Below are 72089 nucleotides of genomic sequence, written 5' to 3' on the forward strand. Positions count from 1 at the left end.
GCCACCCAGGCGCCCCTAAAAATGCTTACTTTTAAAAACTATGCTTTAGGGGCGTCTGGGTGGCTCAGTCGGTTGAGCGTCCAACTTTGGCTCAGGTCATGATCTCACAGCTCGTGAGTTCAAGCCCCGCGTTGGGCTCTGTGCTGACAGCTCGGAGCCTAGAGCCTGCTTGGGATTCTGTGTCTCCCTCTCTCTGCCCCTCCCCCGCTTGTGCTATCTCTGTTTCTCAAAAATGAATAAATGTAAAAAAAAAAAATTAAACACTATGCTTTAATTAATAAAATTATTAAGCTCTTATTCATGAGAAACATAAATAAGCTTAAATTGTGAAGTGTGAGAATATATGCCTAAAATGGTTACTAAACTCTGTCAATGCCTGCTATACTAATACTACATCACACACACACACACACACACACAATTCTGTAAGTATGTGGAATGAAAAAAAAATCATAGCACCTAACATTTATTAAATGCTTACGTGCCAAGCACTGTGTTAAGTCTTTTAGATATTCTTAGTTGAACTTCACATTTGCCCTAGGAGGTCGTGGAAATAGTCTATTAAAAAAAAAGAGAGAGAGAGAGAAAGAAAGAGAAGGTAGGGGGGGATCTTAGAGGTAAAATAACTTGCCCAAGATCAGTAACTAAGTGGCAAAATCAGGACTCAAACACAGCACTGCCTGACCAGAAATCTTTTAAACATTCTACCTACTCAAATTGAGAATCCACTAGAAGGTATAAGCTTCACTGATGTCAGACCAGTAGTATTAGCTGTGTACCTATCTACTATTGTATCCTGTATTATTATACAAGTAGTAGGTACTTAAAAATAGCTAACAGATAATAGCATGTCCTAATGCACAATAGCTTCAAAAAGAAATGTTATTTAGCCAAAGGAAAACAGAGGATATCTTCTGATGAATGACAGGTATAACATCAGAGAAAACTCTAAAAAGAGCTATTATATATAGTCTTACTTTAAAATAATAGTATGAACCATGAATTAACACCCACCCAAAAGTTATCAGTGATTCATAGCAAAAAATTCAATACTTTACCCCTTAACTAAATGTTTAATCAAATAAGAACACTGAAGGTGCATGTAACTTTTTTATTGAGGCACAACAAGGCATTATAACTTGCCTGAACTTGAGGCAGTCAGTTTAGTAAGCTGAACGTTAATACAGTTAAGGATTAAGTGCAAACAATATACATTCACAGCTTGACTAGCGAGGCTACATCACAATTTATAAAGTGCCAGATTAGTGCTAATTGTCATTCAGCTTGAAATTTTTCACCTTGGGGAGGAAAACAAAAAAAGTAAGGACCTCCACCTTCCTCTAGGAAAGAAAACATTTTCCTAAACCAGTCACAAGGGCAAAGACTACTTCTCCTTTAACCCTACTAATTAGAACACCATTCTTTTACTGTCAATTCTGTACTGACTTTCAATCTTGATAAAGAAGATAGCCTGAAAATGTAGAATATTTCCAACTACTTCCATAAATTGCTCCCCTGTGCAAACGTAACCATATCTGGTCTCCCTGGAAGAGCTGAAGAATTGCATGATTGCTAGCAGTTTCATGGTCTGGAGCACCATCATTGGCATAGGCAGATACCAAGACCTCTTCATTCTTCATGAGGTTGACATATAGTGGCACATTCACTGCCAGCTTTAGCATGTGAAAAATGAAAACATAAGTGCCATTCACCGGGCAATTAAATCTACCAAGCTGAAGATCAAAAGTTTCTCCCAAGTTGTTTAGAAGAAGATCAAACACGATAGGTTGGTCTAAAGTTCCAGGGGCGAGATTAGAGGTTCTGGCTGCTGAGAAGGCAACGCGCATCTGCTGAGGCAGGGGATAGACGTGTACTGGCAGTATGGTGGCTGCTGGATTTGTCACGGGCACATCCACAGGGGTCATGCTACGGGAGTCTCCTTGTCCAGAGTCACCACTGTTAAACGTTTCGTTGTCTCTTTCTGGGCTGCTCACCTGAGAAGAATCACTCCACCCTGCTGTTTTATTAGCAACAGTGAGTTTCTCATAATGAAGCAGTTAGCTTTGAACACAATATTTAACATTAGTCGGCTACTGAAATACAGATAAAAATACATTTTATAGTAAATTCTAAAACAAAAACAACAAAGTATAGCTACAGTATACTTTTCTAAAGTTTTCTAGCAATAGGCTTTCATATTACTATTAAGCCAAAAAGGACCTAGATGATCTTGTCTAGTGGGCCTCATTGTTTTTTTAAGATTTTTTTTTTTTTTAAGAAAATAAGCCTCCAGGAAATGCTAAGTTACTAGTTAAAGATTAGCAAAGTCTGAAACCCAGGTTTGAACACTCTTTTTATTTCTTTTATCTTTCTTCTGTAATTCTCACTCAGTTCTTCATTCCTCAGTGATAAATCTACTCAAACTATCTAATGTTCAAGGACTCAAGAAAACTGAGATTACATAAAAGAACCAACTTTTAGAACTACTCGCCACTCAAAGATACTCTGTTATGATACTAAGCCCCATGATGAATGCCTGTTCTTCATTTCCAAGTTAATGTGATATCATGAAATCTTAATGTTTTAAGTACTACACAAAAACATAGCTCAGATAGAAGGCCAAGGCAGTGTGAATACTGATTGCTTTCTTAAAAGGAAAAGATTGTTTTTCTGTGATAAAGTTAGTTAATCTTCAGTAATTCTTGATTTTCTCAGTTACACTGAATCTTTTCTACTAAAGGTCCTATTAAACCTTCACATTTTAAAAAGTATTATAATATCTTCTGAAATTTCAAGTCATGGTGTCTTAATTGCTGCTTTTTCCTATCTTTCAATGTAGTGACACTAGAGTATCTAGAAATGCCCATTATTACAAGAAACATCATCCTGAATCATCACATGAAACTATTTGAAGTATGCAAGATGAATACATATCAAAGGCTGAATTATGCTGTGGTGTCAATCAAACTGAAAAAGCACACACATACACTTTTAATCTAAATGGACAACTGGTTTCCACAGCCATTCCAGTAGTCTAGTATTTCCCTCAGGTCTTCAGTACTACATTTATGCAAAATGAAAACTTTAAAAGCTAAATGGTGAAAACAATGTACTCTGGGGAGAACTTCACAGAAGACAAAGAAAGATCTAGAGGTATGTTCTGTGTAACCCAGTTAATCATCCTTACCTCTTGAATTTGTCCGAGGACCACCAGATGTCCCTCCTCGCTTGTAACACTGCTGGAAATTATCCTGAAATGAACATGTAATATTTAACCTTGGCACCAAAAATGCAAGATGATAGTCCTTTCCCAGTGTTATTGGCTAGTAAATTTGTAAGATTAAAGTCCTCTTAGCCTTTTCTCTACCCTTCCCCAGCAGCCACAGAGGCTCAGATGTTTCCAAACACCAAGAAAGGCAAAAAGGGCAACAATAGCAATACTTGCTTCATCTGTGAATTAACCTGACCAAGTAGGTATGCTAATAATTGCAAAAACAAGAAGGCATCCAGGAAACACTATGTAAAAGATACAATGTGAGGTAATGAGGGAAATTCAGAAATATGGCCTGGTCCTCTATCCCTTATCGCAAGATAAAGGGAAATAATAAGGCAAGAACACAGACTATTTCAATCTTGCTCTATTTATAGATCAAACTGTGAAGATAATTATGAACTACGTCAGGATTTTGTTTTGTTTTGACAGAGAGGTTGGTAAGAATTATACCATATGAATGTACTATTGCCTGAAAACATAATTTAATATCCTCAAGAAAAAAAATGTTCACGAGGCAGCATTTCAAACAGACTCCCAGGTATGTTGAAAGTCAGCCTCCAGACAACGCATGAAAAGAATGATCAGTGGCATGATTAAATTAGCACATACAATAAAAATAAACACATGCAATAAAAAATTTAAACAGGACAAGAAGGCACACAATAATTAAGTCTCCTACCCCAAACTCCTAATCCTTTTCCCAATAGCAACAACTATCTCATGCTTTCTCAGCAAGAAATTGACTTTCTTTTTTTTTTTTTTTTAATGTAACCTCTATGCCTAATGTGGGGCTTGACCTCATGACCCTGAGGATCAAGTCACATGCTATACTGACTGAGCCAGCCAGGCACCCCAGCAAGACATTTAAAGCAGCACAAAAAATTCCAGAATATGGTGTTAAGAACAGCTCCATTACAGGCACCTGGGTGGCTCAGTCAGTTGAGCGTCCAACTTCAGTTCACGTTATGATCTCACGATTCCTGAGTTCAAGCCCCACAGCAGACTGGCTGCTGTCAGCCTGTCAGTGCAGAGCCTGCTTCAGATCCTGTCTCTCTCTTTGCCTCTCCCTCCTTACACTCAAAAAATAAATATTTTAAAAAAAAAATTTTTTTTTTAAAGGAGCTGTTCATTACTGTCTGACATTACCGTGCTAAGCCTTCATGTATGTTAATTCACTTAATCCTCAGGATATCTCAGAAAGTAATCCTCACAACACTTCAGAGTAAGATGAGTCTTCATCCAACAGATGAGGAACCACAGATCAGAAAGTTTACTCAACATACCCAAGGTCACACAACAAAGGAAGTGATGAAATCAGGAATCAAACCCAAGTCATTTAAGTGATTTGGTGTGTTCTTCGAGGTGTGTTCTTAACCCCCTTTTCAATACTGTCTCTGTATAGACATCTACCTTACCTCATTTAACTAACTGTAAGCTCCTCAAAAACAGGTACTTTATATCACAACAGAAGTCAGTGGGAAACCACATACTTAAAAACTTGTAAAACTTCAAAACTGAAAATTCTGACGTATTCAGTCATATCCATAAATGATCAATGACAAAGAGGTCCCACGGTTTGTTAAAGTAGAATGTCTAACCTCTTACCAGTCTTTTATCATATGTAGTAAAGAAAATCTGAGCTATTCAAATAAAAATAAACAAAAAAAGTAAATTTTTGAAAAATACTTTTGCTACACCAGGTACCTAGAAAAACTGAAAGCAACATAATGAAGTTGGGGCGCCTAGGTGGCTCAGTCGGCTAAGCACCCAAATCTTGATTTCAGTTCAGGTCATGATCCCAGAATCGTGGGATCAAGCCCCATGTCGGGCTCCACATGGAGCATGGGGACTGTGTGAGATTCTCTCTCTCCCCTTCAAAAAAAAAAGGAAAAGAAAATAATAAAGTTAAGCTCATAGGGTCTAGAGTTAGGAAACATGCAGTCTCATGTTAATTCTACCATTCATTTGCTGAGTGACCTCAGATAAGTAATTTGTTTCTGAACCCCAGTTTCTCTCAAAAGGTGGAGGAGTGAATGAGTTAATGCAAACAACATGATAAATAAAGTTCTTAAGACCTTCTAAGTTCTGTGTAACAGACAATTGTCATTTATCTTCTGTGGGTTACTTGAAAAGCTTCCAACTCAACTCTCCACAGTACTGACAAGTAGTTCTAAAACAAAGAGTGCCTTGGGGTGTCTGGGTGGCTCAGTCAGTTAAGTGTTGGACTCCAGCTCAGGTCATGATCTCACGGTTTGTGGGTTGAAGCCCCGTGTCAGACTCTGTGCTGACAGCTAAGAGTCTGAAGCCTGCTTTGGATTCTGTCTGTCTCTGCCCCTCCCCTGCTCACATTCTGTCTATCTCTCTCTCAAAAATAAACATTTCAAAAATTTAAAAAAAACAAAGAGTGCCTTATACCAAATACACTGTGACTCGGCTATAGTTTAATCACAGCTTAACATCAACAACTGTATGATATTATTCAACTATGACAACTATTCTTACCCTTTGGGAATAAGGTGTTCCAGGATACTCTCTAGCTTGGAACTGTAGCTGGCTATAATTTCCATTGGTAATGGAAGGTGGTCCTCTATAAGTATCAAAACCTAATAAACAAACAACTTAAATAAAATTATGGGCAAAATTATACTAAACTTTTAAATAGTCTAATTCTATACCACTTTAAAAGTTAAACTGATCCTATAATACCATCATTAGATTTATGCCTTCTTTAAGCAAACTCTACTAATATTGCTTCCACAGGAAAACACGTATTTATAAAATACCGCTAACTTCAAATAAGCCAAGGGCAGAGATTTACTACTGCTGCAATGCAGGTGGGGTTCAAAAAGGTGCATGGTTAAGGCCTGTCTAGCGCAATTCTGCTAATACCAAGAGAATAACATGTGGAACCATATCTAAGACTTAAGAAAATATCACTATTATAGTCTCAAAATTTATATTTTTATGTATAGTATCCTCTCATAGAAAAATAACTAGAAAATGGGCACTGATTATGACACATTTTGAGACATATTTTTATTTGACATAGTTTGACTTGGGGCAGTCAAGTCAATTAAAAAAAAGCAAGTATTCAAATATGAAAACCCAAATTCATCCCCGGAAAAGAAAGATGCTCAACCTTTCACTGCAGCAAGTCACAGGATCAATCTGCTTTTCATACAAAAAGTTCCTCTGTTATATAGGCAACAGGTATATTAGAAAAGCTATATTTTACAGAAATAGGGAATTTTCTACCACAATATGGAGGGCAACTAAAAAAGGAACAAGGTAAAGTAAAAATAGTTTGAGTTAAGTAAATATATAAACAAAATAATTCAGTATAATTAAATTTTGTTCAGAGCATACCTTTATAACCACCAGGGGACCGATACGAATTGGTTAGTAATCTCCCACCACGAGTACATCCTCTAACAGATCCCCGGCTATTGACAAATGGTTGAGAGGGTCTGGGAAATACATTCGTCTGTGCTGGGTAAAAGGCAAGGCTACCATTGCTTACTTGAATAGTTCCATCAGGATAACTTGCTGCTTAAGGAAACAGTTTTAAGTCCAAGAGTTAAATGGTAACAAAGATTTAATATTCTTTATACTTAAAAGTCACTGTATATCAAAACCTTTAATATAATTTTCTCCCTTTGAAAAAAAAACAACAACAGGTGCTATATATACATATACGTATATATAGAGATCCTGGTATCTATACATATATTTAGGTAATAGAATATTATTCAGCCTTAAAAAGGTAAGAAATTCTGACACATGCTACAATATGGATGAAATCTTGAAGACATTATGCTGAACGAAAATAGGCCAGTCACAAAAGGACAAATACTGTCTGTTTCCACTTACTCTAGGTAAGTACCTAGAGTAGTCAAATTCATAGAGTAGAATGGTAGTTGCCAGGGGGCAGTAGGAAGAGGGGGAATGGAGAGTTAGTGTTAAATGGGTACAGAGTTCATTTGGGAAAGATGAAAAAGTCCTTAGAGATGAATGGTGGTGATGGCTACACAACCATCTGGCCATACACTGAAAAATGGTTAAAATGGTAAATTTTATGTTATGTATATTTGGCCACAATTAAAGGAAAAAAGGCTGAACACCCCAGATCAAGGAGTAAAAGACAATGAATTTTAATTAATACTATACCTAAGAAGGCACAGGACAAATATCCCTTATGTAAATCATCTACACTATGTTTTCACTCAGTACAAGTGAGAACAGAATGAGGTCTTTGATGGCTAGGTCCAAGGGTTTACATTTAGTATCTCTTGTGAGTAACCAAATACCTCTAATGTTCAACTCATTTACTCAGGCTTAAGTTTTAGAAAACTCAATGGGGATCTGAAACACCAACACTAAAAATCTACAGGTGTTTATCAAATTAGGAAATAACTACAAAGTTGCCTATTCTTTCATGTATTTGGATAGCATAAAAGAGCAAAACAGTTTTTCATCTCTAAGCAAACAATGGAAAAGCATACTAAATTATATCTTTGCATTAATCAATGCTTTATTGTAAGAGGGAAAAAGAGAGAAAAGACCAGATAGCTATCTGTGCTAAAAGATTTAACGGAGTGATTTCAAAACTCTTCTAGTAGAAGAAGGGCACTTCTATAGTAGAAGGGCACTATATATATATATATATATATATATATATATATATATATATATATCGATATCAATATATATATATATATATATCTCAATATATATATAGTGCCCTATCTACTTCTATTACTGTCCATGGTAATCAAAGCAATCAGATTTAAAAATATGAACCTACTTCAAGGTTTAATCAACCATCTAGGTTCTACCTCTACAAAAGTTAAAATTAATTGGCGAACTTAATTAATAGAAGAAAGGCATTTAAGTGTTTCTCAACACTTGAACATGCGAAGAAATAATGCTTACTAGTCAAGAAAGAACCCTTAAAGTATCACTACTGAATTGCTTTCCATTCTACTAGCTGTCATCTAAGTCTTCAAAATATCATATGCAAAGATCTTACCAGTCTCTTGAGAAAGGACAGTTTGTTCTACATGTATAGCTGGCAGTTGGCACTGGGGTGGTGTTTGTGTACTTGCTGTAGTAAAACTTTGATTGTAGCCAGGTGAATAAGGGGATTCTTTTACTTCTTGTTCTTTCCGTGGAGGCAGAGGTGCATTAACATTAAACACCTTAAGAGACAAAGGGTACACTAAGTCCTTTGTAATGTTTCATAGAAAAGGATTAAGGATGACATCCAACAAAGTTCTCCAACATTCAAAAACTTCTATTTGACAGGCAAAGGACTTGAATGGACATTTCTCCAAAGAAGAGAAATGGCCAATAAGCACATGAAAAGATGCTCAGCATCACAGTCATTAGGGAAATACAAATCAAAACCACAATAATATACCACTTCATACTCATTAGGATGGCTGTTACCAAAAGGAAAAAAAAAAAAAGAGAAAATCTAAGTGTTGGCAACGATGTGGTGTAATTTGAGCCTTGTGCATTACTGGTAGGAATGTAAAATGATGCAACCAACTGTAGAAAACAGTGTGGTTGTTCCTCAAAAAGTTAAACATGCAATTACCATATGATCCAGGAAATCCACTTCTAAAATATAACCAAAAGTACTGAAAGCAGAGGCTCACATTTTGTACATCAATGTTCATAGCAGCATTATTCACAATAGGCAAAAGGGGGGCGCCTGGGTGGCTCAGTCGGTTAAGCGTCCGACTTCAGCTCAGGTCACGATCTCACGGACCGTGAGTTCGAGCCCCGCGTCGGGCTCTGTGCTGACAGCTCAGAGTCTGGAGCCTGCTTCCGGTTCTGTGTCTCCCTCTCTCTCTGCCCCTCCCCCATTCATGCTCTGTCTCTGTCTCAAAAATAAACGTTAAAAAAAAAAAATTAAAAAAAAAAAACCAATAGGCAAAATGTGGAAACAATCCAAATGTCCAACAGCTGAATGGATAAACAAAATGTGGTATAGACATACAATAGAATATTATTTAGCTATAAAAAAATGAAATTCTGATCCATAATACAACATGAATAAACCTTGAAAATATTTTGCTAAATGAAATAAGTCATATACAAAAGGGCAAATAATGTGATTCCCCTTATCTGAGTACTTAGAACAGGTAATGAGGCAAAAAGAAGATAGGTTACTAGAAGCTGGAGAGAGGGAGGAATAAAAAGCTATTATTTAATGAGTATAGTTTAATGGTTTGGATGATGAAAATGTTTTGGAAACAGTGGAAATGGTTGTACAACACTGTAGATGTACTAAACATCACTGAATTATACACTTAAAAATGGTTAAAATGGTAAATTTTATGTCATACGTATTTTACTATGGCAAAAAAAAACCTATTTGGTTTCTAGTAGATCTAAACTCAAATACAAAAATTAATCTTCCTGCTATTATAATAATGCTTACTGAGCATGAAAGCTACACAGGCCAAGAGAGTACTTTTTCAAAAATTAAAGATGAAAAAAATGTGCCACCTACCAAATTTCTACCACATGGCAGGCAAATGACCTGTCCAGACTCTGGCCATTGTCTATAAAATAGCACTTCCATTACTCTCCAGCTCCCTTACCCTGCTCCATTTTTCCCCATGACACAGGTGACATTTCCCCACATGCATATACATATATATATATATATATATGTATACGTATACACATATATATGTGTGTGTGTATATTTTTCTCTCTAGCCCTCTCACCTCCATTATCAAATGTAAGCTTCTTGAGCACAAAGACTTGTCTCTTTTTCACTGCCAATACCCAACCCCAGTGATTAAGAACAGTATCTGATTTCATTAACGAGAAAAAGTTAATAAAACCAATGTGGCAATACTGTGCAGGAGGGACTGACAGGGTAAGAGGGAAAACAAAGAAACTAATCAGTTCTAAGAGGCCAAGCATGAAGTGATAAAACTAGTGAATTTAGGTGCCTGAATTCAAAAGCTTATCTCCCTGCATTGTATCTGCTTTCCATTGCCACTCCACTGGCCCCACCCTACCACCATCACTGAAAAGTATCCAGAGTGGGGCATTAAGCATCATCAGATACTTACTGGCTAAGACTTTTTTTCTAAAGAACTGTTCTATACTATTCTGTTTTAGAGAGTAAACATATAAACCTAGTTATATTACCTTGAAAAATGTTTTAAGCTTAAACAATTTGCAGAGGAATGTGTAATTCAGAATACCACACAAATTGGAACAATTATCCAAAATCAGCATAAGATCAAAATAAAATCAAATGAAAGTTTCCAGAATGACAGAACACCCAAGTATGTGCCCTATATTTCAGGCTATTGATGCTATGGAGCATCACTAGTGTGGTATTAGTGATGGTTAGTATTATTAAGCTGTTCACAGAAAATTATGTTTCTCACCCACACATTTTTTTTTAATTAATATGAACCCTCAGCTTTGCCTGCTACTAATTTTCTGAGTGGGGAAAATGTTCTGATAAAATATCCATTCAAAATTCTCAAGGCTTTGGATTTAATACTCTTTCACCACAAACAATATTTGCATTGGACAAAGCAAGGATCAACCCAAATAAGAGCAATACAAAAGGCAAAGTTTTTCACAAAGTAAGTACCCAATAATGGACGTAAGAGAAACAATGGCTTTTTAACAGAAACAATGAACTGTAATCACCATTCACGTTTCATACTCACTGTCTGCATGGCTTGAAAGGGCGCTGTGTTAATCGTTACTGAACTACTACTTGCTGGAGGTGACTGGAAGCCCTGTTCAGAGCCCTTTGACATGGGAGGATTTGAAGAAGCTAGTGAAGATGGTTGCTTGCTTGGGGGAACTGCTGCCTGGGAAGGAGAAATGCAGCATCAGCCAATCACCTGCCATATAACAAGCAGTTAACTTACACTAAACCCCAGACTGGCCTAAGTCAGCAAGTTCTATAGGATGACATTCGGACACAGGAATGCAAAAGAATAGCTTCTGCTTACAATTTCAAATCACAACTGCTGAGGATGCACACTAGCATTTGCTGTGCACAGCTTGCTGACTAAGTGAAAGAGTCTTACTATTAATCAGTCTAACAGATGAGGTACTGAACTTTTTATGAGTACCTAGTCAAACCCTGAAACGGTAGTTTCCAACTAAGAATCTAATATTATTCCAAATCTATACAGAAGAATTACGAAAAATCTTGGGTTAGTTGCTTAGTCAATGTTAATTTTTCTTGATTTTAAAGTCTTATTCCTGGATTTCTAAGTCAGCTGCCTTTAAAAAAGAAAATCAAACCTGATCTAATTTAAATAATACTTATCTATGGTAATAAGCAAATCCTTGATGTAACAGATTACAAATCCAAAGGCTTAAAAAGATACCAAAAAACCAGTCCTAATCAGATTATGAAACAGAGCTGTGACTCACTTGGTCACACCTTCCTCTTCTTAAAATGAGGAACCAAGTAATTTTAATTTAGACCAAGTCTACACCATAAAAATTAATGTGTATCTATATATTCTTATATTCTGTAATGAATACATTATCTTGTATAATAGCGAACCAAAAATAGTAAAATCTAAGAGCTGCTAAATTAATCTAAAAAAATCATGCTATCTTGCTATACCTATTTCAAGGATTTGCTCAAACTTAGCAAAAACTATCATTTTAGAATTGAAAGCACAAACATAATATAGTTGACCCTTGAAAAACACACAGGTTAGGAGTGCTGAACCCCAGAGTCAAAAATCCACATATAACTCGACTCCCCAAAAACTTAACTACTAATAGCTTATAGAGATGGAAAGGAAGCCTTACCAATTCTATAAACAGTCGATTAACACATATTTTGTAAGGTATATGTATTATATATTGTATTCTTACAACAAAGTAACCTAGAGAAAAGACAATGTTAAGAAAAGCGTAAGGCCCAGTGTCTATCAGTAGATGAATGGATAAAGATGTGGTGTGTGCGTGCGTGTGTGTAATGAAATATTATTCAGCCATAAAAAAGAATGAAATCTTGCCATTTGCAACAACAGGGATAAGCTAGAGAGGATAATGCTAAGCAAAAGAAGTCAGCCAGAGAAAGATAAATACTGTAAGATTTTACTCATATATGGAATTTAAGAAACAAAACAAATGAGCAAAGCGGGGGGGGGGGGGGGGAAGGAGAGGAAAAAAAAGAGAGAGAGACAAACCAAGAAACAAGACTCTTAACTACGCAGAACCAACTGATGGTTACCAGAGGGGAAATGGGTTAAATACATGATGGGGATTTAAGGAGTATTTATTGTGAGGAACACAGGGTGATTTAAGGAAGTGTTGAGTCACAATATCGTACACCTGAAACTAATATTGCACTGCATGTTAACTAAATGGAATTAAAATTAAAACCTAATTTTAAAAAAAAGAAAATCATAAGAACATACATATTTACAGTATTGTAGTTATCAAAAAACTAAAACGTATAAGTAGACCTTCACAGTTCAAGACCATATTGTTCAAGGGTCAACTGTGCTATCAAAATGCTTTTGACAAAATTAGCCAAAAGAAAATGTAATTCATTCCTATGGAGGTAGTGCTAATATTAACACTATAAATTTATTGAGTCTCAGTTATATAAGTAGATTTTTCTGCTAAGGATTCCATCAATATAATATATATAGTGAGAAACTTGACTTACTCCTACCTAGAACTTTTCATCTTTTTTGACAACAGCAATTTAGATATATTTATTGTATGTGATAAGGCATTACACTACTAAGTTTACTTATATGGCAAAGTCACAGCAAAGTTACCTGTAATTCCAGGACAATATCTACAGAAAGCAATACATTAGTCAAGTATAAATGTTAAATAATTCAACTGATCATGCCTGTAATGCATAAGGTAAGCTGGTTCTGCTATTATTTTAGACAGAAAAGAAATTAACACAATTGGCCTCTTATTACCTCAGGAGTCTCTGAGGTCATAAACTCTGTTTCAGATCCCGAAGAAGCCTGATCAGTAGTAACCAAGCAAGCATTTGAGCTACAAGTAACTGAAGAAGAAGCAGCCTAGACACAGGAAGATATAAAACATGATAAAAGGCACATTTTGTTCACTTTATATTTCTTGAGTCCTGAGCTTCATAACATGTAACTCTTACAAGCACTCACTAGTGCCAAATACTATGCTAAACACTTTATACATATTCACGTGTTTAGTCCTAACAATAACCCTGTGAGGTAGATACAACCATCCCCATTTTATAGACAATAAGGCATAGGCAAAGATAAGTTAAGTAATGGATCCAATATCACACAAAAATTAAGTTAGTGGTGAGAGTCAAACCCAAGCAGTCAGCTAAATTGCCTTTCCAGGTCTGGTCACCAAAGCTACACATCTAATCCCATCCTCATTTATCAAGATTCTTGGCCCTAGAAACCTGGGCCTCAACAGCAGATGGAACATCTGGCCCTCAACAGCAGTTCAATGGAAGCAGCTCAGGGCACATTCAACACTGTGGGCACAGCTCTGCCAGGGATCACAGTAACTGTGGTTTGGCTCTCTGTGCTCCCACTGTCTTAAAGAGGTAGGCAGAAGTACAAATAGAAATGATAAGCTTAGGGCGCCTGGGTGGCTTAGTCGGTTAAGCATCCAACTTCGGCTCAGGTCATGATCTCATGGCTTGTGAGTTCAAGCCCCACATCGGGCTCTGTGCTGACAGCTCAGAGCCTGGAGCCTGTTTCAGATTCTGTGTCTCCCTCTCTCTCTGCTCCTCCCCCATTCACACTCTGTCTCTCTCTCCCTCAAGAATAAACAGAAAGAAAGAAAGAAAGAAAGAAAGAAAGAAAGAAAGAAAGAAAGAAAGAAAGAGAGAGAGAGAGAAAGGAAAGGAAATGATAAGCTCTACATAAATTACAGAGGCACCAAAATTCTAACAAAATGTTAAAGCTAATAACATAAAAAAAAAACTGGAAGAAAGCAAGCACAGGAAAAACTAAGGCTGTGACAACTGTAACCAATAAAAGACTAAGAAAGTGGCTACAAAAGAATTCTACGGCACAAAGATATTAGAACATAACAGGGAGAGATCTATAAAAATCCAGCAATCACAAGGTCTGAAGTGTCCATGACATGAATCTACTCCTTTTATCTCAATCTCAGAAGCCCAAGTAATAAAATGGGTTAATTGGAAACTAATTAATGGCAACCAAATATCCAGAGCAGTTACATTTCAGTGACCTTCTAGAGAGGGTCATCATAATAGGCCACTTCTTGGGAAGGAGATGGGGACCAAGTTTTAAAAGAGATCTTAAGAAAAAAAAATTTTAAATCCTTTTGAAATTTTATATACCTAAATAAATAGGTATAATTTAGATCCGACTAAAATATTAGAACTATTATGATACTGTAGTGTTTCTAAAACTAGGTCTTTCTTCTGGTCCTCTTTTTAAAATAACAAGACAACTGCCCAAAATAATTGGAACTGGGTATTGTGGGGACAGAAGTTTCCTGCTGCGGAAAGATTTACAAATGTTAAGCTAAGACATTGATACCTGAGCTTTTGAATTTAAAAGGTTCACTTAACAACAACAACAAAAAATAAAGATAAATTCTTCACATTAGTATTTCTTTAGAAGTTATGGCAATTCTTGCTTCCAAATTACTGCTCTTTAAGCAGACCAGCTGAAAGCAGTTTTAGATATTGGTGAGTAAACATGATGCTGGGGACCTATGATTCCCAAACAATGCAGGTGCAGATTCACCCAGGAAGCTTATTACAAATATAAATGTCTAGATAACGCCCCTGGAAATTCTGATCCATTAGGTCTAAGGTGATATCTAGATATACATATCTTTAGGGGCACCTGGGTGGTTCAGTCAGTTAAGCCTCTGACTTCGGCTCACGTCATGATCTCGTGGTTCATGAGTTAAAGCCCTGCATCAGGCTCTGTGCTGATGGCTTGGAGCCTGGAGCCTGCTTCTGTGTCTCCCTCTCTCTGCCCCTCCCCCACTTCTGCTGTCTCTCTCAAAAAAAAAAAAAAAAAAAAATTAAAAAAACCTTACAGATAGATATATAGATATATATACAGAGATATATATAGATACCTTTATTAAAGTGATCAAGTGCTTCTGATGCAGCCATCCACAGACCTGCCCCTGAGAACTACTGAACTAGACCAACAGCTTTTTGAAAACCTTTAACTTGTCCATTGAAAGCCTCATGTAGAACCCTAACAGCTAGAACAGGTAACATGGAACCCTTAAACCAGTGAGTAGGGTGAGGGACTCAGCTCAATAAATACATTTTGAAAACTGAGCCATACCTTATCAAACTAAATATAAACCATTGTAAACAAATGGTATTTACTCAGAAGTTTTTGGACAGGAAGGCAACAACTGTTGAGCCATCTGGTCAAAATACTTAACCTATCAGGGATGCTACTGTTAAGAAAATTGCCATAAAGTTTTCAGAGGGATCCTGATAATTTTTTTTAAAGGTAATGACCAGAAAACTATCAAACCTTGTACTTTTTTTTTTCTTGAACTTACTATTGATAGAAGTGCAATGTGGCATCAGAGATCTCAATGATCTGGTTCCTTTGTAAATCTAAGGTGTTCTGTGAAAATCAGTTCCTCAGAATGTCAACTCTTATGTGTGAAGGGAGGCAGGAGATTAGCTAACCATGTGCTAAACAAAATTAGTATCTTTCTTTAGACTCTTGACTATGCTGCTCTACCAAAGTGACTTAAGTAGACAATGGCAGAGTAAGATTCCCAGACAAGGTATCTCTGAATTCTTCAGGCTTGCTCTTTCCTTATTAAAGTCTGCCAGCCTTCTCTATTTTAACAGATGTCTTCCCCATGATCATTAGGTAACCTTTGGAGGGCCAGTTGTACTTAATCTAAAAAACTAGATATCCTTAGAACATTTTCAATAATTTAGTTAGGTATATTAGAATCAGCAAGTCTGATCTATCTTACCAAAGCAAGAGTTTCTTCCCTGAATAACAAAGAAATTAAAAATAGCAAAGAAAGATTACTTTGGAGAAGTTACCTGTAATGGCTCTTGAAGAAAATCACTTTGACTGGAAAGATTTTGTTCTGTAGATGCTGCAGAGAGTGAAATCAACAGTAAACTATTGAGGGAGGAGAAAAGTTTATGCATATCAACTGGGTGGAAACTAAAAGTTTATACTTTACAAAATAAGCCATAGCTAGAAAAACTAGGTCTCAAAGCCATCATGAATTTTCTGTGAGAGCTCTAAAGAGTCAGAGAGGATTTGGGAGACACTAGTCCCATCTGTGACACTAATGATGTTTTAAGGTTAAAAGGGCAAAAGCAGCATTTCAAAGCTCCAAAAATCTATTACTTTAAAAAATGACTAGTAATAGTAAACTGGAAGATAAAATCTAAGCTATCATGAATAGTAATCAAGTGATACACTCAAATTCCAAGTTTCAAAATAACTCTTAGCTGGGTCATATGTCTTTTCAGGTTTTTTTCCCCCCTTTGGTCATGTATATTAATATGCTTTTCAATTATATAGTTTCGGTTTGGTTTTTTCTTGTTAATGTCTATCACTTTTGTTAATTACTCTTTATTCTCCTTACTTCATCCAGGAATTACTACACCCATCTTCTAGTTGGTGTCTGCTCACTACAACTGGACTGTGGCTTCAAATACCTCATTCCTCCCCTGAAATAAATGAGTGTAGAGCAAAAAGCCTAACGTCAGGCCAGATTCAATTCTAGGTTCCGTCATTAGGTACTGTGTTAATCGATGTACTTAAATATCACTGATGTAATTTCACTCATAATTGGGATCAAAAAGTTTCAATACTAGATTTATAGAGTCAAAAGGACCCCAATCACTTCAAAATTTGCAAAACCAGCTTGTGTTTCTCCATTTAACCATCCGGAGACCTTCTATAAAAGGCAAACAGGTCAGGTGAGCACACTAATGTCTTAATGGTAATTTACCCATATATAACTGATGACACATAGATACATTTAGAATTAACACAGAGACACAATTTAACCCTTAAGATATCTAGAGTAAAATTATTTGTAAGAGGTAACAAATGTTAGACCTATGCATGTTTACTCTCAGTTATGATTACATACCTACTGGGCTACCTGGAGTAGTTGAAGGCGGCTGTGACGATGGAATTGCACTTGAAGGTTTGTCAAAATCCAGAATAGATTCCTAAAGACAAGATTTTTTAAATCATGACTAGAAACAATTATTCATTTAAAAGCTATTACCATTGGGGCACCTGACTGTGGCTCAGTCAGTTGGGTGTCTGACTCTTGATATTGGTTCGGGTCATGATCTCACAGTTGATGACATCAAGCCCCATGTTGGGCTCTGTGCTGATGGTGTGGAGCTTGCTTGGATTTCTCTCTCTCTGCCCTTCCTGTGCTCTCTCTCAAAAATAAACTTAAAAAAAAAATAAACTGTTTAAAAGCTATTACCATTGCATTATTCACAACACTGTCCATAGCTATTAGCTATAAGAATCTAGCTAATAACTATCTCAAAATGTTGATAACTTACTATTTAAAAAAAAAAAGTGTTTATTATGAGAGAGAGCACTCATGAGCAGGGCAGAGGCAGAGAGAGAGGAATAGAGAGAGAATCCCAAGCAGGCTCCATGCTATCAGCGGAGCCTGATGCAGGGCTCAATCCCATAAACTGTGAGACCATGACCTAAGCCAAAATAGAGAATTGGACACTTAACCAACTGAGCCACCCAGATACTCCAACAACTTAGTCTTCATAAGAGAAAGAGTTAAGAGTTAAAATCTAAAGTAACTGTCAAACCTTAAAATTATGTCAAGTAATTCCAAGGCTTAACTATGAAAAAAAAAAAACCTCCTGACTTAAGCTCTTAAACACAAGCATTAATTCTGTAACCTTGCCTTTATTATGTCCAACAACTGAGGGTTTAACAGTCTCATCTCAACCACTAATCTAGCTCATTCATGCTCTCTGATCTTTCATAATGAGTAACGATTCTCTCCCCCATCTGCCTATCTTAGTTTTCAAATGTTTCCAACATTTTGAATAATTAAGCTACCCTTGTAGTAATCACTTTTCATCTTCAAATAACCTAAATGGGTAAGGAATTCCCTCATTTTATAAGTAGAGAATTACAGGCTAAATAACTTGCCATGGATTTTATAGCCAGTAAATAGCAGAACCGGGATTTAAACACAAGTCTAATTCCAAAGCTCAAGATCTTTTTACTACACAAAAAGATCTTATTTGTCTACTTCCTCCTTCAATAATATTGTACTATTCTGAAATTCTGTAAGACTCTGTATGACACAATTTAGCACTTAACTATTGCCACAAGTTAAAGTCTTATACAACTGGAATATAAACTCCTTGAAGGCAATAAATGTCTTATGATTTTCTACACACAATAGCACCTACCAGAATGCCAAGCACAGAGTAGGTTCTCACAGTCTGAGTGGAAACTACCAATGATCTACAGCAGAAAATATATTTGAACACTTATACTTTTTACATGTTTAATTCATTTCATTACTCACAACAAACTTAGGAATAAGAATTATTACCCTCATTTTTCAAAAAAAGAACCAAGGCAAAGAGTAAAGTAACTTGCCTGAACTGTGAGACCTAGGAAGTGGCCAGAATTCCCATGCATTCTGAACACCAGAACCTAACCTCTTAGCAACTTCATTACAGGAGCGCCTGGGTGGCTTAGTCAGTTAAGCGTCTGACTTTGGTTCGGGTCAGATCTCACGGTTTGTGCATCAGGCTTTGTGCTGACAGCTCAGAGCCTGGAGCCTGCTTCAGATTCTATGTCTCCCACTCTCTCTGCCCTTCCTCTGCTCACACCCTGTGTCTCTGCCTCTCTCTCTCTAAAAATAAATAAACATTAAAAAAAAAAACAAAAAACACTTCACTGTAATACTTCTGATTAGAAGCGAGTAGCCCCAGGAATATCATTTAAGATTCATTTAAGAATGGCTCATACTTGCATAAAGTTACAAGTTCCTTGAATCTGGGTCATCAGATCCTGCAGTTTTTCTTTCCTCAATACTGGATCCTTTGGAAGGGTCGAGGAAGAACCTACAGGCTGATGCATAGGCTTAGGCACCTACAAAATAAACCCACAATGTATAAGAGCGAAATTCACATTCAACAGCCTAATTCAGGAAACTCACCTTATCACTACATCTTAATGAAAGCAGAACACATAGCAAAGCCCATTTATCAGATTTATGTCAGGTAAAGAATTTCCACAACAATACATTTTCTAAATAATTTAAGCAAACTTTATAAACACTTTTTCCCTTTCACAATACCTCTAATGGATATCTTTCTAAAACAACCTCTTTTCAAAGGGAAGACCCAGAGTAACAAAACTTCCTTGACAGAAAGTTTTTTCATTATGGACAATCAGCTGATGATATTCTTTATAAGATACCACTAACTGTAAGACACGCAAATGATTTTTTTCCCCAGAGAAAAAGTTACTATCACCACATTCCACTTTTAAATGTCTGCTTTCAGAAACATTAAGAAGTAAATATGTATACAAACACATCCAAGGTTGAAGAAATACACTACTATATTTTGTTATCAGGTTAAGTACTTCAGGGGACTAATGATGTTTATAAAGTGGTTAGTCCTCACGCTAAGTTGCTTATGAAAGCTGCATACCCTGAATTAGACCTAATGCTGATATGGTTAACATCTTACAGCTGCCAGTATCTGTCTCCACCAGCTCCTCTTCTCCACCTTCTAATTCACTGGGAAGTCACACAGCTAAGCTTGTCAAAAGTGCCATACAAAATAAGAGTTAATAAATCCTAAGTAAATATACGAAAGACTCTTCTAGGAGAAAAGTATGAGCTTTAGTGATTAATTTCACGTTATCTAGTCTTTTAGCTTTGAACTCTATTTTGTCCTTGACTGTACTTAGTCATGTTCTAGAAAGCTGAAACTGCAAGACAGACAGTGTACTATATAGAGAAGTGTCCTCTCAGTCACTGAAAGGCCCTGCAAATTCAATATAATGCAGTCTGTACCATAAAGACAAATTAAATGAGTTTCGGCCTTTCCAACTAATTCTACATACTATCCAACATATAGTATAATATTCTGGTAAGGTAAAGGCTCAGTACTACTATACTTAATGGAATTTTAAATTGGGTTTCTTAAAACAGCTTTACTGAAATATTAAATTGGGTTTTTTAAGTAAGTTTCTCAAAATAGTTGTCATATTACAATTACTGTTGTGTGATACCTGGTTAATGAAATAAGGCTATCAATCTTCTATAGGGTCAGGAAGAAGCTAAAATTGATATTAGCACTTGAAGAAAAGAGGAAAAAAGGCGAGCAAAGGGAGACAAGGAACTCTGAAGTTCTCTTCCCGTAAGGCAAAACTGAAACAGTGACAGGTTTTTTTTATTTTTTTTAATGTTTATTTATTATTGAGAGACAGAGAGAGACAGCACATGAGCATGAGAGGGGCCGAGAGACGGGGAGACACAGAATCTGAAGCAGGCTCCAGGCTCTGAGCTGTCAGCACAGAGCCCGATGCAGGGCTCGAACTCACAAACCGTGAGATCATGACCTGAACCGAAGTCGGATGCTTAACCGACTGAGCAACCCAGGCGCCCCTTTGGCAGTTTATTTATAAAAAGCAATGCTTTGATTTCTCCAAGCAAAAGTTTTTCACACTGTTAGGGGACCAAAGATTTATCAGAGAGCCTCTGGCTAAAATGGCATGAAGTGCAGGGAACACTACTAGACATAGATGGAAAACACTGGGAAGATAAGTTCACATTTCTTAGCAAACAAGGTAGTAACAAGTTCATATTTAAATAGAAGTAAATAACTTGTAATTTAATAACCTTAATAGCAGTGTATCCAAGGCTTATTCATTATAAGCCTTCTTATCTTCCTGAAATAGGTTATCATTAACAGAATGAGGTCTTCTATTTGAACTAAATCTCATATTCCAAACTTAGTTACAGAATATTTAAAGCCTATAGTTTCCACTTCCAGAAAAATTCTCATTTTGAAACAGAAATGGAGAACTAATTCAGATCCTACCCGACCTACTGGAATATCTGCAACCACCATGTACCTTCTTCAAAGAGTGCAGGCTAACCTGAGTGATTACAAAGAGTGAAAGAAACTCAAGAGAATACAGAAAAATGGAACTTCTGTCAGAAAAGGTCATCCATGTGCCAGGCGGAAGATGATGAATGAAACACAGTAAAACAAGCCCCTCGTCTTGTGACATGCATTTACATTTCTCATGTGTTCACACTAAGGTCTTGTCTGAGCTATTCACTATTTTCATATCATATCATGTCATTAAAATTTTGGCATTCAAACAATAGTTTCTAACTGTGGAAATTTCACCTCAGCTTAGGCTTAAAACACAGACTAGGTCTACTTCCAGTTTCAAGGGGAAAACCAATTACGTATTAAGGAGTTAAGTGAAATACTTTATACATGAATTTAACACAGATTTCGGAGATTCTTTTTAAAGAGGACTAAAAAGTTATGACTACCACCAGTCCTTATTTATGCCTACATTGACCAGAGCAGACTGATAAAAACAAACTCACATCTTTGGGTTCAGTATTAAACTTCCTGGGCAGGAGCTGGTCATTTGGTATGAGGCTTGCTGGAGCTACCCCCCAGGACTTTGGAGAAATCTGTGATTGTGGTGTTAAAGGGCGTTTTTGACTCTCAACATTATTTTCCCAGGATTTTGGAGTCTCTGGCTGTCTTGAATCCTGGTCTTCACACATGGGAGTGGTCCATGACTTGGTGATGTCCTGTTCATTCTGCACAGAAGGTGTCCAAGACTTTGGAGATTGCTTCTTTGGATCCTGTTCTTTCTGCAGCTGAACTGGCCAAGGTTTTGGTGTCTCCTGCTTCTTCTGTTCTTCTTGAGTATATCCTGTTTTGGATTTAGGAGTTTCTTGCTTCCACTGGCTAGGAGCTGGCTTAGGTTTAGAGACATCCTGCTTCTTCTGCTCTTCCTGCAGAGTAGACCTGAGTTTTGGATCTTGTTTCCTCTGTTCTAAGGAAACTGCAGGCTTTGATACCTCCTGGTGCTTAACAGAAGGCTCCCAAGACTTGAAGGATTCCTGTTTCTTCTCCTGACCATCGGGTTCAGTAAGCATATCCCAACATTTGGGGAGATTTGGTTTTCTAGCATAATCTGCTTCCCAAGATTGCTCTTCATCTTGTTTGCTTGAATAATCTACTTCTGTCATGTAACGTCTGTTAAGAAACTAGACCAGAGGAAAATACGTGCTTGAGTCACAAGATTTATAAAAGACCTTGAGAGACCTTGAGGGGAACACTGACCTCTATTAGTATTCCTATGTCCATTGGTCTGAGTCACTATACTAAACTAACAGGAAATTTCTGTCCTTATCCTACTTGAAAAGACCATCCTATGTTTTTGTCCATTCCTTTTCCCTCAGTTAACAGAAATACAACCTTTGATACTTCAACAGTAGCAATGTATACTTGACCTACCTAAGAACTGCACATCACCGTGCCACGTTTGCTTGATTCAGGCTCTTTGACCAAGGTTATTCTGCCTCTGCCAACCTTAGACCACTCTACTACCCAACTCCCTAAAATGTTAAGGCAGAGGATATAGTTCAACTACACACATTTACACTATTTAACCTTAAGCCTTATGTTTCCTGAATTAGCAGCCTTTTCTTTATTTCTCTATCAGTCATACTGTGACTTTGACTCTTTGGTTTTTTTCAGCTTCCATGAATTTCAATGTCACTTCAAAAAGAGAACAAATACTTTATTACCAACGTGAGTAAATTCTAACGAGAGCAAAATCCTACCCATCTTTAAAGGGCCAAGAACAATAGCTAACGCTTGAGCAGTTTACTGTGCACCAGGTCAAATTCAAATTCTAAGTAATTTAGAATTTGACTCCTTTCATCCTCACAAGATGCCTCATAAGGCAGGCATTACTATTATCCCTATTCTATATACATGAGGAGAGCAGACACAGCTGGGCTAGACATCTTAGCCAAAGTCACTAAGCTCATAAGCTACAAAACTAGGATTCAAGTTTAAGAAACCTAGTTCCAGAGCCTCAGGTCCTAAATGCAACACAATACAAAAGTCCCAAAAACCAAAATCAGCAAATTACCTTTCAGAAACTTACCTCTTGTGGTTGTATCTCTGGCTGTGCAAGTTCCATAAGAGACTCTGAAAAGATAAAAGGAGTATTAAGCAAATACTAAACTACATTTTTAGACTTATTACAACTGTAATTCATTCTAGTAACATTTTTTAAAAAAAGGGACAGTACAATGAAATATATTAATGGCAGGAGTAATTCTCACTATTGCTTGTTGGTCAAAAGCATGTGGTCTGAGACTAGCTAAAGCTAGTAGTTCTCCTTATATAACACTTTTCTAAAGTCAAGTTGCAGTTAAAAACTGACTGAAAATAAGACTATCTCCTCTTACACACAAATACAGCTTCTTTCAAGTTGAAATTATACCTCTAGTCCCATGGGGTAAAAATTAGTCATTGAAACAGGCCTTAAAGGTCTCCTATGAGCCAGTTTAAGGTTGGAAGGTAGTAAGGGAATGGAAACCCTAAAGCATTAGATGAAATGTTAAGAACTAATAGAAAGTAGACATAAGAAATGACTTGAATCATGCTAGTAGTGGCCACTGGAACTCTGCCTTCTCTACCCCCATAGAAATGACTTTTTTTTTTTAATAAATTGAGCTTCAACAGACAGGAGCAAAACTGCCATTCACTCAAAATATTTCTTCCCTTAAGAAAGGTGGAATTCTGAAAAGTACATTTACTGATTTTGGCAAACATTTTCCAAATATGTTAACCTTAGATTATTTATATTCTCATTCTACTACCATATTGGATTCTACTATAAACATTTTAAGTGACAATTTTAAATGGAATTATCCTACTAACAATTTAACAAAGAGGTTCAAATTCCATAAGGGCCTCATTTGAGCAGGGTATTCTCTTGTAACAAAGGATAACCTATGTTTCTGTTAGCATTCATTCTGTAAATCACAGTAATAAAACCTAGAGACCTATTCTAAACCTAAGTTTATCCTGCAGCAAGTAAAGATTTCAATGAGTGTAGAAATTAACAAATTAAAATAAGGCAATCCTTTTACAATGATTTCACTCATTCTGTGTAAATATTAAAAATGCAACTACTATAAAGAATTTCCGAGATCACAACAAACCTGACTCTTTGACAGATTCAGTTTTCAATAATTGTTTTTTCTTCTCTGATTTTATTAGCATTTCTTCCTCCAATGATACTTCTTTCTCCTTAGCATTTTTTGGGACTGGGATACTTTCAAAATAGCCTGAGTTCAGCAATTTAGACAGCAGATCTTTCATGTGTTTGTCTAAGAAAGAGTGATTAAGACTTAGTTATCACATAACCTAATAGTTCATGGAAAATTATTTGGAATAGAAATCCTAGTATAATTTTATCCTAGTTACAGTATGTCAACACCCCACATTGGGGGGATTCAAAGAACTGGTCAGTATCATAAACAGCAATGTGCAAGCCATATTTCTGTCATGCTGAATCAATATAAATTTTAAAGATCAGAATCCCAAAGTTTAGCAAGTCACTTAAGTTTCTCTGGGCCTCCATTTCCACCATTTGAAAAATGGCTAAAATCAGAGACCCTAATCAAAGGCTATGTTACAAAAGCACACATCTGTTCCCTGAACTGAGAGAAAAGCCATTTTTCCTATCTGTCCCAAAGACATCACAACCAGCAATTATTCTACCTTCCAAGTAATTAAGGCTTTATAGAATTAAAAGTTCCTCAAACATAACCATTAGAAAACCCTATCTTGGACGATCTCTAAAGGATTTTTAAACTCCAAAATCCCATGATAAAGATTTTACTCTTGAATTATGCTGTGACTCTTAGCATATCACCATTTGATGAACAAGAAAAATCTTAAAATGATGTTAAAGTAGCTGCACCATAAACAGATCTAAAGTCTATTTCACTTTTAATATCCCCTAAAAACATAATTCCCAAATTACGTTTGCGTGCCCATACTTGATTTGGGTCTATTATTCCTTTCATAGGAGTACTATGACAGGTTTTTAATATATTTTTTTTAATATTCACTTATTTTTGATAGAGAGACAGAGCACGAGCAGGGCAGGGGCAGAGAGAGGGAGACACAGAAATCGAAGCGGGCTCCACTTACAAACCATGAGATCATGATGCAAGCTGAAGTCAGATGCTTAACCAATTGAGCCACCCAGCCACCCTGTTTATTATTTTTTTAATAAACTTTGAGGTATAATTTTAGTTCATTCATTTTAGTTCAGTCATTTTAAGTGTACAGTTTTAGCAGGTACATAGTCATGTTACTTCCACCAGAACCATGATATAAAACATTTTCATCAAAAGTTCCCTCGTGTCCCTTTTATATCAATCCCCTCCTCCCACTCCCTGGCAACAACTGACCTGCTATCATTCTAGTTATGTCTTTTCTAAAATTCCATATAAATGGGATCCATTTATCCATATAAATAAGTATCCATTTTTTGGTCTGGCTTCTTTCACTCAGCATAATTATTTTGAGATTCATCCATGTTGTTGCATGTATCAACAGTTTATCCTTTCTTTATTCCTGAGTAGATTCTATTGTATGAACATACCATATTTTGTGTATCAATTATCAGTTGATGTACGTCTAAGTTGTGTTCAGTTTGGGGCTATCATGAATGAAGCTGGTATGAACATTCATGTCAAGTACTTACGTGAACATGTGTTTATAATTCTCTTGGGTACTGGCAGTATAATTGCTTGGTCATTTGGTAAGCGTACACTTGTAAGAAACTGTCAAACTATGTCCCAAAGTTATTTGTATCATTTCGCATTCTAACCAAGAAAAAAATTTCTATAATTTAAACTTGAAAGGACATAGAAATTTTGAAAGCATTATATACTACAAATATATTTCCAAAAAAGGAAGCATTCACTACTAACAAAAATGTTTACCAGCTTGTAGTGTTCTCATTATCCTAAGCCAGTACACAAAACTATGTACTTAATGTTCATTTGTACTTGGTCATTTGGCTGAAGTCTATTTAGGAAGCCAAAAGCCTCTTTCTCTCCAGATCATTACCAGATTGACAGACAACAATGCTTCAATAGACTATGTAGCCAAGCCATCCCCATTTTCTTAGGCAGGTCCGATACATAACAATGTATGTATTTAAGATTCTTAAATAGAACTAGTACGGTACTGCTATGCAGAGAACTGAACCCCAAAATGGTCAAGCTGGTGTTGAAGCCAGCACTAGTCTTTAGCTCTTATTCTCAAATCATAGTGACTTGCCACTTAAAAACTCTCCCTAGGTTCCATTCAGTGAGTATGATTATACAGTAGTTGCTTTTAACCAAACTAAACAGAGATCTTTTTCCCTATGAATATAGCATTGTCAGACATGTAAGTTCTAATGAACTGACACAGTTTCAGCCCTCAATATCATACTAAACTTCTAAACATAAAGTCTAGTATTTACTGCATAAGTCCAGAGTAGAGAAAACTCACAGGTCGTTCCTACCACTGCTTTTTCACTACCTTCCAAAAGGTCCCAAAAGTACAAGGATGACTGCTCCATCTGGTCTTCAACACTGACAAGGAAAAGCAGAGCAGAACGAAGTAGCTTTAGAGGTACACACATATACACGTGGAGCAGTACAACTTATACGGTAGAACTCGTCAACAATCAGGACATTCAAGGTTAATTTTGTCTTTTTACTCTCTCAAAAAGTTAAAATTTTGTAAAAGATGACTAAATGCCTATTTATGGATATCAAACGTAAGCATTTTCTCTTAAAAACAACTAAAATACTGTACCAAATAGACCCACTAAGGAACAGACCAAAAAGAGTTTGAGGCTGTCAATGCAGTGTCATTAATTATCAAGTGTATGTCCTGGAAGGAAGAACCGTGGAATGGCAATATTAAGAGCTGCATTTGACTTTAAAGAGAGCAGCTTATTTTTCAAATTATGTTTCACTTACACATATTAAAGTAAGCTACACTCCCTAAATTCATCAAAGTGAAGAGAAGGAAACAACCACATAGGTGATGACGATGGGCTACACTATCAGAATGTGAATTTAAAAAAAATACATATGACTATAGAGATAATTGAGAGTTTTATTAGATTTTTTTCCTGATATAGGGCTGATTTCCAGTAATGGTTGAAATCTGACCCTGCTTTAGCATGGCCAAAGACACAACATTGGAAGGACCCATATCTAACAAAGCAGAAGCACAGAGATCTGCTCATTAGATGATTTCCCCCATCAAAGCAAAAACAGCAAACGGTTAACTGGGAAAAACTAGGTAGCCTCAAGTTGCTGGGTTTGTATTTGAAATTATCAGATTTGCTTCTCAGTATTTATTCACAGTATAAGAAGACCACCAAATAATTCTCACTTTGAAAGTTTTTTGTTTTTTTTTTTAACGTTTATTTATTTTTGGGACAGAGAGAGACAGAGCATGAACGGGGGAGGGGCAGAGAGAGAGAGGGAGACACAGAATCGGAAGCAGGCTCCAGGCTCTGAGCCATCAGCCCAGAGCCTGACACGGGGCTCGAACTCACGGACCGCGAGATCGTGACCCTAGCTGAAGTCGGATGCTTAACCGACTGAGCCACCCAGGCGCCCCTATCTCACTTTGAAAGTTTAATGATACTGGCCAAGTTAAATTTTATTAACCTCCACTGAAGTACAGCAGTAGTAAGAAGACAAAGACTCTCAGGTAATACAATAGCCTGAGACAATTACAAAAAAAACCTTTAAGCATATACATAATTAATACTTGTATAGGGGCAAAACTTGATGAGACATCATTTTTAAAATCAATGTTACAATAAAAAAAGCACATTAATGACATCATTCAAATTGACTTTCCTTCTAGACAGCCTATCAACCCTATCACAGTCTGGTCTGGCCAACGTTTCCCATTGTGAATCACAATAATGTTTTCTTAATTATTATATACGTATATATGTATATGTACATGTGTGTGTATGTATAAATACTATAAAATATATAAAACTAAAAAACTAGGCTAAAATGTTATGTGTTCTCTTTTAGGAAAATATTTTCTTCGGCTTACCTCAGACTTTCATTTCTTTCAGGGCAGGTCAGTTTTGAAAATTTAATGAGGTAGTCAAGTTCTTTTAAAGGCAAATACACTGCACCATTCAAGCCCCCTTTGAAATCCTTCTGTACGTGTTCCTGTGTCAAGTTCTGTAATACATACTGAACTTGAAGTATAGTACGAAGCTTTTTCTTCTCAGCCTCGAGCTTTAGCATGTGTTCCCTTCTCTGGGCCTTCTTCTGCGCTTTAAGTAGCTGTTAAAAAAAAAATTCTAATTAAAATTGGCAACTTTCTACCATCTCATATTAGCAATTCATAGTGCACAAAAATCTAATGCCAAAGAGCTGAGATTAGATGATGAATCTTATTTTATATATATATATGTATGTATGTGTGTATATATATATATATGCACACATATATACACATATATAACACTGACTGTGAAATTGACAGGTTCATTTATCCTCTTTTCTTTTTCAGTTGAGGAAGGGACTGAGTAATAAACTAGTATGTCTCAGGTAACCAAAGCTAAGAAAGTCAAAATATCTGACTCCCAACTCTAGGCTATATCTAGTACCTCTGATATCACTATGATAAGAAATAAGTACCTATCACTGATGCACATATTAATCCCCAAATTTAACTTTTCCATATTTATGTATATAAGCCTTTTTAAGCCGAAGATTTTAAGAAAATGCTCCAGTTTAGTTTTGAAGTTTTTGTTTTTGCTTTTTAAATTCTTGTTCCAGGGGAAGAGTATTTAAACTAAAAAGGTCATGGGGCGCCTGGGTGGCTCAGTCGGTTAAGCGTCCGACTTCAGCTAGGGTCACACAATCTCGCAGTCCGTGAATTCGAGCCCCGCGTCAGGCTCTGGGCTGATGGCTCAGAGCCTGGAGCCTGCTTCTGATTCTGTGTCTCCCTCTCTCTCTGCCCCTCCCCCATTCATGCTCTGTCTCTCTCTGTCCCCAAAATAAATAAACATTAAAAAAAAAAAATTTTAACTAAAAAGGTCAATTTTCAACCAAAGAATACTGGCTAAAGCATAAGGAATTGAAAACCAAACAGAAATAAAATAAAATGTCTTACCAATGTAATGCTAAAATACATACACAGCAAATAGTTTTGTTTTTGTTTTTGTTTTTTTAAGTAAAACTAAGATATTTTCACAATAGTTTGTCAGTCTGGATGGAGTTTTATTTTTCAATATTTAGCTGACAAAACATATAGTTAGCAAAACATAAATTTCGCCTCAAATAAATGTGTATGTAGATTGAGCAGACTGAATCTACTCTAAAGCTCAGAACTATAATACCTTAAAGTCTGACATAACACATGGGTCCCAGAAGTGGCTTCCCATTTATAAAATACCAATTAATAAAAAGTACCATCTATTTCCAGTAAGAAATCTAAAAGGTCTTTTCTCCCCATAGTTGCTTTTCTGATTGTAATGTTTCCATCATACTGGACATTTTCCAAGTATGAAGATTAAGAGAATAAAACAAAAATCTAAAAGAGTCTTCCTATATGCAAGTTAAAGTACTTTGATACACCATCATATTTAGGACTCTACAAAAGACATGTTCATAAATCCTAACAGATTAAGAAGGGGGGAGTCTCTGGAAAAGATTCATTATGGCATTATTAATTCCTTTCTAGGAGGTATGAAGATCACTTAATAAATTTAACTTGTGCTACTATCAGGGACAAGAGATCATAGGTGAAGGTAAAATTTCAAGAATGAGAAATGGACTGGCTGGAGCTTACAAGGGCAAGGATACTTTCAGGACAGCAAAGGCTCAGAAAAGCTTTTACCAAGATCTCAATATGGACTTACACCAATAACATTTACCAAAACTACATTATCCTCAGTTTCTGTTTGAGGACGATGGAGAATAGAGGTGGCAATTCTAGCTCTCCAAGACAGTGGGATTCTCTTGGACGGTTTCATGATGGTACAGAGAAAGGCAACTGACAAACTTATATCCCAGGATTAACGCAGATCTGTCTTTAGCCATTCCCAAGGCTGGATTAAGTGTTCTTATGGGCTTAAGACACCCTGAACTCCCCCTATCAAAGTACCTATTACATTAAAAGGCTATCTTTTTATTTACCTGCATCCCCATAGGTTTCAGCTTTGTGATGACTAGATCTCTGTTGTTTACCAATATATCACTAATGCCCAAAATAAAGCCTGACAGACGACTATCACATATCAAGTAAGAAAGTACACTGTCTCCTAGATCATAATCAGAAAACTACTGACAACACCCTATTTCTCCTTATTTATATAGAAACTAAGAAGTCAGGTTACATTTTCCTCTCTTCTACCAGTTGAGGACTGGTTTGTAAAGAAGCAGAAGATACAGGCACCTGGGTGGCTCTGTCAGTTAAGCTTCTGACTTCACCTCAGGTCATAATCTCACAGTTCATGTTGGGTGAGCTCCAGGCCCACTTCTCTCTCTCTCCTTCTCTCTCTGCACATCGCTCACTTGCACCCACTTTCTCTCTCTCTCAAAAAAAAAAAAAAAAAGCGGGGGTGGCAGAAGATATGAAATCAACCACTATCAACAAATCACACTGAATAATAAAATTTATTTTCTGATCCCTGTCTTAGAATGATAAATCCCCACCAAGGGAAAGAGCTTATGTCATGAAGACAAAGAGAGATGTAATTGAGATGAACAGAAAGGCTTCCAACTTTAGTTTGTAAGTAAAGAAAATGTTACACCCCATAAAACTGACTCTCATTAAAAGAGGTTTGACTAAAGAAAGGCTTTAATAAAAGGAAACTCAAAAAATTACTAGGCTGGAAGGTATTTGGCAAGCACCTTTGGGGTCTTTATTCATTAAGGCATGTTACAAAGTACCTTAATATCTCACCTAAAGTGAAAGTAAATCCACAGTACAAATTAGAAAAAATAACCTCATGGATAGCAACAAAATTTGGTGAATTGGTAACTACCTCTAGACAACAGCAGTGGAAAAGCATGTAAATAGATACTATATACTTGTATAAAGAACACAGTTTTTAGAGATAAAGAGTAGTTAGGGTCCTACCCTCACTCTACCACTTACTGGCTATATGATTTTGAAGAAGTTCCTTTTGTTCTGAGCATTGGATTCCTTATCTGTAAAATGGGGCTATATACATCTATTTCCTGGATTGCTGTAAAAATCAAGTTGACTTACAGAAGTACCTGGCACTTGGAAGGTGTTTAAAAAAAGATTTAAATATAAAAAGAAGGATAAAAGAAACAAAACATACTTTGAAAAAATAAACACCTGAATAAAAAACTAAAATTATCAAATAATTTTGAGTAAAAAAAGTTAATAGAAAATTTTAAGTATTATAGAAGTATACTTCCAAACATCCAACCAGAAAGAAGATATGAAATATCTTTTTATAAATTTAACAAATGGGGGAGTGATTAATCATAAGGAAAAAAATCAATTTAAAAGTATCTAAAATAGCCTAGAAATATTTAACAACTGTGAAATTCACAGAAAGCACTAAAATTAAGTGATAAATGAGTAAACAGGAGTTAAAATATACTATGGTTGACAAAAAGAGCTCATGTCATCTTAGAGTTGCATTAACAGAATTTTCTAGAAAACAGAAGATAATGGCTCTATACTAGGCTATTTCAGATTTACACACTACCTTTTAAGAGTTAAGTAAGTCAAACATCCAGAGAAAGCAATGATATTATAAAAAGATGATAGATGTCCTCAGCCTAGAAATGATGTGTTGGGTTTGTTTGTTTTTGGAGGTTTTTTGATGCCAGAGGAATGGAGAAGAGAATTTTAGTTCACTATACAAGAAAATACCCAAAAAGTGAAAGAGACTATTTTATGAAGCATGCTCCCCATCCCAGAAATGAATTTACAAAAATATTTCTTAATTGTTAAAAGATGATCTTTAAAGGGCCTTCTAATACAATTCTAAAACAGGGAAGAATACTTCATTAGTGAATGTTTAAGGCTTCATATTAATTACTGACTAAATCTGTCAGAGACAGAAGTTTGGACTGCCAACATAGAGACCCTAACAAGCTGTGAAACCAGACTTAACTCTATTTACCATGAATCACAAATCTTCCTGGTAATAACTGCCATGGTCTCAAGAAAAAGAGTCTACCAATTCTGTTTCTTTATACGTTAAATAATGCTAAACTTACAAGCCTGTGTTATACAAATTTACAAGCCTATATTCTAAAAAATCTTTTGTAAACTGCGTCCATCAAAATAGTTTTTATTCCCCTTCTCAATGATTTCTAAAACTCCACAGCGAATACACATTGGACAACTAACACTTTATTCACAGTGTCTCATATTCGGACACCATTTGTGCTCTCTTGAGACTCCAGAAATCTGAAAACACTAGTTCCTCAATAGCTATTGTCAACCCCCTCACCCCCAATAAAATATCGGCAGGAATGAGATGGATGGTAATAACTGAACACCATTAATGAATGCTAATATTTTCTTCCAGATCCGTGGCTAAAGTGGTTTCAGGAATAGCAAAGAAAACGTACTCACATCTTGGCTCAGTCCAGAAAAGGTTTTCTGAAGTTCCTTGGCAAATTCTAAGTTATGTAATACTTCTTCATATTTCTCCACCGCTTCCTACCAAATAGGATAAGAAAACATCAATTCTGTTAACTTCTAAATATAAATATGTCAAAATAAGTGTTCCTATAAAAAGAGTAGAAAAGACTTAAGACTTTATGGACTAGCCATACTCAAAAAACGTAGGAAGAGAGAGCATTTAATAGAAATTATATAAATTTTAAGATTCAATTTTTATGCTAGAAATCTGAGCCATAACAACAGACTTGAGTTCCTAACTATGAAGTGCACAGTATAAGATCAGAGAGACCTGTGTTTTTTTCTTTTTTTAATGTTTATTTGTGAGAGACAGAGGGAGAGAGAGCATGAGCAGGGAAGGGTCAGAGAGAGAGAGAGAGAGAAACAGAATCAGAAGCAGGCTCCAGGCTCTGAGCTGTCAGCACAGAGCCCGACGTGGGGCTTGAACACATGAACCATGAGATCATGACCTGAGCCAAAGTTGGACACTTAACAGACTAAGCCACCCAGGCGCCCCAGACTTGTGGTTTTTAAAAATTTTTTTTAATGTTTTATTTTACTTTTGAAAGAGAGAGACACACACACAGAACATGAGGGGGGAGAGGCAGACACAGAATCCGAAGCAGGCTCCAGACTCTGAGCTGTCAGCACAGAGCCCCAATGTAGGGCTCGAACTCACAGACTGCAAGATCATGACCAAAAGTCGGATGTTTTACCGACTGAGCCACCCAGGCACCCCTAGAGCCTGTGGTTTTCAAGAGCAATGAGCCAATAGTATTCCTCTGTCAATATTCATTCACTACTCAAATATAGTACACAAGTAGCAGAATGAGGATCACAAATAAGCAACTTCAAGAAATTTATACTATGGTAGAAAAGACTTGTAAACAATTACCTATAACAGACAAAATTAAGTATTATAACAAAAATATTGTAAAATGTTTAATGTTTATTTATTTTTGAGAGAGAGAGAAAGAGCGAGCATGAGTGGAGAAGGAGCAGAGAGGGAGACACAGAATCTGAAGCAGGCTCCAGGCTCTGAGCTGGCAGCACAGAGCCCGATGTGGGTCTGAAACCCATGAGCAGCAAGATCATGACCTGAGCCAAAGTCAGACACTAAACAGACTGAGCCACCCAGGAGCCCCCATATTGCAAATTTTTTTAAGTAGGCTCCACGCCGGGCATGGAACCCAACACAGGGCTTGAACCCATGACCCTGAGATTAAGACCTGAACTGACTGAGCCACCCAGACACCCCCAAAATATTGTTAATTCAAGGGGCATTTTTTTTTTAAGATTTCACAGATTAACAAAGTTGGTAATTAGGAAAGGCATAGATTTTTTTTTAATGGGACTTTAATCTGTTTGGAAAAACAAAGGGCTAATATGAAACAGACCAAGGTGGGAAACTTGTCTAACCACATAAAGATATACAGTATTTTAAAGTCTCCATATTTAAAGTAATATAGTATCCCACTTCTAGGTAGCTACCCAAAAGAAATGAAAACATATATCCACATAAAGACTTACATGCAAATTTGTATGGCAGCATATTCATTATGGCCCCAAATAAAAACAATCCAAATATCCAGCAATTGGTAAATAAACAAAATGTGGTATAATCATTCAAAGGAACACTCATCAGCAATAAAAAGGAATGAATTAATGATACATACTACACCAAGGATGAACCTCAAAAACATAATCATAACTCGAAGAAGCCATATGGGAAAGACTATCTTATGTGACATATCCAGAAAAGACAAACTTATAGAGATAGAAAGCAAATAAGGAGACAAAAAGGAATTTGGAAGGGTTACAGAAATGTTTGAAAACTAGATTGTCATGGAAGCTGCATAACTCTACAAATTGACTATAAATCATTGTCTTATACACTTAAAATGGGTTAATTTTATGATCTATATATGATACTTCAAAAAAGCTGTTTTAAAAACAATCTGATAACATAAGCTTTTACAAAAGTATAGAGTCTACCTATATACTGCTATATAACTACGTACTACCAGCATTAGCATAAATTAGTATAATAATTTTGGAAAAGTTTGGCATTTTTACCTATGAAGTTAACTATGGGCATACCGTACAGCCCATGATAGGTAATTTTTCAGGTGCACCCTGAAAAATTTCACACTTCTGTCTCAATAACACATATAAGATTGCTCTAAGTAGGACATTATCTACTCACAAACTACTACCAGAGAAAAACAAATAAAATATAACTACTTTCCTTAATATAAAATTCCTAAACATAATGAGTGAAAGACAAACTGCAGAACACAGTATGGTAACATTTATTATAAGGTATGAAAAAGCAACTCTAACAGATTCAAGGGCAACAAACAAGTGCTATTAAAATAAAGCAAGGAAATGGCAGTGGGCAGCTCAGAGTCAGGTTACAGTAAAGAGAAAGAACTGTGAAGGAGCTTTGGTGGTGTTGGTAATGTACTACTGGAGTTGAATGGTGGATTCTGATGCTTGCTTTATTATGCAGTATAACCTAGAAGCGACACTTAGTTGCAGCTGTATTATTTCATAATAAAAAAGACAAAGAGGTTTTCCAACTATAGAACCTTGCACAGATAATATAATCATAGTATACAGCCCTCAGAGGTATATAAAACCAGAAGGGAATACTCCCTCATATTCACTCCCAAATGGTATTAACTTTAATTCAAGAAAAGCAGCATCAAATGGGAACTACCTTAACTTCCCATCATCCAATGTGAATACATCCTTTCTTCCTCCCTTTTTTTGCTTACTGGAGGAAATATCCTTCTACCTTCTATCCTTTTCAATTACGTCTTCATAAAAAATCTTACTCTATGACTCCCTTTTAAAAATCTTGAATTTCTCACTCTGTTGATGCTTAAACTAGTACTTAACAAGTTCAAGTCTTGGGAGCCTGGGTGGCTCAGTTGTTAAGGATCAGGTCATGATCTCACAGTTTGTGAGTTTGAGTCCCACATCAGGTGAGCTCAATCTCTGCTTCAGGTGAACACAAGCCCCGCTTCTAGTAAAACACGAGCCCCAGGTGAGCCCCACTTCTCTCTGGATATCTCTCTGTCCCTTGTGGGATTCTCTCTCTGTCCCTCGCTCACTTGTGCCCTCTCTCTCAAAAACATAAATATAAATAAATATAATATATAAATAAATACAAGTTCAAGTCTCCCCCAATCTAAATAAGAAAAATAAAAAGCGCCTTTCTGGCAACCCCCTCCTTTCCATCTCAAAGTTTCAAAAATGGCTACACAGTCTCCATTTCCTCTTCAGACCTTATCAACCTGGATTCTGTTTCCATCATTCCACCAGAACTATCCTGGCTAAAGTAAGCATGTCAATACCACCTTTTAAATCCATAGATCTTTTATAACTCTCATTCTGGTTTCTCAGACTTCCACACAAAGGCAACTTCTGGCTCTACAAACATCTCTTTGTTTTTAGTAACACTAAACTTCCATTTTTCTCCCATTTCTCCAGCTTTTTACTTACCAGTAATTTTTCCATAAACTTCTCTCACCCCAGTTTTTAGCATTTACAAAATAAACAGGACCAACATCACAGAGATGTTGCCCAATTCAAATCACTCAAAATGACACCTGACCCTAAAGTTGGCTATAAATATTTTTAGCCTTTATTATCCAAACATTAAATGTCAAAGTTCCTCTGTCCTAGGCTTTTCTCCTTTCTATATTCTCATCCAACATAGTCTCATCTTTTCTTATGGTTTCAATTAGCAACCACACAGATGAGCTTAACTGTAGACTAAACTTCTTTGTGCTCCAGACCTGTAACTCAAACACTTATTCGATATTACCCACCCCTTAATGTTTCACAGCCACATTAAAAAATCAGTGGTCCTGGGGCACCTGGGTAGCTCAGTGGGTTAAGCATCTGACCTTGGCTCAGGTTATGATCTCATGGCCCATGAATTTGAGCCCCGCGTCAGGCTGTGTGCTGACAGCTCAGAGCCTGGAGCCCACTTCGAATTCTGTGTCTCCCTCTCTATCTGCCCCTGCCCCGTTCATGCTCTCACATGCACTATCTGTCTCTCTCAAAAATAAGCAAACATTAAAAAAAATTTTTTTTTGATCAGTGGTCCAAAATTGAGCTTTTTATCCTCTCCTCCCAAAACCATCTTCTCCTCTAGGGTTTCCAGGCCCAATAAATGGTTCTGCGACCCATCCAAGTGTTCAAGCCAGAAACCTGGAACCCATTCTTGGCTCTTCCTTCTACTAGATCCTATCACCAAGCTATGCTAATTCTATCTCTTGAATCTACTTTACCCAAACTCCTTTGCTGCTACTTTGGTACCAGCAAGATATCTATAACCTCTGACCAAGACTACAGCCAACCATTATCTAGTCTTCTTACATCCACACTTACCACCTCCAAACCATCACTCACCCTTAAAAGTGATTTTATTACAAATCTAGTTATTTTCTGCTTAAAACTTATCTGTATCATTTATGATGACCTTAAGAAAAAACACAGTCTTTAAATGGGAAATAAGGATGTACATGTAGCTTTCCCATTCCAACTACATCACTCCATCGATACTGGCTTTCTTTCCAGTCTCCTCTTTGTAAAAACATTCTTTCCCTACTCAGGACTTTTATACATGCTAGCATCTGCCTAGCCTGCTCTTCTTCCTCCTTCCCCATTTTAACTTGCTAAGTCCTTCTCATTTTTTAGGTCTGAACTGAAGCACTTCTTTCTCAAGGAAGCTGTCCTCAATTCTCCAAACTAGGTTAAATTCCTCATTACAATCCATTATCACTCTGTACCTCACCCTAACACCATCACATTTTTATTTACTTATTTCCTACCTCTTTCTCATCACACTGTATCTTTGAGGGCAAGGATCACATTTGTCCCTTACATCATAACCCTAGCATTTAAGCCCAGAATCCCCCAGTGTAAGTACTTAATATATTATGGTTGAATTAATAAAACACAGTTCAGAACATGATTTTAGGCTCAAATATGCTAAAGATTCTTGGGGCACCTAGGAGGCTTAGTCAGTTAAGTGTCCGACTCTTGATTTCAGCTCAGGTCATGATCTCACAGTTTGTGAGATCAAGCCCCAAGTCAGGCTCTATGCTGACAGCACAGAGCCTGCTTGGGATTCTCTCTCTCCCGCTGTCTGCACCTCCCCTACTGGCATGCACATGCACATGCTCTTTCTCTCTCAAAATAAATATGCTTTTAAAAAAAAGTTTTAAGAAAACATGTTAAAATTCTCAATAGAATTTTTAAACTTTTGATTAGAATCCTATACTGAGATTTCGGTTTCAAAAAAAGAACACTAGAGGGAGTAGGGCTGATGAACTGAAAAGGAAGGTCTCAAAACAAGGATATTAATTAGGAAGCCCATGTAACATTTGAGTGGTTTGCCTTGACAAGGCCAACTGCTATGGGACTACAAAGCAGAAAAGATTTCATATTATTTAATAAAAGAGTTTTGTATTATGCATTAAATATAACATAGGGTCAGAGTTTAGCAACTAGAGATGGCTGCCAAATCTTAATTTTTTAAAACTAAAAGTTTCACTGAAGCTGAAAGTACCCATTTGCCTTTTGCTCAAGCACTCACTTGAATCTCAGTTCTCTACTTCAAATCCAGATCTGAACCAAAATAAATATTAAAATTATAAATGGGACTCTAAAAAACTTCATTAAACAATCTTACTATTTCAAAGGAAAAAAATCTAGATTTATATTAGAAATCTCAATGAAATCTTATTAGTCTTTAGCTTAGTCTTGACAGGTTACTTAAGAGTTACCATTAAAAGGATTACAATAGCCATGCAGATCATAGAAAGTTTTATTTACAATATTAAGAATATCTGTTGGGTTAAAGAAGATTTACAAACTGAAATTACAAAATTTTTAGCCAACAATATTGAAAGTACAGTATCAAATGTATAGCTAAAGCAGTACTTGAAGGAAAATTCACAGCCTTAAATGCAAACCAATGGGGGGGAGAAAAGAAAAATGAATTAAACACTTAATTCAAAGTTAGAAAGTGAAGCAAATAAAACAAAGGACAGCAGAAAAAGAGAAAAACTAAAACAAACCCAAAAGCTAAAAAAAATTAAAAAAAAAAAAAAAAGAAGCACTAGCTAACTTAATTAAAAGTAAACTGGGAAAATACAACCACACAAAATTAGAAATAAACAGAAAGTGGGGCATCCAGGTGGCTCAGTCATTTGAGCATCCAACTCTTGATTTCAGCTCAGATCATAATCCCAGGGCCTTACTTTGTAAGATAAGAACCGAACAGAGGAAGGACAAGGTGAAAGAAAAACTGTCTTTTAAACTATTGCCTAATTTCTGAACTATGTGAATTATTACCAGCTTTAAAAACTAAACTTAGATTTTTCTAATTAAATACTACACTACTAATGACAGTTCTGAGGGATCAGATTACAGATTTTTTTTCTTCCAATTTATCTGCATTTTCTGAATTTCCACCTTAAATATATATTGCTTATATGAAGAGATGTTCATTCCCATAAGAACCACAAACTAAGGGTGCCTGGGTGGCTCAGTCAGGTAAGCATCCAACTCTTGATTTTGGCTGTCATGATCTCACATTCATGAGACAGAGCCCCATGTCAGGCTTTGTGCTGACAGTGCAGAGCCTGTTTGGGATTCTCTCTCTCACACTCTTCCACCGCCCCTACCCTGCCTGCACGCTCTATCTCTAAATAAATAAACTTAAAAAAAAAAAATTAGGGGCACCTCGGTGGCTCAGTCAGTTAAGCGTCCAACTTCAGCTCAGGTCATGATCTTGCAGTCCATGAGTTCAAACCCAGCGTCGGGCTCTGTGCTGACAGCTCAGAGCCTGGAGCCTGCTTCAGATTCTGTCTTCCTCTCTCTTTACCCCTCCCCCACTCACACTTTGTCTCTCAAAGATGAATGTTAAAAAAAAAAAAAAAATTTTTTTAAAGTACCACAAACTATATGCTTAATTTTATCTAAAAACATAACATTCATTTTATATTTAGTAAATCCTTTTGTAATAAATATTTTACATGTCTGCTATATTCTCTAAACTATTCTAAGTACTAGGAAAACAGCAATGAACAGAGTCTCTACTTTAATGAAACATACATTTTAAGAGAAAGACAAACAAAGTAAACTTTATAGTTTGTCAGAAAAGCACTACTAGTTAAAAAATTAAAGCAAGGCAAAGAGCTAAGGAGTGTGAATGGAGGAATGGAGGTATAGCGTTGTCAGGACAAGCCTCACTGAGATGACCTTCAAATAAAAAGCTGAAGGAAGTTGGAAATTGAGCCATTTAGACACCTGGGGAAAAAGCATCCCAGGCAGTAGGAAAAGCACACAGTGCAAAAAGCCCTGAAGCAAAAGCGTGCCTGGGATGTTTGAGGAACAGCAAGAAGGCCAATGTAGCCGGAATGAAGCTAGGAAGGGACAGAAGTACAGGACATGAAATAAAGATGTGAAAGGAAGTAGCAAGCATATTTTGTAGGACTTTGTAGGCCACAGTAAGGACATTCTGCCATGATGGGAACCAATGGAGAGTTGAACAGAGGAATGACCAACTGACTTGCATCCCAACAGGATGACTGAGGCTACCATGTTGAGAACAAGCTTGGAGATACAGCAGAAATAGAAAAACCTGTGAGGAAGCTATTACAGTAATGTAGATGAAAGATGATGTGGCCTGGACCAGGATGGCAGAAGCGGAATTTGAGAAATGGCCAGTTTCCGGATTTACTTTGAAGGTAGAACTGACCTTGCTAATGGGCTAGATGTGTGGTATCAGGAAATAGATGAGAAATTCTCCAAGGATTTTGGCAACTCCATCCTTTTAGTTCCCCAAGCCATTAACTGACATCATTAAGATTAGAGGAGGAACAGGTTTTGGGGGTCGGGAGATGCCAAATAAGCAACTGAACACAGGAATCTCGAGTTCCAAGGGCTTATCTATTGGCAACATAAATTTGGCAGTTGTCAGCATTTAACTCAAGAAATAAAAGTTAATGCTACAGAAGCAACATGTAGTTATAAAGACAGTAATGAAATACTGAGACTACAGTTTACCTGGCCAGAGCTCTGAAATACAGCATGTCCTTGACCTTTGCTAGAGAGCTTCCATGAGAACCACCAACCTCCCTCTCCCTAACCCCCATATTTCCCCAAAATCAAGAATACTACCATATCAGAACACTTCCTTCAAGGATATTTACACAAAGAAAAATATTATCACTTCAAAAGTTATTGAGCATACCATGACTACTTTGAGAACAAAGCTATGTTGAAATGCTGGATGCCCAGCTAAGTCCTCTCACCGACTATGTGAGCACATCATTCTCAGAGCTCACACAATTCAAATCTGTGCCTCAGCAAAATTATAATTTACTACATCACAAAAATTCTAGGTCAGTGAAGAGGAGTCAATAAGGGAAAAGATCTCGAATGCCAGTATCTGTGATACACAACCAAAAATCTTAGTTGAAAAAGATGAAGATGATAGGTCTACAGACTAGATCAAATAACTTTTAATTCTGTCCCTTCTTAGCCAAGAGATATCAGACAAACATCAATTAAGCATTTTTATTTCCATATTGCAGAAACTTTCACCACATTAAACTTGCAGATACCAGGTATACCACAGACAAGTTAAACAATATTTTTAAAAGTTGCAAATACTCTTTCATACTAAAGTTAAAAAAAAAAAAGGCCAGGTATCAAGTAAACATGCCTCCTGAGAGGTGACATAGCAATCTAAGATAGAAAAGTAAGGAGAAAATACAAAAGGATTAAGAAGCAAAAGGAGAAAACCTAGGCAAGCTAGAATAAATACTCTTTTACATTTTAGAGCAGAAAGATGTCAGGTTTATATATACCAGTGAACAGTGGAAAGCTAGTCGTCCCTCCACCTCTTTAGTTCAGCCTAACAAAAGTTTAACTTAAATCCGTATGTTTAGCAATAGTCTATATTTTCACTCTTATTTAGCAACCCATACCTCCATCCATACCATCTGCTAGTGCAAAAGAAGTCTGTAAGATCTCATAAGTGAAGAAAAAAAAAGTCTTCTGAAAAATCCAGTGGATTCTCGCTCTTCTTTATTGGCCTTATCAAATCTTTGCTCTCACCAATCCCCTCTAGAGTTTTATTAAGAAAAAAAAAGAAAAAAAGAAAAAAGCCAACAAGTGTGACCCAAGGATTATACACTACTTACCAACTGATCTGGATTAAGTTGCTCTCCATTTTTCAGGCGATCCTTGTAGTCCTCCAGTTTGAGCTACAAAAGAGAAACTTGTATCTACTGTAGTCTCATACAAAATTCTGAAAAAAATAAACTAAATACCAGACTGTTTCTTATGAAAACAAAGTTCTTGAAGTATGCTATCAATCTGTAAGAATACTGGTTTACTACAAGGCAGGCAGCAACTGTAGATAAGATCCAGCCAGGGAAAAAATATTACAATCAACATTAGTGTGGAATTAGAAAAGTTAAGCAGTAATAAAACTCTTCTCTTCATGGCCTCTACTTACAATCAGACTACTTAACACACAGACACTTAACTAGTCAATCATATGCCCCTACCCCAGTGGTGCTCAATCAGAGATAATTTTGACCCCCAGGGATCTATGGCAGTGTCTGGAGATGTTCTTGGTTGTCACTACTTGAAGGATGAGAGGGAGGTGGAGAATGCTACAGGCATCGTGTGACTAGAACCCAAGGATGCTGCGAATCATCCTACATTCCACAGGATAGGCCCCCCCGCCCCCCCCACACACACACCCTGTCTGCAACAAAAGAATTATCTGGCACAAAAACGTCAATAGTGTTGAGGCAGAGAAATCCTGTTCTAACCTCATGCTTAAACTATTAGTTACCTGTTGAATTACGTGGCATTTGTCGAATAGCAAACTTCTTCATGGAAGTGTAGAAATGTAGAAGATATTTTCTCTAGCATTATAATAGACTTAACGCAAAGCTTTTTTTCTATTGAGTTTCATATTTCAGTGAATACATGACAAATTGCATTTATTGTCCCCAGAATAATGACATGACCCACTACAGTATTCTAAAAGCAATGTTTAGGCTTCTCCCATATTGGCTTTATAGTTTTAAATTGCTTTTCCAGAAGCTTGAAACAAAAGCATTGTTACTGACCAGGTAAGTATTCAAACTTAAGGAGGTACTATAGTTACACTAGAGCATGTAAGTATATACATATATGTAGTTCCTCCACCTGGGAAAAAGACATTAATGAGTCTCCATCAACAGATCCTGCTTTGAATAGATCGTGCTTTGACTAGTTTCCCATAGTGGCAGGGAATTTGTGCTGACCCAGGCACACTCACCTTATCACACTTGTGATCAACTGCATGCATTCAAAAGACAACTGATGAGAGCTAGGGTTACAGAGAAGCTACTAGTAACTGGTCTTTCTTCCCTACCTTGGCATGGGGGGTGGGGGCTGGGGGGAGACAGAGTCAACCAGACTCTTAAAAATCTCTTCATACTCCTCCATTAAAAGCAACTTTCCTATGGTTGAACTAGATCCTGGAATAAAAATATGTAAGTGTTCCCAGGTCCAGATAGTCAATCACTCACCTTACTATCACGAGCAAAAAAGAATCATGACACAACAAAGCAACGTGCAGCACTGTTTCACAGGCTACATGACTCAGGAAATAAGGAATGATTTGGATCTTTACATCAGCATTTACTGTAACATTGGGTTGATTATAATTTGAGTCTCTTTATAAGGCTTTCTACAATGTTAACCTACCAATCTTAAACGATCACCTAGCAACACAAAAATTAGTGCTAAAACCTTTTCTGGCTCTCCCATCGCTGAAGCTTCCAATGACTGCAGCAGCTTTACTGCAATATCAACTGCTGCAGAAAGTCACAAGGAAAACAAGCTAAAAAAAAAAAATCAGGCTATTACTCATCTATGAAAAGAAACATTAATACTACACTCAAAGAATTAATCTGACTTAAAGTTGCTGGCTCTTCAAGTATTTCAACAGCAGCATGCATAGTAATTTTACTATGAGGAATATTTTTATTTAGTTATGCTGAGAAATCAAATAAAATGCTTAATATACCCAATATTTAACCTACTTGTATGTTTTTGGCCAGCTAAATCCCAAGGTTAGGTAAATCTTTTAGGAAAGAGTACCTCTGAGCCCTGACAGAAAGCAAAAATGCCAGTTCCCTAACCCTTATTAAAGATGGTACATATACAGGGATGGGAGGGAAAAAAGTTACCTTCTTTTTCTCGATGTTTCTAATTTTGTGTTTAAGGCATATGAGTCCATTATCGATATATGTCTCATATGCTTGGGAAGGAGAGGCAGCAGAACTGAGAGCAGACTGCAAAGGGCTCATGGCCCGCTGGCTTTCCCCATGCTGACTGTGGTTCACTTGGGGCTTGGCTGACTTCATATTCCCCTCTCTTCCCTCCTCTGAATGGCCTGAAGGTGACTGGTAACCAAAAGGAGATGAAGAGAGTTGCACCATTGAAACAGATGAAGCTGAAGGAAGGAAGGGAAAAAAAAAGTTAAAAGTAAATTAAGACTAGAGGAGGCCATGCAGATTCGAACTTCCCTGAAAAATCTAGACCCACTCCCTCAAAATTCTTTTGCACAGAAGTGAGCTCAAAACCCAGCGATGCTAGGTACTGTGTTTCCATCTTACTACTTTCAAGGAGATTAGTGCCAAGTGCTAGCGCCTTTACGGGGCAAAATCTACAATACGGGGGATGTTTCCAGAAAGTCAACTTTCCACATAGGGAGAAGAACTGCTAATCAAGCAATGGCTTCAGAGCTCCTCTCTTCTCGTAAGGGCAATCCACATTCTGAATAATTTGTTTGGTCGAATGATGACACACAAAAAAGCTCTCCCCATTAGGACCTTAAGGCAGCCTTTGTAACCTCTTTACGTTACCCTCACCACTAGCCCCAAACGCAATCATAAAAACAAGCCCATTTAAAAGAAAAATTCCCAACACACAATTCTTTTAGAGCCTCATTCACTAACTGAGGAGTAGCTTCTTGAACAAGACCCCTAACTTCCCTTTGATTGCTCTGGGGCCTACAAGGCAAGTCCGTCACTGCTGCACATTTGTAGCGAGGTGCTTTCGAGCGCCCCGAGTTGGTTTTCTGTTCTGTTTAGACTAACCCATAACCACTCACACCACACGGGTTTAAAGGCTCATCCTCCCGAGCCTCACACCGCTCTGGTCAGCGGTCCTCGCAACCTTCACCCCCGCGCATCCCCTTACGGAGCACCCCAAAGCAAGGGCATAACAGGCCCCATGCACGCCAGCACTGATCCTCAGTCCCCGCAGCGCCCCGCGCGAGAGTCGCCTCTTTTGGGTGGTCACTTAAGTGCCCCGAGGGCACCGACCCCCGCCCTTCCCACAGCCTCCGGACGCCCCGGCACCAGGCTGGGGCCCCGTGTGCAGGTGCCTCTGGGGAGGCCGACCCGGAGAAAAGCGCACGGGCCACCTGCCCTCGACGGCCCCGCCCCGGGGATGCCGAGCTGCCCTTCCAGCTCACCGCGGCAGCGGCCGCCCAGCCCTGCCCTGCCCTCCCTACGCCGCGTCGACCCACAGGCCGCCGCAGCTCGGCTTCACCTCCGCTGGCCGCCGAGGCCGCTGCCGCTGCCGCAGCCCGGGCCCGCCTTCGAAAGCCGGCGGGAGCCAGGAGAGCTGCGGAGGTGGACCGGCGCCACCCCGCACTTGCGTCTCCTCCTCCCGCCTCCTCCCTCTCCCCTCCCTGTCCTCGCTGGCGGCGTCTGCGGCGCCGGGCGCTCCGCCGACTCAGCCGCTCTCGCCCAGGCCCGCCCTTTCCGCCGCACGGAGTTTATATAGGCGCGCCCCGCCCCCATCCTCCCGCACGCGCAGCCTCGGGCCGCCCCGGCACCGCCTCCTTCCGGGGCCCCTGCCCCGCCGCCGCGGGTCGCGGGCCCCGGAGGGCGTTTGTTCCAGGCCGGGCTGCGGCGGGAAGTCGGTCGCGAGAGGGCGCGTTCTCCCCGCGATTGCGCAGATTGCAGGGTACCAGGTGGGCCCGGTGTGTCGCCGAGAGCCAACCGGCGGTAGACCCAGCAGCCCTGCCTAACCTTGCTGATTGCAAGCGGTAGCTAGAGGATGTGCGACCTTGAACAGGTGATTTCGATCGTCCGAAAAGGGCGGCGCGCCCTTTGTGGAATTGCCAGTGAAAGGAGCTTGAGCTTCCCTGGTGGTTTAGGTGGGCACTCTTGAAGTGCTGGCGTGCCTTTGCCCTGTCAGATTCCATCCTTCCTGGTCGGGTAGGGAAAAATCACTGTTTCTCCCGAAAGGACTCAGCCTTTGACAGCAGAATGCCCCGAATCAGCATGGCCATAAAAATGGAGTGAGTGACTCCGCAACCTTCAGTGTAAGATTGTTTATTTAGGCTGTGTCATTTGTTGCTTTGAAGCAGGTGGATTTGTTGGCACTCAGAGAAAAGGCTGATAAAAATTTTGGTAAGGTTGCATAAAATCAAGAAAAAAGGCTGGAAACACATCAGTGTTTCTGAAGGAAGGCATAGTGTTTAATGAATAAGGGGGGGGAGGGGAAGGGGGGAAACATTCAGCAACATCTGGGCCTCAACATGTGTCCAGCTATTACACCACATAGAATTGATTTAGCTCCTGTCCCTGAGGCTCTGATGAGATTTATTTAGACTGGCAAGAAAAGAATAGAGAAAAATCAGAAGTATAATAAAGGAAACAAAGGTCCAGTTTAAAAAGTGTTAGCCAAGCCCACACCAAAATTATCATGATTTTTAACATTTCTTGATACAGTATTTTGCCACTTATTATCTGTGTTCTTTTAGGTCCCTCCTGAAGTAATGTACCTTAATGTTGCATCTTAACTTTGAAACTCTGAATCCCACATGTGACCTTGAGGGTCAGACAAATATTAGATTGTCCATTTGTTTCATTGTTTATAACTAGAGAGAACAGAAGCTGTTGAGCATGAAGGGAAACAAAAAACTGGACACAGTTTTTTGTTGAAAAAGTGAAGGACACACTTTTGGATCAATGAGAAGGCACAAAGTTACACCAGAGATTATGACTGTTGTAGCGACTGTTGTAGTCTACACTAATTAATACCTAAGAATGTTATTTCAGCCATATTAATCATGAAATATTTGCCTTCTAATTGATGAGGAGAAAATAATCTCCTGGGTCAGATAGATCGGGCCATAGGTCCTAAATGTCCCATTAGTGGAATAATTTTGAATAAACCTGTATGGATTTATTTCCCAAAATGGAGTCAAAAAGTGAACTGAGAAAGAATACAAAAACAAAAATAATTAAACGTCAAGTCCAGTAAGGTACAGTCTGTATAAGCATAACATAACATTTGTAGGAGATTGTATCTCAGTAGATAAGGTTGCAATAATGTCTTCTGACACAATTTAAAAAGTGATTGAGGAAAAAGCTTTCCTGCTAGAGAAGATCTTTTAAGGCAGTAAATCTGGCTTATTTTAGAAGGACATGCCCAGGGGCACTTGGGTGGCTCAGTCAGTTGAAGCGTCCGACTCTTCATTTCAGCTCAGGTCATTATTTCGCGCTTTGTGAGTTCGAGCCCCATATCAGGTTCTGTGCACTGATTGCAGAGCCTGCTTGAGATTCTCTCTCTGCGCTTCCCCTACTTGCTCTCTCTCTCTCAAAAAATAAATAAACTGATAAATTTCAAAAAAAAGGACATGCTCAAAGCACAAATTTATTATCTATTTTCCTCTCCCCACTCCCTGTTTTCTACTGCACCTTGATTTGTCTCACCAACTATGAGGCAGTATTTGTGGAAAGTCACCTCCAAGCTTAGCAAAGAAATGCTGTATTTAAATTGTGAGTTTAAAAGAAGTGTTTCAGGGGCACCTGGATGGCTCAGTCAGTTAAGCATCCGGCTTCAGCTCAGGTCATGATCTCACAGTTCATGGGTTCCAGCTCCACATCAGTCTCTGTGCTGAAGGCTCAGAGCCTGGAGCCTGCTTCAGATTCTGTATCTCCCTCTCTCTCTGCCCCTCCCCTGCTTGTGCTTAGTCTCTCTCTCTCTCTCTCTCTCTCTCTCTCTCTCTCTCTCTCTCAAAAATGAATAAACATTAAAAAAATCTTTTTCATAAAAAAAGTATTTCAAATCAATAGGGGAAGAATATATAGATTCATCCATTCAACAAATATTTATCATTATGTCAGTTACATCTCAACTGAGGGGGGTGGGCAGAGGACAAATAATTATTGGGTATCTGCTATGTGTTGGGTGATAGAGATACAATGGTGAGCAAGACAAATATAGCCTGTGCTCTCCTGGAACTAAGCAGGAATTCAGTAAACACTACAGGAATAACTAGCAAAAACAACTATGTCAATAAAAAAGAAAAACAAAAATACTAAAGACTTATGATGGATGGTTTGTTTGATTTCTGTAAAAACAGCCAAACTTTACAACCCTTGAAAATGTGAAGATTTTAAATATGCATTTTCTGGCAAATGTATGTTTCATCCAGGGATGGTTATGCTGTAGTCACTTAAAGTTAATGTAGCTTCATGTTGTTGAAACTGGAAAGATTAATTCACCAAAGGATGCTGAAGTTGGTAGCATGTGAGTGGAGATACGAGAAATGATCTTAGGTATTTTGTTATAGGTGATAGAAATCTGCTTCTTAGTGGCTCTACAGAGCTTTGTAAAGTATTAACGTGGGGGGGAAAAAGGACCAAGAAAAATAACAAGAGGGCTGAGAAAGACAGAGATTCTCAAGGAACAGTTAACACAGTAAAATTGTTTAAAATGTTGCACGTTTGGGGCACCTGGGTGGCTCAGTCGGTTGAGTGACTCATGATCTCAGCTTACAGTCGTGAGCAAAAGCCCTTCGTTGGGCTCCGCGCTGGGCATGAAGCCTACTTTAAAAAAATAAAATTAGGGGCGCCTGGGGGGCTCAGTCGGTTAAGTGTCCAACTTCAGCTCAGGTCACGATCTTGCGATCCCTGAGTTCGAGCCCCGCGTCGGGCTCTGTGCTGACAGCTCAGAGCCTGGAGGCTGCTTCCGATTCTGTGTCTCCCTCTCTCTCTGCCCCTCCCCCGTTCATGCTCTGTCTCTGTCTCAAAAATAAATAAACGTTAAAAATAAATAAATAAATAAAATAAAACAAAACATAAAAATTCTACATTCACATGCTTGCAGATTCATAAGGTGTCTTTTCAAGTATTTGAGGAGAGAAACTTATAAAGGACTAGCCAATATAGACTTCAGGTAGGAAAAAAAGTTACCATAATAGTTTGAGGCATTTTTTGAAAGAATTCCTGCACCTTCTAAGGTTAATATTCTTGTGGGTTTATTTTTTCATAAAATTATAGTACCACATTCCCAGTGGTTTTGTTTATACTGTTCTTCTGGTATTGGAATTAATGCATCAATAGTGCTTCACCATTAAGTCCCTTTGAAATAAAAATTACCAGGGCACCTGGCTGGCTCAGTCAGAGGAACATGCAACAACATGAAGCTACATTAACTTTAAGTGACTACAGCATAACCAGCCCTAGAGGAACCATGAGTTGGAGCCCCATGCTGGGTGGGCTCACTAAAAAAAAAAAAAAAAATTAAAAATTCTTAGGAAAGAAATGATTAATGTAGAACTTATGAATGTGTATGTGGTCAATAAAATCAAGCCCATACATCTACAATTTCTGTCCAACTTCCAGATATTGTAAAGTGGTAACAACAAAGACTGTGAAGCCACACAACATTGGATCTCATTCTAACTTCTGCCAGGGGTGATCTACCTGAATGATCTTGGGCAAGTTACCCAAATTCCCTGGGCCTCAGATCCTTGAGCTTTAAGACAGAGAGAATACTACCTGCTTAACGGTGTTTTTAAGGACTTTATTTAATTTATGAAAAAGCATATCTTGGGGTGCCTGGCTGGCTCAGTCAGTGGAGGATGCAACTCTTGATCTTGGGGTTGTGGGTTTGAGCCCCACGCTGGGTATAGGGATTGCTTGAAAATAAAATCTTTAAAAAAAAGAAAAAGAAAAAAGAAAGAAAAAGCGTATCTCTTGGAAGGGACCATGAAAACATATCGTCCACTGAGATATCTTCATTTGCAGCTTTTCTGACAGTGCAGAGCCCAGCATTTCTCCTGGTAGCCTGAGGAGACCTAGAGAATTTTAGGGCTGTGAAACCCCTCCCTTATCTTAAAGATAAGGTAAGTAGAGCTTCTGGGCATTTGGGAGTTTTCTGAGGACCTAAAGAATCTAGGTCTCCTGCCTACTAGAGCAACGGTCATTCCAAGTTTTTCACCTCTTTTCCTTGCTACTTCCATAGAAAATACAGAAATTTTAGGCAATTACACTGGCAGAATTGAAACTAAAAAGAATAAACAATTCAGTATTACTGTATCTTCAAAGGAATTCAGTCCTTTGAATAAGATATCTTAAAACAGTCATGTCTTTTGACCCAATAGTCCTTATTTTAGGAACTTCACCCATGGAAATAATCAGGGATATGGACAAAAATTTATTTATAAAAATGCTAATTACAGCATTTTATTTTAAGTTTATTCATTTATTTTGTGAGAGAGAGAGAGAGAGAGAGAGCAGGGGAGCGGCAGAGAGAAGAGAGAGAATCCCAAGTAGGCTCCAACCTGTCAGCACAGGGCCTGCCATGGGGCTCAATCTTAGAAATCGTGGGATGAGATCATGACCTGAGCTGAAATCAAGAGTCAGACACTCAACTAGCTGAGCCACCCAGGCACCCCATAAGTGGTGAAAAATTGTTAATGGCAACCTAGGCATTCAGTGATAGAATAATAGCTAAACAAGTTGACTCTGATCCATGAATTATAATTCAGGCAGTAATCTTTTTTTTTTTTTTTTTTTTTGAAAGCAAGAACTGAAGCAGAGGAGAGGCAGAGAGAGAGGGAGACGGAGAATTTGAAGCCAGCTCTGCCAACAGCAGAGTCGAATGCGGGGCTCAAACCCATGAACCATGAGATTATGACCTGAGCTGAAGTCAGATGTTTAACCAACTGAGCCACCCAGGTACCCTCAAATAATCTTTTTTAAAGAATATTCAAATAACATGATATTATGTGAAGTTTTAAAAAAGGCAGAATAATAACATGATATAAAACATTATTTAGTACAATAGTGATTTTGTAAAATGTTTAATTTTAAATATGCATAGAAAAAGCTAGAAGGTATTTTCCTCTATTGTTTATAGCATATATTTATTCTATATAGCTAGCAAGATAGAAAATTTCACCCAGCAATGAAAACTACTCTTTCTAAAGATAACCACTATTAATATTTTTGCTTACCTTCCAGGCTTATTTACAAGCAAATACCTATATAGTTGTTTGTTTATTTTTTATAAAAATGGGAATATACTAAAATTTTATGGTAATTCTATCTTCGCTCAAAATATAGAAAGTATTTTTCTACTAAAACAAATTGAAGGGCACTTTGGTGGCTCAGTCAGTTGAGTGTCTGACTCTTGATTCAGTTCAGGTCATGATCTCACTGTTCATGGGATTGAGCCCCATGTCAGACTCTGCACTGACAGCACAGAACCTGCTTGGGATTCTCTCTCTCGCTCTCTCTTGCTCTTTCTCTGCCCCTCCCCTGCTCTCTCTCTCTGTCTCTCTCTCCCTCTCTCAAAATAAATAAACATTTTTTAAAAACAGACACATTGGACTTCATCAAAATGAAAATTTTCTGTGCTTCAAAGGACACAACCAAAAAAATGAAAAGAAAAAGTTAAGTTCCCTTGAGACATGTAACTTTGTTTTGATATGGAAACAGTGTGATACATAAATGTTATTGTACAACAGTAGTTTTAAGAGTAAAATATGTAAGGTTGAAAAGGTTGAAAAAGAAAGCGAGCTCTGTCTTTTCTTATTGAGACATGTTTGTGTTTCCATTGTACTAGATAAATAAATGTGAATGCAAAATTGTATTAAAAAGAGTAAATGAAAAGACAATCCACAGAATTGGAAAAATATGTGCAAATCACCTATCTGATAAGGTACTTATATCATCAATAATATATATTGTATTATATTATATACTTTATATGTTTTCATATAAGAATATATGAAGAACTCTTGCACTAAATAATAAAAAGATAAACCAATTTAAAAATGGGTAAAAAAAATCTGATCAGGAATTTCTTCAAAGAAGATACATAAATAGCCAATAAATACATAAAAAGATGCTCAATATCCTTGTTCATCAAAAATTCAAATCAAAACACAGGGAGATTCCACTTCACACCTACTTAGGGTGGCTACAATCGAAATGACAGATAATAACAAACGTTGATGAGGATGCAGATACATCGGTTGGAACTCTCATACACTGCTGGTGAGAGTGTAAAACAGTGTAGCCACTTTGGACAACAGTCTGGCGATTCCTCAAACGGTTAAACATACAGTTTCCATATGACCCAGCAATGCCAAATAAATACTCCTAGATATATTCCAAGAGAAATGAAAGCATATCTCCACACAGAAACCTAAACACAAGTTTTCGTAGCAACGTTTTTCACATAATCAAAAAGGAGAAATAGCCCAAGTGTCCATCAACTGATGAGTGGATAAGTAAAATGTGATATACTCATACAAAGGAATACTAGTCAATCGTGAAAAAGAATGAAGTATTGATACTTGACATGGCAAAGATGAACCCGGAAAACACTACATTATGGGGAAAAAAGCTAGACACAAGGACCACATACTGTATGATTCCATTTATGTGAAATATGCAGAATAGACAAATCTGTCGAGACAGAAGGTAGATTGGTAGTTGCCTGAGGCTTGGGGGTAGTTTTAGGGGGGAAATGGAGAACGACTGCCAATTGTACAGGGTTTCCTTGTGGGGTGACAAAAATGTTCTAGAGTTGATAGCAGTGACGGTTGCACAATCCGTAAGTATACTAACAACTGCTAAATTGTAAGCTTTAAATGGGCCAGTTGTACAGTGTTGTAGGTTGATTTGTGTCCACAAAAAGATCTGTTGAAGTCCTAACCCCCAATACCTGAGAATGTGCCTTTACTTGGAAATAAGGTCTTTGCAGATGTAATCAAGTTAGGGTGAGGTCATACTGGATGAAGGTGAGCCTTAAATCCAATGACTGGTGTCCTGGCTAGAAGAGAGAGATTTGAAGACACAGAGGATAAAGGGGGAAAGAAGGCCATATGAAGACAGACAGATTGAAACCCTGGAACCACAAGGCAAAGAACACCAAGGATTACTGACAGCCATCAGAAACTAGGAAGAGGCCAGGAGCGATTCTTCCTCCAAACCTGTAGAGGGATCATGGCCCTGCTGACACCATGATTTTGGACTTCTAGTCTCTGAACTGTGAGAGAATAAATTTCTGTTGATTTAAGCCACTTTGTTTGTGGTAACTGGTTATAGCAGCACTAGAAAACTGACATATACAGTGTGTGGATTTTAGCCTAATAAAACTGGTTGGGTTTTTTTTTTAATGTTTATTTATTTTTGAGAGAGAAACAGAGAGAGCACAAGTGGAGTAGAGGCACAGAGAGAGGAAGACACAGAATTTGAAGCAGGCTCCAGGCTCTGAGCTGTCAGCACAGAATCCGACACGGGGCTTGAACCCACAAACCACGAGATCATGACCTGAGCTGAAGTCAGACGCTTAACTGACTGAGCCACCCAGGCACCCCTGTTTGGGTTTTTTTTTAATGTTTGTTTGTTTATTTGTTTATTTATTTAGAGAGAGCGTGCGCACATGTGAGTGGGGAAGGGACAGAGAGAGAGAGAGAGAGAGAGAGAGAGAGAATCCCAAGCAGGCTCTGCCCTGTCAGCTCAGAGCCTGACATGGGGCCTGATCCCACAAACCATGAGATGATCATGACCTGAGCCGAAATCAAGAGTCAGATGCTTAACCGACTGAGCCACTCAGGCGCCCCTGTTTTGTTTTTTGGTGTTTTTTTGTTTTGTTTTGTTTTGTTTTCAGGGCTCTGGCTTTAGTTTTGTCGTAAGTGGAAATTTGTATACTCTAATGGCAGAGAGCATTAGTGGTGTAGAAAGCAAAGGAAAGCCCTAACCATGCAGATTTCCCCTGGGGGGACATGAACTCATGTTTCATGCGTACAAACTGTCTGAGCTGCCAGGCAGTGTAATTCATTGGTTCCTGGGTCTTTTATTCTTTCTTATCTCAGGAGCCCTTCTCCCACCTAGGTTGAATTCTGTAACTGGGCCACAAACAAAGCAATCGTGTTCTCTCCATTTTCTTACATCACTGCATTTCTCAGTCTATTTCAGATTCTCAGATTTTCTAGGGAGAGGTTGGACTAGAAAACAGTCTGAGACCGTTTGCACTCTTCTACAACCAAAACTTTGCCCCAAGTAATGTTTATTATCCAAAATTAGATATTGTCGCATTTGTACCTTTGGGGGTTTAGTTCACAGAGGTGACTGAGTGACAACACAGAGAGGTCAGTGCCATTGAAAGAAGATCTGTGTTACTTCCATTTCCCAAGAGGAGGGTGCCTGTCATAGTACACAGGGCCACATGGGGAGCATCAGGTTTTGGTGAGGAGCAGAAGTAGAAGTGAGGGGAAGGCATAAGGTCAGGGCCCTAGCTGGGGTTTCTGCAGGAAAGACAAGGCAGAGTAGAGTAAACGGTTTAGGATGGGTTAGTCTGAATAATTTCAGCAGGCTTGGGGCTATAGGTCGTGGTCTTTGGTTGCTGTGGATGATTTAGGGCAGAGGAAATACTGGCTTACTGTGTGAGAGTTAGTATAAGAAGATGTGTGAGTTCCAGACAAGCTGACTTGCAGGAGATGGGTAAACACTGGCTGTGATTCACAAATGCCAAATAGACCTCTAGAATCTGAAAACACAGAACAGATACCCCATTATTTATTACCTTCAGGCCGAGTGTCCCATCTCCTCAAGTACACTGTCTGAGAGGTTAGCAGCTGAAATATCCTCCCTGTTGTTTGGGAACCAAACTTTTGTTCCTACTTTATTCAGTCATTACCTCTGCCCTGCATCCCTCGTAACTGCCAGTGTGTCCTAACAGGTCTCATCATGTCACTGCTCTACTATCAGTCAGAGATCAAAACTTCAGTAGCTCCCTACTGCCCTCAAGATAAAATGTTCTTTGTAAATTACTTAAATTTTACTCTTGTGGGTTTTTTTTAATTTTTTTTTTTTAGCGTTTATTTATTTTTGAGACAGAGAGAGACAAAGCATGAAGCGGGGAGGGTCAGAGAGAGGGAGACACAGAATCTGAAACAGGCTCCAGGCTCTGAGCTGTCAGCACAGAGCCCGATGCGGGGCTCGAACTCACGGACCGTGAGATCATGACCTGGGCCGAAGTCGGCCGCTTAACCGACTGAGCCACCCAGGCGCCCCTTAAATTTTACTTTTGAATAGCTAATGCAGTACAGCCACTCTGCAGAAGGAAATGTCTCCCTTCGCCCTTACCCTCACTTCCCTTCCTCCACGACGACCAGCACTGTTTCTCATGTATCTTTCTGTAGATTTTCATGCATATCCGACGAGTACACACATATATTCTCCCACCACCAACTCTTTTTTAGCCAAATGTTTGTATATAAACACTGCTGCACCTTGTTTTTTTTTTCCTCCTAACAGAATATCTTTGCAGTCATCCCATATCCCTGTACAAGGAGCTTCCTCATTCAAACCAACATAGTTTTGTGCATTGTTTAATTGTATCATTGCACCAGCTGATTTAACCAGTCCTCTAGTGAAGAATACTAAGGGTATTTCTAACCTTTTTCCATTACAAACAATGCTGTGATGGATAGTCTTATCCATATAGTATTTTGCACATTTTTTAGTGTATCTGGCAGAGAAATCCTTAAAAGCAGAATTACTGAATCACTTGTACTTTTGATAGGTGTTTCCAAATCAAATCCACTCCCTCCCCCAATAAAAGCGATAACATCTAGATTCCCATCGGCAACACATGAGGCCTATTTATCGTCGCCCTCATTAACATGGGTAGCATTTGCCATGTGCCCAGCTCACATTCCAGAGACCTGTCAGTGTTATTTACAACTGTCAGCATCTGCACCCTTGTGCCTGAGGGCCCACTCTCCCCATCCCCAATTGCAGAAGGTGTTTTTGGGGATTGGGGGAAAGCCAGATGCACAGAAAATTATCCGCCCGCCCCCAACACACGTGGACACACAGGGCAGCCCTCACCCATGACTTTTCAGGTCCTTCATCCCTCAAGTGGGGTAATTCTGAAGTTTATATGTTGCATAAACTCCCAGATTTTCCCACAGGCAGCTGGCTTAATAACCTACCTTTCCTTAGCTGCCTGACTTTTTCTTTTTTTTTTTTTTTAAACGTTTATTTATTTTTGAGACAGAGAGAGACAGAGCATGAACGGGGGAGGGGCAGAGAGAGAGAGGGAGACACAGAATCGGAAGCAGGCTCCAGGCTCTGAGCCATCAGCCCAGAGCCCGACGCGGGGCTCGAACTCACGGAGTGTGAGATCGTGACCTGAGCTGAAGTCGGACGCTTAACCGACTGAGCCACCCAGGCGCCCCATGCCTGACTTTTTCTATGTCACTTTCCTACTTCCCTTTCCAGTGTCCCTTCCCAGCTGTCCCACCCAGCCTTCCTTGGGTGTTTTTGTTTGTTTGTTTGTTTGTTTGAAATCAAAACAGCCAAAAGTGGGTGGACACGCTCCACCTCCCCAAAAGTGATTGAGCTACTTCTTGTTAATTGATGTGAATGTTCCATATCTGTTTCATGCTCATCATAATGTGGATATTTTTCAGTCTATTGGAAACCAATCTCTTTAAAACCATTCTGCTTTAATTAAAGCTTTAAAGCAGATTTCTGTGCCAGAATAAACTTACCTATTTTAAAAATAAGAATATTTACCTTAATCTCAGGAAGAATCCTGAGAGAATGCATACTGTCTTCTGGTAGGCTGGCCAAAGAAATGATTCCTGGCCATGGAGAAGAAAGGGATATAAATATGTTGATTTTATAGGAAACTTTTTTGAAAGATGTAGACTTTTAAAAACTTCCTAATACGGTTGCCTGGGTGACTCAGTCAGTTAAGCGTCCGACTTCAGCTCAGGTCATGATCTCACTGTCCGTGAGTTCGAGCCCCACATCATGCTCCATGCCAACAGCTCAGAGCCTGGAGGCTGCTTCGGATTCTGTGTCTCCCTCTCTCTCTGCCCCTTTCCCACTTGTGCTCTGTCTCTCTCTCTCAAAAATAAAATAAATAAAATAAGATAAAATAAATTTTAAAAAATTAAAAAATAAATTAAAAATAAAAAAATAAAAACTTCCTAATAGTTTTTTTCAAAATGCCTAACAACTAACAAGTTAAACCACACAGAAGGAGAAACGACTAAAGGAACTTCACTTAAATGTTTCTCCATTGATGCAATTTCTTTTTTCTAAGAAAGAGATTTACATTCAGACACAGGTAGGTAAGAGCATTAACAAAGTATAGGTCAGCTTCTTACAACTTTAGTTTTATTACCTCTAAAATAGGATAATAATTCACAGGGTTGTTTTGGTGGTTAAATGAGCTGGTAGACATACTTAACATATCGCTTGGCATGTAATAAAGATTCAGTAATTGGTAGTTATTCCTATGAAGACAGTTTCTGCTCTAATGACATTGTCTACTCTGGAAGACTAGTATGGAGTTGGAAGAACACATCCCATGAGAGTTCTTGACCTTGAGGACAGCCCAGGGAAAGGAAGTAGGGCCCTACATAAAGCATTCATAAGAAAAACCCCACATGTCAGGAGGGTGCAAATCAAGAAGACAGCACAGAGTCTCTTTCCCACACTCTGCATTGTTCAGTCTGTCCAGACTTCCATAAATGTGTAGAAAGTACATCACAAGAGCTGCTACATATAAGAATCGACAGGTCTCTTGCCAATACTGGAGTTGGCATGTTCTCTTCTCTGAGGCTATTGCTTTTGCTACCCTCACTTACCACAAGCAATATTAATGTCACCAATTCCAAAAACATCTTTTAGAGTTACAGCAACACTGCCTCCCCTTCAAAGCAACCTGTGCTATATTTGTCAAAATAAAATTTGGGGGGGTGAGAGGTAGAAGGTAAGAAATGGGAGTTGGTGGAGAGAAATATGTACTATATATATCTATATATCTATCTATCTATTATAGATATATCAAGGCATCTATAAGGGCATAATGTCATAGTAGAAAGAGACCTGGCCTAAAAGCCAGGCAGGCAGAGTGCTGAGTCTGGCTCTTTCAATGATAGCATTTGTAAACTTGAGTCAACTATTTTGTTTGCCTGTAACAAGCACGTAATAAGTCGTCAGCAAGTGCTGTCAACTCTGCCTCTAAGGTATATCTCCATTCTTTCCACTTCCTTCTAAATATTCTACCACCTAGGCCAGGCTACCGTCATCTCTCGTCTAGAATACAGCAATACTCTTCTGGAGTTCTTGCTTGCCTACTGGCCCCACTACAGTCTACCCTAAACACTGAAGCAGAGAATATTTAGGCATTTTTTTAAATGTTTATTTATCTATTTTGAGAGAGAGAGAGAGAGAGTGCATGCACATGAGCTGGCAAGGGGCAGAGAGAGAGGGAGAGAGAGAATCCCAAGCAGGCTCAGTGCTGTCAGCACAGAGCCCCACACAGGGCTCGATCCCACAAACCATGAGATCATGACCTGAGCAGAAACCAAAAGTCGGACACTTAACCAACTGACTCACCCAGGTACCCCCTATTTAGGCATTTTACTTATTTTTTAATTTGTTAATGTTTGTTTTTGAAAGAGACAGAGAAAGAGCCTGAGCAGGGGAAGGGCAGAGAGAGAGAGGGAGACACAGAACTGGAAGCGGGCTCCAGGCTCCAAGCTCTCTGCACAGAGCCCGACGCAGGACTCAGACCCACAAACCACGAGATCGTGACCTGAGCCTGAATCAGACACTTAACTGACTGAGCCACCCAGGTGCCCCTAGGCATTTAAAATCTGTTGTAATACTCTGCTCAAAACTCTGAATGATTTTCCACCCACTTAGAAAAAAAATCCATACTTACAATAGCTCTCATAATATTAACACACCCCTAACCTCTCTAACCTTACTGTCGCTGCCACACTCTAGTGGCCCCCGTAATCCCCACCTTCTGGTGTTCATGCCTTGCATAATCCTCCTCCCTTGAGTAGGTGGGCCTGGACGTATGTTTAACCAATAGAATATAACAAAGGTGATGGATGTCACTTCCCTAATAACACTGTAAAACATCTGGTTAGGAGTCTCCCTCCCCCTTGCTGGCTTTGAGAAAGCAAACACCCATGATGGGAAGACCCCCATAGCAAGGAATTGAGGGCTGCCTCCAGTGGACAGCAAGAAATGGAGACTCAGTCCAACAGCCCCACAAGGAACTAAATTCTTCCAATAACTTCCTGAGCTTGGAAGTAAATCCTCAGATAAGCCTCAGATATGAACCTCAACCCTTGATGATACCTTGATTGTAGTTTTGCAGAAGACCCAGCTAAAGCTGTGCCTGGACTCCTGACCTACAGAAACGGTGTTATTTTAAGCCACTAAATGTGTGGTGATATTGTTAGGCAGCAATACCTGATTCTTCTCTCCCACCACACTCCTCCTCGTGCGCTACGTCTACCTACACTGGGCCTCTTGCTGCTGTCCTCATACATCAAGATTACTCCCTCCTCAGGGCCTTTACACTTGCCATGCCCTCTGCCTAGAAGGCTCTTAATCAGAATCTTCACCTAGCTGACTTTTTCTTGTCATACAGGTCTTAGCTCTAATGTTCACTCTCATCTACATAATCTAAACAGCCACCCTGACATTAGCACATCATACTGTTGTAATTATGCATAGAGCTTCTTACTACCTGTAAAAATGTGTTTATTCAGTTTCCTCACATCAGAAAGCGAGCTGTTTGAGATCAAAGACTTCGTCCATCTTGTTTCCTACTGTGTGCTTAGAACCCAAAACTTCCTGGTACTAGAGTAACATTCCATAAATACTTGTTATTATAAAATGAGCTTTGGGGCAGTATTCAAGCCCTTTCCAGAACTAAAAGGGACATATGCAAAGACATTCATTGCATCAATATTTGTGGTACAGTGAGTGGGAGACAATCTGGGTGCCCATCATTGGGAGAGTCCGTTAATAGAATGTGATAGATGCACATGTGAAGGGCTGTGTAGCAATTAGAAGCAGTGGGTCAGATGCACACTGAAACATGGCAGAACTGAAAATGTAGTACCCAAGACTAAGCTGTATAAGATGCACATTTTCTGTAAGCAAAAATCCACGTGCACACAAAAATGCATATTTTGTAATAACAATACAGGCAAATAAAACCACATTAAATAGAACACTGTGCTCTAGGAGAGGAAGGAGATGCAAGTGGCAAGTGAGGTTAAGAGAGAAGGAACTTGCCCAGACCAATGATGATAATGGGCTAGGAACTGGGAAGTACAATTAATTCAGACTTCTGCATCTGAGAGCCAAATCGAAGGCCAAACAGAACCATGTGATTCAGAGACCATAGGAGACATCATTAGGTGGTATCAGTCTAAAGATAAGCAGGGCTGGATTAAATACTAGAAGGTGACTAGCAGTGACTGAAAGTCACTCTTTAGTGGATGATTCTGCCTTTCCCTCCTTCTTCTTATGGACCCAGGCATCTGGATGCTTCCAACATTTTTCTTGAATTCGTCTCCACCAGCCTTGGGTGTCCATCATGATCAGACTCAGGCTCAATGTTCTTGACACTGCTGCTTCCCAGATTCTGCCATGCTCTTCCACTGGGAAGTATGTTGTGTCTGGTGATCTCTCTTTGTGTAATGTAGAGCTATTAATGATCAATGCCATAGTTGATGTCAAGGTCTCTTGAATCATTTTGATTATCTGAGGCCAATTTTCTAGCATATTCCTCAGGAAGAGTTCATGGGAGCAATACTTTCTGAGTCCCTAAGAGTTTGTCTGTAGCCTTTCTACTTGAAAGTCAGCTTGATAGAATATAAATCCTTGGCTCACATTTTCTTTTCTTTTCTTTTCTTTTCTTTTCTTAGCACACAATTTCAGCTTATCTTTTTCTCCACCTGGAATGTCCTTCCTACTTGTCATCTGTCAAACTCTGTTGAGCCTTCTGGGCCCAGTGGTGCCTCTTCACTATTAGGAAGCCTTTCCTAGCTCCTCTGACTGAATTAAGCTCTACTTTCAATAGTGTCCTTATGGAACTTTACACATTTCTCTGTTGTATCACTTAACACATTATACAAAGCTACAACATATTAAGCACTTACTATGTGCCAGGCACAGCTGACCTATGTAGTGGACTGATTACATGTAGAGCACGATAATTGTATTTCTTTTCTTATACACATGTGTGTCCTTGCTTTGGAATTAAAAATTGCCTCATATTTTTGTTTGCCTAGATTTCACACACACAAAAAAAATTTAAGAGTTTTACTTTTTCTTCAGGGACTTCATTAATTTTCAGTCACTATACCATCCCTAAACTCTCACTCAGTTGTCTCTATCTCAACACATGTCAACACTTCAGGTACTATAGGATTTCATTTTCAGGGAGATCTCCCTCTCAGAGAGAGTGTGGCTTTCTGGGTGGCTCCTGTGTGGAATGTTGGCTCTGGTGCTGCTATCTGAGATTTACCCTTACCATCATCTGGGGATTCCCTTTGCCTCTTTTGCACGTGTGTGTGTGTGTGTGTGTGTGGGTGGGTGTGTATGATGGATTTTATATTTTCTGGATCTTATATTATCCCTTTTCTTGAGTTCCTTTCCTGATCTTTTTTAAAAAAGGGAACATGAAAGGTGAACTATTAGAGATGGAAGGACACTTTATCAATTACATACTCTCTATGTGATTGATGAAGCACCTACTTTATAATTCCAGGTTGATAATATTTTTCTATCAGAATATTGAAGACATTTCTATTGTCTTCCAGCTTTCAGTGTTACTAATGAGCAGTCAATGCTATTATTATTTTGAATCCTTTATTTTTTTCAACCGAGAAGCTTTTTATTTAGTTTTTTAAATTTATTGTTTATTTTGAGAGAAGGAGAGAGCAAGAGAGAGTGTGAGCGGGGAAGGAGCAAAGAGAGAGGGAGGGAGAGAGAGAGAATCCCAAGCAGGCTCCATGCTGTCAGTGCAGAGCCCAATGCAGGGCTTGAACTCACAAACTGTGAGCCAAAATCAAGAGTCAGATGCTTTACTGACTGAGCTACCCAGGCACCCCAACCTAGAAGATTTTATAATCATCTTTTTATCCCAGGGTTCTAAGTTTTCAAGATGAAATGCTTTGGTGAACTCAGTGGTCCTTATCAATTTTTTAAAATAATTTCTCCAAAGGGAGCCTGTCTGGCTCAGTCAGAACACTGTGTGACTTTTGATATCGAGGTCATGATTTGAACCCCACACTGGGTATAGAGATTACTTAAAATAAATTTTTTAAAATAATAAAATAAAATAATTTCCCCAATAACTTCCTCTTTCCATCTATCTTATCTATATAGTCTTTTATTTATTTCTCTCTCTCTCTCTCTCTCTCTCTCTCTTTCTCTCCCCCATTATTCAGGTATTGTATCTCCTAGGTTGATTTTCTAATTTTCTTATATTTGCTTTCATATTTTTCATCATTTTCTCTTTTTGTTCTACTTTTTGAGAGATTTCCCCACCTCTAATTTAGAACCCTACTTTTTAAAAAGTTTTTCAGACAGTTACTTTTATATTTCTTAAAGTGAGATTATGGAAAGAAAACAAATACCAGCCGCTAGTCGTGTTTGACATATGAGAATAGGTGCTAAACATATAGCTTTTTAAAAATGAATGGATTTCAACCCCAACCTGCCAGTCTGCATACCTTGTATCCATGCTTCATAAAATTAAGAATATCAAGGACTTTCTACTCATAGCCAGGTGAAAGGACACCAAATCTGTCAAGGTCAAAAAAAAAAAAAAAGGAAAATATGAAGTTTAAAGTTTGTTACTACAGACACTTTCATACCTTGTTCATCACAAAGAGAAGGCAGAGAAACTGAAGCAATCCCTGCCCAGGTTTAGTAATGAATGAACTAAAATCCACATTGATTGGAACTATATTAAAAATTTTTTAATTCTTTTAAAAAAGAAAAAGAAAAGAAAAACAGGTGACAATAGGCTTCATGTATTTCCCATTGCTCTCTTTTCCTTAGAAAATAATTACTACTCATTTAGTTTTAAAAGTACTTTTGAGGGGAGCCTGGGTGGCTCAATCAGTTGAGTATCTGACTCTTGATTTCAGCTCAGGTCATGATCTCATGGTCTGTGGCATCAAGCTCCAAGTCGGGCTCTTTGCTGACAGCGTGCAGCCTGCATGGAAGTCTCACTCTCCCTTTCTCTCTCTTCCCCCTGCTCAAGTGCACACACAGCCATGCGCACATGCTTTCTCTCTCAAAATAAATAAACTTAAAAAAAAATTCTAATTAAAAAAAGTACTTTTGAGTGGGGCACTGGCTGGCTCAGTTGGTGGAGCATGCAACTCCTGATCTCAGGGTTGTGAGTTCGAGCCCCACATTGCATGTAGAGATTACTTAAAAGTAAAATCTTTTTAAAAAATAAAATAAAAAGGGGCACCTGAGTGACTCAGTGGGCTACACTTTCGACTTCAGCTCAGGCCATGATCTCATAGTTCATGAGTTCAAGCCCCACATCAGGCTCTCTGCTGTCAGTAGAGCCGGCTTTGGATCCTCGGTCTCCCTCGCTCTCTGCCCCTCCCCTGAGCTCTCGATTTCTCTCAAAGATAAATAAATAGTTAAAAATAAATAAATAGGGGCACCTGAGTGGCTCAGTCAGTTGAGTGTCTGACTTCAGCTCAAGTCATGATCTCACAGTTTGTGGGTTTGAGCACTGCATCAGGATCTATGTTGACAGCTCAGAGCCTGGAGCCTGCTCCAGATTCTGTGTCTCCCTCTCTCTCTGCCCTCCCCTGCTCACATTCTCTCTCTCAAAAATAAACATTTTTTAAATTTTAATATATAAATAAAATAAAAGTACTTTTGAGTTAATAACATGCTTTTCCATGTTGTTTATATAAACTAATTTTTCTAAGAAACTAATGAATTAAAAAGTAGCGGTTATTCAAACAAGCTTATTTAAGTGCTAAACCCAAACAAGAAACTGATATCTGTTCGGCGTTAATATGGTAAAATAGCAAGTGAAAAAATAATGTAATCACAACTATGTGCTCATTTCATGTAATCTAAGACTTATGGCAACCCTACGAGTTAGTTACCGTTGTTATCCCCATTTTATAGAAAAGGAAGTTAAGACACAGGTAGGTTGAATAACATCCCCCAAAGTCATACAACTAGTATGTGACATTGACTTTTTAAGAATTTCTATCCATTGATTTTTTATTTTTATCATAATTTTTATTTTCAAGAGATAGCTTTATTCTTTTCAATATGTTTTTTTTTAATCTCATTTTTTCTTTATGAATGCAAGACTCCTTTTATTGCTGTGAGACCGTTACTTGTAGGTCTTAGTGTTTCTGATTCTTCTACTTATAGTTTCCTCCAAGTTCTTTGGTTTATCTCTCTGTTTTCATGCTTGGGGACTTTCCTCAAATGTTTGGTAGTTCTTACCTATTCATGTATAGTTAAGAGTGAGGCACTTAAGCCTAAGAAGAATCTGTGTGGCAAAGTGGTAGACTTCTTTGCAAAATTATTCCCTCGGGACATTCCCTCGGGATACTCCCTGTCAAATGTGTCAGAATGTCTAGCTCCTTTTTCCTGGAGTGCTCATTTTCCCCAGCGAGAGAGTGTCCCTCCAATTCCTTACCTTGGAGTTAAGTCAGGGGAAGAGGCTTTGGAATCTTACTTTGCAAGATACTGATTTCTGCTTAGTCCCCCTGCTTTCCACAGAGCTCCCTGTTTTTCCCTTCTGCCTGTACTCGGTTCAAAACCCTTCCCTTCTCTGCAGGGGTGCGTTGCTGGGTTGCCTGTGGTGTGAAAAGGGATTTGGGACCTAACTGCTTCATTTCTAGGATTTCACCCCATCTTTCCAGTTTCAGCTCTACCTCTCACCCCTGCCTTCAGAGATAACTGGGACCACAATGCCCAAAATTCTCCAGGCTCCTAAAGCAGGGTTTTGCTTCTTGGCTTCCCTCTCTGCAGGCAGTACAGTTTCAGCTTTCTCTGGTCTGCTGGATCAGTTAGCAATTGCCCAGCTGGCTTTTTGTCTTCTAGATTTTGATTGACAGCTCTCAACTGTTCTGCTGTCTCCTCTGGAGTTCTCCCCTTCCTCAGAGGTTTAAGTCTTTTTAATCCCTTAAATATCATCTGGGTGGAGATCCAGGAAGGAGCAGAGGGGAATGCAAGTATCCAGTCTCCCAGGTTTAGCAGGAAGCCTGTGCTTTTAACCTCTGTGTTATGCTGCATGTGTGTGTGGCCTCCATGTCTATCCTCCACATAGATTATGATTTTCTTGGAGACAGAGACCTGAAAATAAAGAAGTTCCCACACTCCTAGGAAAAGATGAAATGTCCCGCGGTTATAGCAACAAGTAACCACCAGAACCAGTTCTAAACCGGTTTCATGGATCAATGACAGCTTGCCTCGGTTTAATGAATCCATGGCAACTTGCCCAAGTGAACACACTTCTGAAAGTCAGCCAGAAATGGCCCCATGCTTTTGAAATCCAGCCAGTTCACACCGTTCCCATCAAAACAAGCAGGTTTCCACAGCTGGTGTCAACCCACTCCTGCCTCTGAAAGCCCACCAAACCCCAGATTCCACACTTCCTGAGCACTATCTAGATCAGCTCCTTGCTTTGCTGGAGAAGACTGTGCTTCAGTAAGCGTCAGATCTGGCTTTTTATTTAGGTATTTGGTGGTAGTCTTTTCCTTCGACAGACCTCAGCCATCACCGCCTGTCTGGCACACAGGAAGTGTTCGGTGGGCAGATTAGCAAAGGTGCCAAGGACAACTGTGTCTGAAATCAAAGGGCCTGAGCTGTTTCCCCTAGTGACCCAGTGGCAAGGTTAAAACAGTGATAACTATACCTTGGAGGCATGCCTTGGAGATAGTGCACGTTTGGTTCCAGACTACTGTAATAAGGCAAGTATCATAATAAAGTGAGTCAAATTAATTTTTTGGTTCCCCAGTGCATGTGAAACTTATGTTTACAGTGTCTACTAAGTGTACAATAGCATTATGTCTAAAAAACAATGTACATCCTGAGTTTAAAAATACTTTATTGGGGCACCTGAGTGACTCGGTTGAGTGTCCAACTCTTGTTTTCGGCTCAGGTCATGATCTCACAGTTTGTGGGATAGAGCCCCACATCGGGCTCTGTGCTGACCATTCAGAGTCTGCTTGGGATTCTCTCTCTCTCTCTCTCTCTCTGTCTCTCCCTCTGCCTCTCTCTCTTTCTCTCCATCTCTCTCTCTGTCAACAAACTTAATTAACTTGGGGCACCTGGGTGGCTCAGTCGGTTAGACATCTAACTTGGGCTCAGCTCATGATCTCGCAGTTCATGGGTTCCAGCTCCAGATCGGGCTCTGTGCTGACAGCCCAGGGCCTGGAACCTGCTTCAGATTCTGTGTCTCCCTCTCTCTCTGCTCCTCCCCTGCTCGCACTCTGTCTCTCTCTCTCAAAAATAAATAAACATTAAAAAAAAAAAAAGTACTAAGCTGCTTTCAGTGAGTTGTAATCACTGATCACAGATCACTGTAAGAAATATAGTAACAATGAAAAAGTTTGAAATATTGTGAGAATTACCACAATGTGTCACAGAGACACAAAGTGAGCAAATGCTGTGGGGAAAATGGTGCCTCTAGGCTTGCTCAACGCAGGGTTGCCACAAACCTTTAATTTGTAGAATAGAACAGAATAGAAGTGCAATAAAATGAGGTATGCCTGTTTATATATACATATTCATAAAGGTATGTTTATGTAATATCGTTCAACATTCACTCAACGACCCAAATTTATAGGTACCGGAAGCAACTATGTTTCCCTGCCACCTTTAATATAGCTAACTGTATGTAACCTGATCAATAAGAAGGACATGCTAATGAATGGGCTTTGTTTTTTACTACCCTCTATTTTCACTATTTTACACTCTTTTTTCTTTACCCTAGATTAAAGAAGGGAGGGAGAATCTTCCCTCCACAGGGATCATATTTACAGTAGCAAAACTGATTCTAACAGATATACAAAAGAAAATCCTCTGGGGAACTTAATTTACTGTAGGGTTAAATGTTCTCCAGTAACAACTGAGCACTGGGAGAACACGTGCCCTCAGAACTCTTCTGAGAATCGGAGTTCACCTGCCTCCAGGATCCCGGACTAGACGCTGCAGAAATTTCTTGCAGGAAGAAAAACAGGACTGCAGGCTTAGAGTAGCAGAGAGAAGACAACTACTAGCACAAGAAGCTCCCATCCGCAAAAGAAATCTCAAGATCGTGGGGCCGATGGGAAGGCGAAGATGTCGCTCCAGCCATCGTTTCTGCCACCCCTTCTGCCACCAAAGCCCTCCCGGCCTCCTTTTCTCGGCCTTTCCCGACATCCCTTCCTGCTCTGCCTTTGTTGCAGCCACAGATCCCGGCTCCGGCCCGCGGCCCTTCCCCGGGAAAGGCCGCCAGCATCTCGGGCCTGCCGCGCCCCCCTCCCCCCCACCCCCCCCCCCCCCCCGCCGCGCCTCCGGACCCCAAAAGCCGCACGGCCTCGCTCAGGCTCCCCGGACGCCCCTCGGCTCCAGGCACGTAGCTTGGCACCTCGCTGTTGGCCCTTCTAACAGCGGGTTTCGGAAGACTTAGAAGCTCTAGAAACTGCTAAGAGACCTCCAGCAGAAGCAGTCTGGCATGGTTCTGTCCGAAGGAGCTGTGCCCCCTTGTGTATCCTTCATGAGGTCTCGCAAGCCGCGGATCGTGGCTTTGCCTACAAAGGTGAGCATGCTTCTGGAAGAAGCTCCTGCCACCTTAGGCGTCAGTGAGAATGTTTGGAGGAGGAATAACAGGTCAATTTTGCAAAAACAGGATCCCCTCTTCCTCTGTCCTTTTGACAGTTTTTCAGAAATGGAAGGACCAAAGACGCTCTCCAAACCCAGGGGGTCCAATCACCATCTACGTGGGGATGATTTGCAAAGCTTTCTAAGCACAAATCTCTCACCTGATTCCAGACCCATAAATCCAAAAGCCTATTAAACAGGTGCCACAAGGACACCCTCCCCCCAACCCCCCAAGACGTTCAACTTCTGTATACACTCAACATTGCTCTTCCAGTAATTTCCTGTCTCAGGGAACTGATACAGAAATGGACCTGTTCTTGCCCTATCTTTCATCTGAAATCTTCAATGGCTCTCCATTGCTTATAGCATAAGGCCCCAAACTCATGACAAAACTCACAGGACCCTTTCAGAGGGGGCCCCTCTGCAATCCTACTACTACTTACTCTCCCACTAGAATGAAGCCCTCCACCCATACTAACCCATTCCCTGGGGAATGCCTTTGCACACATCAGACCCCTAGCCTGAAGGCTTCTCCCTCCTCTCTTTTTGTCTGGCTCACTACAGTCAAGCTTAAGTCTCCTCTGAGGCATCACCTACTCTCCAAGAAGGATTCCAAAGAACCCTGACTTCACACTGCTGTTATCTCAACCCACTGCATGAAAAAAAATTTCCCTGTCTGCCCACCAAACTGAGCTCCTTGAAGGTAGAGACTATGTCTGGGTTAACATTTTAGTCCCCAGGTCAAGGGCTTGAGTGATCAAAGGCACTGAGCAAGCTGATGGAGTTAGAAATAAAGCCGAACACTTTGGTCCCATCAGCCACCGTTCCTTCTGTAACACTAGCTGAGCAACTTGACTTCAGCTGCCCACATGTGCCAAACTGCTTAGAAACCACTGTTTAGGAAGCAGTGTGTTTGGCTCAGATCTGTATACATACACCTACCAGATGAAGCCTGTTAGTTAATTGTGTTAGTTACATTCTCAAAAAATTGATTTTTGGCAAATACGATCTGTCAGTCTCCAAAAGAGAGTATGTTTAAAATCTTGTTCTCATTCTGAATTTGTCTATTTCTCTTTGTAGTTCCACCTACTTTTGATTTGTGTGTATCACAGACCTGTGGCCGGTTCCACATAACATCATAATTATTATATCTTCTTGGACAGATGTTCCTTTTATCACTATGAAATGTTTTTCTTGATCTCTTTTAATATTGTTCACCTGTAATACTGTTGCATTTTTTGCCTAATAAATATTTTTTAGATATGTCTTTTTCTAACCTTTGTGCATCACTTGAAAATAGCAGTAATCTGGGGTGCCTGGGTGGCTCAGTCGGGTAAGTGTCCGACTTCGGTTCAGGTCGTGATCTCACATTCAGCGGGTTCAAGCCCCGCGTCAGGCTCTGTATTGACAGCTCAGAGCCTACAGCCTGCTTCAGATTCTGTCTTCATCTCTCTCTGTCCCTCCCCCACCCATGCTGTCTGTCTCTCTCTCAAAAATAAATAAACATTAAAAAAAATTTTTTAGGGGCGCCTGGGTGGCTCAGTCGGCTGAGTGTCTGACTTCAGCTCAGGTCACGATCTCGCAGTTCATGGGTTCAAGCCCTGCGTCAGGCTCTGTACTGACAACTCAGAGCCTGGGGCCTGTTTCAGATTCTGTGTCTCCCTCTCTCTCTGACCCACCCTGTTCATGCTCTATCTCTCTCTGTCTCAAAAATAAATGTTAAAAATTAAAAAAAAAATTTTTTTTTTAATTTAAAAAAAGAATAAATTCTTCCTGGAGCACCTGAGTGGCTCAGTCAGTTAAGTGTCTGACTTCATTCAGCTCAGCTCATGATCTCGTGGTCAGCGGGTTCGAACCCCATTTCAGGCTCTGTCCTGAGAGCTGAGAGCCTGGAGCCTGCTTCAGAGTCTCCTTCTCTCTCCGCCCCTCCCCCACTCATGCTCTCTCACTCTCTCGCTCTCTCTTTCTCAAAAATAAACCTTAAAAAATTTTATTTTAAATAGCAGTAATCTTTTTCTTCTTAGGCCTATTTTTCATTCTTTGTAACGAATAATGAGAGAAAAAGTTTCAGGGCACCAAAACTTCAGAATACCAACACATACAAACCAATGAAAGGGAATTTGTTTTTCCCTATATTCTCAATCTTAAACCATGCTAGAGATTCCTCAAAAGTTATATGTAGAATTATCATACGACCCAGCAATTCCATTCCTAGGTTTACACCCAAGAGAAATGAAAACATGTTCACACAGAAACGTGTACACAAATGTTAACAGCCAAAAAGTAAAAACAACCCAAATGCCCATCAATGAATATATGCACAAATTATCGTATATGCATACAATGGAATATAATTTAGTCATGAAAAGTAAGGAAGTACTGGTACATGCTACAAGTTGGATGAGCCTGGAAAACATTATGCTAAGAAAGAAGCCAAACACTAAAGGTCACGTAATTGAATGGTTCCTTTATATGCTGTAGCCAGAACAGGCAAACCCACAGAGATAGTGTCTTAGTGGTTACCAGTGGGTGACAAGAGGGGACAATGATCACTTAAGTGTGTGAATGTTTATGGGTGTTTGTAATGAAAAAATATTGAAACTAGAGAGGAGTGGTAGTTACACGACCCTGTGCATACACTAAACACCATGGAATTGTACACTTCATAACGGTTAATTCTGTGACATGTGAGTTTCACTTCAATAAAAAATAAATATACAGGCCAACACTAGATATCGCCTTTTGCTGGTGAGATGAATTACTTTTTGAGAACATGTAAGCAGTTCTGATATTTACTCACCTTGGCAATGAAACAGGGGGTTTGTCTGCAATTTACAGGCAAAGCTGTGACATGTCCAAGTCTGCTTCAAAGAGGGAAAGTGTTGTCTTTTCATAACCTCTCTTGGGGCAACAATTATGGACTGCGGTAACAATTCAGTTGTAATTCTAGTACTTGAGTTACATAGAAGAACAAGCCTAATGGTCAGTCTCTTCTTTCATAGAGACATTAAATAACAAAAATGAGTAGCTTCTGAATAAAGAAAAGCTTCTTAAATATTTGGCAAAATTTACCCTGTTCCTATCTCATTTTCAAATATATATGATTTATCTTCTGGAAGAAGGGACCACACACATCTTCTTGGGCAAGATATTTCATGGCTAATTTTTCTGGGCTCAGTGATCTTCAATTTTTCACAGGTAATTTTAGATACACAGTCACTGCCCTTCTGTCCCAAGCACTGCTCCTGCCTGGCACAGAGCCCCCCCGAAGAAACCTGCCCAGACCTATGAGGAGTGGAAGTTGGAGATATTTGCAAGGGTTTCCTGGTATATTAGTTAGTTTGCTGCATCCCAAATCATCCCAAAGCTCAGTGGCTTAAAATAACATCCAGTTATTCAGCTCACAACTCTGTGGGTCAGCAATTTGGACTGGGCTCAGTGGGCAGTTAGTTCTTCTACGGCCCAGTTCATGCATCTGTAGTCAGCTGCTGGATATGCAGTCATTTGGCTGCTCTGCTTGGGTTCGGCTGGTCCTGAATGGCCTCACTTGCACATCTGACAGGTGGCTGGCTATCAAACTGTAGCACCTTGGTCCTTCTCTGTGTGATCTCTCATCTTGCAACAGGCTAGCCAAGGCTTGCTCACATGGTAGCAGTGTTTGGAACTCACATAGTGTTGCTTCCCTCACATTCTTTTGGTCAAAGAAAGTCAGCCTGGTTTCAAGGGGTGGAGAAATAGATACCATCTCTTGGTGGGAGAGGTATTGTGACCATTTTTGCAATCTGTTGCACCTGAAGTCACTATTCCTGCTATAGTAACCCATTACTCCCCATACCAGTTTGCCCTAGATACCTTTCTGGCCCGACAGCCTCTAGGCATGAGGCCCACTTGGTTACTAATCCTTTGTGATCACACTGTCTCTTACCTCAATCGTGTTCTGGGTCACTACTTCCCTCTCACGCCTGATTCCATGTGTATTCAGTCTCAG

General features: G+C 38.9%; 1 protein-coding gene across 11 annotated transcripts; it reads right to left on the minus strand.

The window, feature by feature from the left end:
* Nucleotides 1–1097: 1097 nt before the first annotated feature.
* Nucleotides 1098–45828, minus strand: CAPRIN2 (caprin family member 2). 11 transcript variants are annotated; one of them, XM_027035841.2, is made up of 19 exons: nt 45696–45828; nt 44327–44592; nt 42278–42340; nt 32997–33083; nt 28470–28708; nt 26889–26971; nt 24536–24703; nt 23470–23513; nt 21887–22561; nt 19276–19398; nt 17393–17474; nt 16323–16378; nt 13231–13335; nt 10984–11130; nt 8304–8472; nt 6641–6820; nt 5777–5877; nt 3188–3251; nt 1098–2017 (listed from the first exon to the last, which is right to left on the minus strand). In XM_027035841.2, the coding sequence occupies exons 2-19, from the start codon at nt 44576–44578 to the stop codon at nt 1449–1451; spliced, it is 3207 nt and encodes a 1068-aa protein (XP_026891642.1). In that variant the 5' UTR covers nt 44579–44592; nt 45696–45828; the 3' UTR covers nt 1098–1448. The 11 variants fall into 11 exon arrangements, with proteins under 11 accessions (XP_026891642.1, XP_026891640.1, XP_026891641.1 ...); XM_027035839.2 differs by having other exon boundaries at nt 6641–6823; XM_027035840.2 differs by lacking the exon at nt 45696–45828 and adding an exon at nt 45673–45689 and having other exon boundaries at nt 6641–6823.
* Nucleotides 45829–72089: the final 26261 nt, after the last annotated feature.

The sequence above is a fragment of the Acinonyx jubatus genome, chromosome B4 (genome assembly GCF_027475565.1).
Source record: "Acinonyx jubatus isolate Ajub_Pintada_27869175 chromosome B4, VMU_Ajub_asm_v1.0, whole genome shotgun sequence".
Lineage (NCBI taxonomy): Eukaryota > Metazoa > Chordata > Mammalia > Carnivora > Felidae > Acinonyx > Acinonyx jubatus.

Excerpts from the sequence above, each read along its gene's own strand:
- CAPRIN2 (XM_027035839.2), bottom strand. The coding sequence starts at position 44,578 with ATGGTGCAACTCTCTTCATCTCCTTTTGGTTACCAGTCACCTTCAGGC. Across the intron at positions 26,972-28,469 it reads GAAAGAAATGAAAGTCTGAG|TGTTGAAGACCAGATGGAGC; the intron begins GTAAGCCGAAGA and ends TTTCCTTGTCAG. Across the intron at positions 2,018-3,187 it reads TCCTCGGACAAATTCAAGAG|CAGGGTGGAGTGATTCTTCT; the intron begins GTAAGGATGATT and ends CTAATAAAACAG.